Below are 72,089 nucleotides of genomic sequence, written 5' to 3'. Positions count from 1 at the left end.
TCGTCAGTAAATTTATAGACGGTGTATTGTCATACCAAGCTGCACAGTAATTTTTATTCATTCACAATGACCAGAAAGATTTTGCATTATCGGAGTACTGCATTTACATTACCTGAATTAGAGATTAGGCTAGATCTATTTGCCATAGAAATTTTTATTTTCCCCACAAGGATAAGATGGTGGGTGCAAGAGGAGCAACTCAGATATCTATTCATTTCATGAGGACTCCTGATGGGTAGACCTACTCCTGATCAATTAGGATCCCACATGTCAGAGGTGGAAAGGTGCAAGCTGAGTAAGCAGATGTTTCTAATGTTTTTCCACAGTAGAGGCAAGGATTTTTAACACGGGACTATGTATTAAAAAGAAGAATTATTAAAGAGTACAAGTACCTCATCTATCCTTCAACAACATTTAGTCTATCCGACAAGGTGAAGTAGATGCCTCTCTGGCATCATCACGATAATGGTTGGGGGATAAAAAGACTGTATTTCATGAAGAGACAAAATAGTGACTTGCTACTCCACATACATCTTCATAGCCAGGAGTGGAACTATTCCTGTCATGAGAACCGACTGGAAATTAGATTTCACTTGTTGTAATTCAGAGATCTCTTTTCTATGTTTGTTCCCTTTGATTCCAAATTGCCATTTCTGCCTGAATACACAGGCTGTACACAAATTGGTGTCAAATATGTGATCCTGCCTTTCTTCTCTCTGCAGTAAACCTGGACCTTCCTCAAAATGAGGAAGCATTAAAGAAACCTGCCAATGTTTCTGATACTGGGAACATAAAATAATAAAGCAGGTACTGGAAATTAGAAATGAAAAAAAACATTCTACAAACACTTAGCAAGTCAGGCAGCATTTGTGCAATGTGAAATGGTTAATGTTTCAAATCATAGACACTCAAACAGGAGGTAAACAAGAAAATGTGCGGATGCTGGGGGCTAATGCAATACGCAAAAGTACAAGAGAAACTCTGCAATGCATGTGGCATCCATGGGAAGTAAAAGGCAGTCGATGTTTCAGACCTGAGCCCTTCATCAGAAATATGTTGCACATTTACAACTGGAATCTTCAGCCTGAAATGTTATCTTTGTTCCTCTTTCTCCAGATACTCCCTGACATGTTGGTTATTTGCAGCATTTATTAGTTTAATCTCATGTTGAGAAATATGCCTTGATGCCCTCAACTCAAATAATTGGGGTGGCAGCAAAGGGTGACAGAAAGGCAAGAGAGCATAAACAACTCCTTAAAGGCAAAAATAAAATATCAAACCCTGCAGTACAAGAGGGGACTCTGGGAATAAAGCAATTTATCAGTTAAATGCTCATTTAATGAACACTTTTCAGAGGTCAGATCAGTCAATTTAAGCTTGAATCTATCTTCAAAAGACAAAGATTACTAACAAAGCACCTGATGAAATTGTTTGTGACTTTGATATGAAATTAATTTTCTATTCATTGCCTAAAGGGACAAAACAAGATTTTTACACGCTCAGCAAATTGGAGGTTTGTCTGATTGCTCCTCAATTTTACTTCAGAATGTTTCAGGAACATGTTGAAATGCTCATCGTTTTTCATTGAGTTATATAGTTGAATAATGCAATCATCATGCCCCTTTATGGCAGGCTACAGCTTATGTTGGCCTTTATTGGTGGGACTCCCATTGTGGTAGGATCAACAATAAATGGTCATTCCTCTCTTGGTGTTTTATTCAAAGTAACTCAGAGCCATCAGCAGGAGGAATTGAGTGGGTCAGACCGTATCCCTAGAAGGGTTGAAACCCTGCTCCAGGACTGAAGTCAGGTTAGAGTAGTGAGTGTAACACTGGATCAGCTGCCTCCCTCTCATCAGTGGCTTGATTAAAACACCAAGCAAGTCATTTTCAATTTGTATATCCACCACTTCCTTCCCTTGCAAACACCATAATAAGAAGAGATAAGGAAGGATGATTAAGCCACAATTGGGTATTTGCCATTGTGAAGGACAAATATTATGAAGAGATGACAACTTTTTTTTCTATTGCAGTACAATTACTTTTCAAGATATACAGCACGATAACAGGCCCATTTGGCCCAGAGTTCATGCTGCCCAATTACACCCAATTGATCTACAGCCCCTGGTACATTTTGAACTATGGGAGGAAACCGAAGTATCCAGAGGAAACCCACACAGGCAGGGGGAGATCATACAAACTCCATACAGATCGTGCAGGATTCCAAGCCTGGCCCTGATCACTGGCGCTGTAAACAGCGTTGCACTTACCACAACACAAATCATGTTGCCCTCTACACTAATCGTGGTGCCCTCTACACTAATCGTGGTGCCCTCTACACTAATCGTGGTGCCCTCTACACTAATCGTGGTGCCCTCTACACTAATCGTGTTGCCCTCTACCCTAATCGTGGTGCCCTCTACCCTAATCGTGGAGCCCTCTACCCTAATCGTGGTGCCCTCTACGCTAATCGTGGTGCCCTCTACATTAATTGTGCTGCCCTCTACACTAATCATGTTGCCCTCTACCCTAATCGTGGTGCCCTCTACCCTAATCGTGGAGCCCTCTACCCTAATCGTGCTGCCCTCTACGCTAATCGTGGTGCCCTCTACACTAATTGTGCTGCCCTCTACACTAATCATGTTGCCCTCTATCCTAATCGTGGTGCCCTCTACACTAATCGTGGTGCCCTTTACGCAAATCGTGTTGCCCTCTACCCTAATCGTGGTGCCCTCTACACTAATCATGGTGCCCTCTACACTAATCGTGTTGCCCTCTACACTAATCGTGTTGCCCTCTACACTAATCGTGTTGACCTCTACACAAATCGTGGTGCCCTCTACACTAATCGTGTTGCCCTCTACACTAATCGTGTTGCCCTCTACACTAATCGTGGTGCCCTCTACCCTAATCGTGTTGCCCTCTACCCTAATTGTGTTGCCCTCTACACTTATCGTGTTGCCCTCTACACTAATCGTGTAGCCCTCTACATTAATCGTGTTGCCCTCTACACTAATCGTGGTGCCCTCTACCCTACTCGTGGTGCCCTCTACACTATTCGTGTTGCCCTCTACACTAATCGTGTTGCCCTCTACACTAATCGTGGTGCCCTCTACACTAATTGTGGTGCCCTCTACACTAATCGTGGTGCCCTCTACACTAATCGTGGTGCCCTCTACACTAATCTTGCTGCCCTCTACACTAATCGTGTTTCCCTCTACACTAATCGTGGTGCCCTCTACAATAATCGTGGTGCCCTCTACCCTAATCGTGGTGCACTCTACACTAATCTTGCTGCCCTCTACACTAATCGTGTTGCCCTCTACACTAATCGTGGTGCCCTCTACCCTAATCGTGGTGCCCTCTACGCTAATCGTGGTGCCCTCTACACTAATCGTGTTGCCCTCTACACTAATCGTGTTGCCCTCTACACTAATCGTGTTGCCCTCTACACTAATCGTGGTGCCCTCTACCCTAATCGTGGGGCCTCTACACTAATCGTGTTGCCCTCTACGGTAATCGTGTTGCCCTCTACGCTAATCGTGGTGCCCTCTACCCTAATCGTGCTGCCCTCTACGCTAATCGTGCTGCCCTCTACGCTAATCGTGGTGCCCTCTACCCTAATCGTGGTGCCCTCTACCCTAATCGTGGTGCCCTCTACCCTAATCGTGGTGCCCTCTACCCTAATCGTAATGCCCTCTACACTAATCGTGGTGCCCTCTACACTAATCGTGGTGCCCTCTACACTAATCGTGGTGTCCTCTACACTAATCGTTCTGCCCTTTAGTTAGTTTCCTTTATAATTGAATTTAAAAGTAATGGAGATTAATAGAAGTCCTGTTGGAACCTCTGGTCAAGACACTGCAAGCGTGATGCTTGTTCTTTGTTACCATTGAAAAGAATGTCTAAAATTCAGCACTTGATGGAATTCAAGTGACTACTGTTCATTTCCCTCCATGGCTTATGCCTGAACTGTTAAAGTCCACTAGCAATTTGATTTTTGCTCTCAATATCAGCATCTGTGGTCTCTTGTAATTCACAGACATATTGGAACAATGTCTGGAGATTCATTTGCTTGGTTCTTGAAAAATGGCATGTTGTCAGTAGGTTAGACTTCCTTCAAAATACATTCCAAAAATTAACTTGACCAAACCAACTGAAAGATCTTTGGAGGCTCTGAACAATGTAACACAGAGCACACTGAGTAGGGACACTTGTCTTGTCTTTGAGCTTTTCTTTCAACTGATTTTGAAAATTAACTTGTCCAACTTCAAGCCAATTGAAAGATCTTTGGAGGCTGTGAACAGTGCAACACAGAGCACACTTAGTAGAGACGCTCGTCTTGGCTTTGAGCTTTTCTTCCAACTGATTTTGAAATTGTAAGAAACTGCATGCATATATCTCCAGAAGAGTACTTTAAATTTCCCTTTAAAATGTGATCCCTTTTGAAAAGGACTGGGTGCTGCTCTAAGGGGTAGACAAGATCAGTAAGATGGATTGGCAGTCCGTAGCCTGAGCTCACCGAATCATATTTGCAGCTCAACGTGTAAGATGTGTCCCACATATATTATTGATGCAACAACATTTTGTGTAATAGCAACAGTGCAGGCAAGAAATGGTTTCCATGGAAATAAGTTGGTGAAGGCCCAGCTAAAAATACTCCTCTCATTCTGCAATAAATATTGCATCATCTTGAGACAAATGATGATTGTTTCAAATAGTGTCTCCTCAAGATTCCATCTGTGAGTTTCGTGCCTGCACCACCCTAGTCAGACCCTGCTTAGTTCCCTTCTTGGAGTAATGCTCTTTGATGGATTCAGTAATTTAATTTGAAATATGGAAACAGAGGCCCTGGAGCAGACAGTATAATTTTAACCCAGTCTTTGGCACATCGCATCCACCTCTGTGGCTTTGCGGCTTCAGATCAGTTCCATAATATGAACCTGCAATATTGACACAGCCATCACACAGCAGTCTTTCTAAGTATGGATAAGCTGCAAGATGGACTGTGTCTAAAATCACTTTGATCTATGCTACAAGCAGTAAAATTGACTGACTAAACATGACAGGATGATTCAATGCAGCTCAGTCCAGCAACTGAAGTTAGGTTGCAGAAGTGAGTGTGTCACTGGACCTGTTACCCTCTCCCCCCCTCCCCCATCACTGGCTCGAGCAATTTTGACAAAATCATGTCATCTTCAATTTGTGTACTCACCACCTCCAACCACTGCAACTGTCATAATAAGAAGAGATTTGGAAGGAAGATTAAGACACAATTAACTATTATAGTTTTCATTATAAATGATCCAAATTCATTGTTTAGAAGAGATGACAACATTTTTTTTTCTTTTCTAATAAAATTAGCTTCCTTTGTAATGAAGTTGAAAATAACGCAACTCATGCTAGTGCAACACGGGTGGGTTTAAACTAGATTGGCAGGGGGCTGGGTTTGAGGCAGGTGAGAGATTACAAATCAGTATGGAAGGTGATGAGAGAGAGTTTAGTGGTCAGGAGAAAGGCAGGCAGCAAGGATGAATCAGAAAAAATTAACTATTTTATTTGTCATTAGTTTAAATTACAACTATTTGGATGCTGGAAGCTTGTCAGGCAAGGCATGTGAATTTAGGACATGGATAAACATACGTGACTAGGACATAGTTAAGAGAGGGGCAGGATTGGCAACTCAATATTCCAGCGTAACTGAATGATAGAGATGGGGGGAAACGATGAGAGGGTGCTTCATTTCTTGTTAATGAGGATGTCAGAGGTGACATTACTTAAAGGTTGGCTAGGATATGATATGGGTGGAGCTGAGGAGCAAGTAAGGCGAAATCACCTTGTTGGGAGTGTACTCGAGGCTCCCAAATGCTCAATGTGAATTAGAGGAGCAAATATGCCAGGAAATTGCTGCTAGCTGTAGGTCAAATAAGGTTGTTGTAGTGCGGGATTTTAACTTTCCAAAAATTGACTGGGAAATTCAATGAATGAAAGGATTAGATGGAGTGAAATTTGTCAAATGTGTTTGGTGCACTATCAATAACTCAAAAGACTGGAGTTACTGAACTGTAGGCTTTTATTTACAATAAACTTGAAGGTCATCCTGTGCAGTGACCCAGGCTTTCTGGGGAAAGGTTATTGTGTTGGAGCCTTTATACAGGGTTAAGGGGGAGGAGCCAGATTAAAGAGTGTACAACAGTTCACCACAGTGTTCAGGAAAGTTTTCTTCAACAAGAGAAAGAGTAATGCTTGTAATCTTAGAAAACTGGAAAGGGCAGCGGATGAAATGTTCCTCTATATGACTTTGGGGACCAATAACCATAGCTCCATTGTTATAGATTAATGTAGAGAGAGTTGGGGCAAAACAATAAGTTAAAATTTGGAATTGAAGGTCTAGACAAGAACTAGTTCAGGTTAATTAGAACAGGTTGTTTCACAAAAAAAAAATGTTAGGAAAATAGGATACTTTTAAAAGCTGTTGCCAAAAGTCTAGGACATAGATGTGCCTATTAGAACAAAGGATCAGACATGCAACCATCGGGAAGCTTGAATGGTGAGGGAAATTCAGGCTATGATCAAAATTAAGAAGAAGGAATGGGGCAGCAATAAACAGCTCAGATCAAGTGTACACGTGGAGGAATTTTTGGGTACTGAGGAGAAAGCTATAAAAGGAAATCAGGATGGCAAAGGACAGCTCTGGCAGATAACATTAAGGATAATCCCAAGAGATTTTATTAGTACATAAAGGGAAAAAAGATAACCAGAGAGAAAAAAGAGGGACTTCTCAGGAATCAATGTGGTCAACCCTATCAGTGGGTGGCAGGAATATGGGGAGTGTTGTCGAGCAGAGGGATCAAGTCAAGTCAAGTTTATTGTCATTTGATTGTACAAGTACCCCCGATGAAACAGTGTTCTCTGGTCCTCGGTGCAAAACATGCAGACACACAACCAAACATAACACACATGCAGACAAATATATTGTTATGTTTCAAACCAGCAACAACAATTCAAAATGGTTAAATTTTAACTCTATATTTATTAATGACCATTAACAATATAATGTCTTAAGATAATTAACCCCACTATAAGTATCTATAGCAAATATAAACAGTGTGTATTGAAAAACCCAGACCCTTACAGTCTGTGTCCAATGTTCAAAAAGAAAAAATCTCCCCAAACTCCAAGTCAATCAGTCAAATTAGTCAGTCCAAAAATCACACCGTCCACAGAATTCAATCTCAAAGTTGAATGTCCAAATTGAACTCTTTAACTGATAACAAAGGATGTTGTATTGAATGTTGGAACGAGAAATGACTGGTGTTGCTTTGCAGAAAACTTACAAATCCTCACTTATGAGATATGTGCATTTTACACAGCTCTCCAGCTGCCCTCTGCCACTCCAATGGCTGTTCTGCTGCCCCAACTACCGCTCTCTGCTTCACAGGTGGATTCTTCCTTTGATCTTGAAAGTTTCAAGCAATTGGCGAGTTAGCAGTCAGCTGTACCACAGAGTCCTTAGCAGAAATCCATCCTTTATAGTGACAGTCCACAGTCCAAAAGGTCAGTCTATGGTCCATTACAATACATGCAGGACAAGTGTTTATAGCTATAAAAACAATAAATAAATATTGTTTTGCACAAATGAGAGTCTCAGAGTACAAATACATAGTACATTGAAAGTGGTGTTACAGAGAGATAGGGCGGTCAAAAAGTCTTTTCAGCCTTCATCGGAGAATTGAGTAGAGAAGTTGGGAGGACATGTGTAAGTTGATGGTGAAGCCCCATTTGGTATATTGTGTCATTGTGCTGCAGGAGAGATGTTGTCAAGTCGGAGAGGTTGCATAGAAGATATACGTGGATGTTGCTCAGGCCTGAGCTATTGGGAGAGGTTTAGCAGGCGAGGGCTTTATTCCATGAACTGCAGAAGGATGAAGGATAATCTCATAGAGGTGTACAAAATCATGAGAGGAATAGATTAGGTGGACAGAGAGAGTCTTTAGCCCAGAGTAGAGGAATCAATAACCAGAGGACATAGTTTTAAGGTGAGAAGGGAGAGATTTAACATGAATTTGAGAGTAACATTTTTACACAGAGGACAGTGGGTGTATGGAATGGGCTGCCAGAAGAAGTGGTTGAGGCAGTTATCATTTCAGATGGACAGATACATTGATTGGATGGGTTTTGAGTGATACGGACTAAATGCAGGCTGCTAGGACTAGTATGGGTGGGGAATTTTGGATTGCATGGGCAAGTTGGTCTGTATGGCCTGTTTCCACTCTGTGACTCTATGAATCTGACAAAAGTCTTACTGGAACCCACAACAGGAAAGTGCAAGGACAATGCCTCTTTTTAATCACAATTAAGACTTTAAACATATTTATATATTATTTGAGGAAAAATATGTAAAATTCACCATTTGACGGAGGTCACGGAAAATTAATCCAGTCAGGTAATCATGTTTTTACATTCTGAGAGTTCTGGAAGAATAATTACCTAGCATGGACCTGGTTGGATCAAGGTTTGAAGTAAGTAGCTTGTTTAATCACTTTAGCAGTTCACTCTTCCCTTCTGACAAACAGCAGTGCTCAGAGACAGTGAAGTATTTTAAATCAACATAGAACTTAGAACATAAAACAGTAAAGTATTCCATAGTTGCTTTAAAAAAAAAATTAGAGTTACAGCACGGTAATAGGCCATTCAGGTCCATGAGCATATGCCACCCAATTATCCTACAAACTCCGCACTTTTTGTAACATGTGAAGAAACTAGAGCACCCAGGGAAAACACATGCAGACATGGGAGAACAGACAATGTCAGATTCTAACCCATATCACTGAAACTGCAATAGCATTGCACTAACCGTTATTCTAACTGTGCTGCCCTAAGGTCTCAAGCTATGTTTAAGATAATTAAATCCTAAAATGATGATTACCAAAATATTCTTTTAGTAACTTATACCAGTAACTTAAAATGGTACATATTGGTGAGGGAATCAGCCTTGGTCACAGTTCCATCATGAAGAAGGTAGTATAGTGGTTGCACTTTCCTTCTCAGATTAATTTCCTTATGTTTAAGTGATTATACTTTAGATTCCCAGAACTAGGTGTAATGGCTTCTGTGTGGCTTGTCTAATGCTTGTGATTGAGAATGATTTTGATGTTCTAAATATTTAGACTCACATTAAATTTATAGTATTGGTTTTTGATCGATTAATCAAAGATTTCAAAAATGTTCAACTGAAAACTGTTAATGAAGGAGATATGTTTAATTCACTTTGCGATTTTGTGTTGGTGCCAATGTGAAATGCAGGCTTTAAACAAGTGCTTATCGAAGTCTGACTGTATGCAAGTGAAACATTTTGCTGGAACAACAGCCTTAAACAGTGAGTGAAATGACCTTCATTGTTTAATGTGAACAGACACTAGTGTTGGGTTAATGCCAGGAATGTGTAGAGTTGGTGCAGAGCAAGGAGAGCACTGAGGTCAACGGGACTGCAGGTTGACCCAGTCTGCAGGTTCTTTCTTTTGAATATCCATGCTCAAAAAATTAATTAACATTGTCTAAAAATCATTCCATAACACTTGCGCTTCCCTTAAAATTTCATGGAGTTGCACTTTATAGTTACCCGCTAACCTGGATGCCAGCCAGTACACAAAATGACTGACCAATGCAGCGACGATACAAACCTCACTGGGGCCTATGGCCTTCATCCCAGGTGACTACCAGCACAGTGGGAAAAAACGAGCAACGGTGGGAAAGCCTCCTAATCTGAGATCAGTGCTGCTGTGACATCACTCCCGTCATCAGCAGTGGGGATAGAATATAAGGAGAGCTACTAATGCAATAAATCAGTCTTTGACTTTGACTCATTGTGTGTGTGGCGTTCTTTTACAGTAGTGTGCGCACTACACTATTTTAATTTGTGTCTCCGCGAAAAGGGTGAAGGATGGTGATTAGTTTGAAAGTGTGGTCTAATTAATATCAACTGAGCCTATTCATGTAAAAATGTTTTACTCTGTCCCCTCACTGGATCAGATCTTTGTCCCATAGTTCTTCACTGTTATTTTTGCTTGTCACTGCTTTTGGAAGTGGTCTGTTCTATTTTAAATTGCTTGTGAGTATTATGTTCATTGATTTATTTATTAAACAACCGCACCTTTGGGAAATAAAATGCTATCACCTAATTAATACAGGTGTCTGCTGGGTAGAGTGACCCAATGTGCAACATAGTGTATTGTAAGTCATAGATTTATTGTCATTTTTTTGCCTTTCTAATGCATTGCTGGCATTTCCCTTTGTTATATTCATCAAGGTAAGTATTATATTTGCTAAAGCATTATGATGCATTTTCAAGTAAAAATCAGTGTATAAATTTATACGTTTCATTGAGCTTATAGTTCTGGTAAGTTAAAATAGTTACATCCATGTTTATAGTCAGCAAGTTCCACTTGGTAACTAACTTATTTAATCACTGACCTTTCAATAGTAAATACTTCTGTTTATCTTGTTTCTGGCAGTGTACAAATTTGTTTAAATATCTAGATTAAAAACTGAAGGTAAAAATTATATTCATGACTCCAGTGGGACATGATTGTACAGGTTTTAGTGTCTTCCAGCTTCATTAATTAGTGCCTCTGTGAATCTACTTCCAGCAAAAGTAGAAGAGATTTTAAATATGATCAATGTAATCAATCCTGGCAGACATGCAATGACATATACTTACATGCAGTTCATTGAATGTAGCTACAATGATAAGAGTTGACCTCTAGTGTCTTCATTCAAAGCTGCCAATTTTGCAACAGGAAGCATTGATCTTTACATCCGAATGTACAACACCAATCTCATTTCTGCTTTCAAACCATTTTTTTGAAAATTTTATTTATACTTTTTAAATCATATAACATTCATACAGAAAGTATATAATTGAATAAACCCCCTCACAACCTCCCTCATCCACCCCACTAACACCCACCCTCCTCCCACTTCTACCCACTAAGAAAGAAGAAAGGAAACCATCATTTAAAAAACTTTCAACTATTTAGCTGTGGAAACTGAGATACCACACCAGAACAGATTGAGAGATTAAATCTTCAAACCAAGAATGTTTAGGTATAGGCTCCATACTTTTACAAAAAAATGATAGTTCAAATTATACATGATCTTTCCTGAAGGAATACAGGATTTCATTTCAGTATGCCATCTTTGCACTCCTAGAACTAAATCAGATTTCCAGGTGATGGCGAAACATTTTTTTTTAGATACAGACAAAGCTAAATGTTGAAATTCAATTTAATACATAATCAATCTTAATCCTAAGGCAATCAACTTAATATCCCCTAATAAAAACAACATTGGATCAAACGGAAGACTCACTTTTAATATTTTCTCCAAAAATAATATAACTTGAATCCAAAAAGTCTTAACCTTGGAAGAGGTCCAAATCAAATGAAGGAAAGTGCCTACCACATCTAAACTCCATTTATAAATAAATTCTGACATATTGGTTTCTCATCAAATTTATCAAACTCTATACTTGCCCAAATTGAAGGTTTATTTAAATCAAACATTCCATTAATAAATTTCTATTGTGAAGCTTTATAATAATTCAGAAAATGTGGAAGTTGTAAACCGCCTAATTCAAATTTCCAAGTTAATTTCTCCAAAGGTACCCTATTCATTTTCACTTTTCATAAAAAAATCCTTACAATTGAATAACGATCTTTAAAATATTTTTGAGATAGTAAATGAGGAATAGATTGAAAAAGTTATTGAATCCTTGGAAAAATATTCATTTTAATACAATTAACTCTATCTGTTAAAGTAATAGGTAAGTCATTCCATCTATTTAAATCATCTTTAATTTTATTAAATAACAGAACATAATTTAACATAGAAATTATCTAAATATCTATCAATTCTAATACCTAAATATTTAATCAGATTCAATCATAATCTATTTCAACTAGTGGCATAACTTCACTTTTTATCCCAATTAATTTTATAACCAGATGTTCCCCCATAGTCTTGTAATTTTTTATATAAAGAAATTAAAGAATTTTCAGGATCTGTTATATAAATCAATACATCATCTGCAAACAGATTAACCTTATACTCCTCCTTATTAACTTTCATTCCTTTAATAGTAAAATCTAGACTTATTGATTGTGCTAATGGTTCAATTGCCAAAACAAATAATGCAGGAGATAAATAACATCTTTGTCTAGCCAATCTAGTTAATGAAAAAGAAGAAGAAATTTGTCCATTTGTAACTACTCCAGCCAAAGGGTTTCTATATTAAGCTTTAATCAAATTTATAAATATTGGCCCAAATTGAAATTTTGCAAAACTTTAAATAAATAATTCCATTCTGATCTATCAAAAGCCTTTTCAGCACCTAACAATAAAACTAATGCTAAGTCTGATTTCTTCTGAGAGCTATGAATTAGACTAATTAATTTAGCTATGTTATCAGCAGAATATTTTTTTTTAACAAATCCCGATTGATCTAAATGAACCAACTCAGGTAAATATTCATTCAATCTATTAGCCAAAACTTTGGCAACAATCTTATAATCAACATTTAATAATGATATAGGTCTATAAGACTCTGGTTTTAGTAAATCTTTGTCTTTCTTTGTTATTATAACATTTGAAAGAAAATTCTGATAATGAATAATTTTCAGTCACTTGCTTTAATACTTCCATTAATAAAGGCATTAATAAGTTTATAATTTAAAAAAAAATCAGATTTAAACCCATATTTGCCTGGAGATTTATCATTTTGCATAGAATTTAAAGCCTTAATAACTTATTTCAACATGAATGGAGAATGTAAATCCTTTCAAGCTTGATAATTCAAAGATGGAAGTTGAAGCATTAATTTCTCCTTCATTATTTAATGATTGAGATGCATATAACTTTGTGTAATACTCTTTAAAATAATCATTTATATTCTGTGGTTTAAAAATAACTTTTGAATTCTTTTTGACAGCATTAATAGTTCTTGATGCTTGCTCCATTTTCAATTGGCAAGCTTATATTTTATGTGCTTATCCTCCTAATTCATAATATTTTTGTTTAGTTCTATCAATTAATTTCTCAGTCATATATGTCTGTATTGCATTATAATGTATTTTTAATTTATCATTTCCAACCTTTTTTCAGATAGGTCTTTTTGTAATTTTTTTTCCCAAAATCATAATTTACTTATCTAATTTATATACTTGGGATAATCTTTCTTAATTTTAGTCAAATTATTTGACCCTTTAAATAAGGTTTTAATACATCCCATAAAACAAATTTATTATCAAGTGAATTAGTATTTATATCTAAATATATCTGTATTGGATTCCTCATAAAGTCACAAAATTCTACATTTTTTACTAATGAAGAATTAAATCTCCATCTATAAACTGATTCAATTCTATCAGAACTTAAACATGACATCAATAATGGTGAATGATCTGATGCAATTCTAGATTTTTATTGTACATTTTCAATAATAAATGAACCAAAATTAAAAATAAATATATTCTAGAATAAGAATCAAACCAATAGGAATAAAATGAATAATCCCCCTCTCTAGATTTCAATTTCCTCCAAGTATCCACCAAATTTAAATCTTTCATTAACATCAATATTCTTTTAGCCATTTTTGTTTTCATTAAAGATTTTGTAGATTTATCTAAAATTAGATCTAGGCAAAAATTAAAATCTCCACCAATTATTATAATTTCATTTGCTTCTACCAGATTAAGAAAAGCATTTTGAATAAATTTTTCATCATCTGTATTAAGTGCATGCACATTCTTAAAAATTTTTCCATATTCCCACCATCCTCTGGGTAAAAAAAATATACCCCTTGTTTGCTTTTAAATCTTTCCCCTCTCACTTTAAATGTACATTCTAGTTTTTGAGTCACTAATGCCAGGAAAAATGTTATGACAGAAGGACAGAAACCCCAAATAATAATAAAATAATAAAACGAAAAAAAGAATCCCAAAAAGCGCTGATTAGGTCAGCACTAACTCTCTTAATTATGAGAAGTGGCTCTTGCCACTAGTGGCATGAGGCCCCATAAAATGAAAGCAGATAAAGAGAATTTGCCTCCCCCAGAATATCAAAATTTAGTTTCAGTCAGTCAATCAAGTATGGTAAGCTTCTTCAAGGTCTCTGTTGACTTGATCATCATCAATTTTGACTTGAACCTCAGTCTGCTGTCTTCCTGCTTGAATCCCTCCCCTTCCATTTGTTGGGATGAATAATGTTGTCCTCCATTTTGCTTTTTATTAGGCAATGAGTTGGCAAATTCCAAAGTTTCAGATTCATTAGCAAAAAAAGTTGTGCTCGATATTGTCCATAAAAAAAAACTTTAAGAACTTCAGGGTATCGAAAAACAAATTTATATCCCTTCTTCCACAAAACTGACTTTTCTGGTTTAAATTCTTTTCTTCTTTTTTTCATAACTTAAATTCGCATAGAAGAATACTCTGTTGTTCTGAACCATTAAGAGGCTACGTTGTTCCCTGGCTTTTCGAACTGCCATTTTCAAAATAATTTCACTATCTTGATAACGTAAACATTTAATCAAAATAGAGCGTGGTGGTTGTCCTGGATACGGTTTTTTTTTCTAAGAGCTCTATGCGCTCTATCAAGATCCAGTCCTTTTGGAAAATTCTCTGGTTCCAAAATTTAAGGCAGCCAATTTTGAAAAAAACTCTACTGGATTAATGCCCTCAACGTCCTCAGGCAAACCAACAATTTTTACATTATTTCTTCTGCTCTGATTTTTCAACATATCAACTTTTTGCAATAAATCCTTTTTCTGAATTTCTCACGCTGTAAAAGAATCTTCTATCTTATCAACTGTATCTTTACATTCTTCTACCTCCATATGACAACCCTGAAAGTCTTCAAATTTTTGAACTTTAATTTTAATTTTACCAACAATTTTATTATACTTTGCAATATCTATCTTCATTATAGTCATATCTTCTCTAATAGCTCCCAGTTGAGAAGTAAAATCTGTTTTCACTACTGCATATTTTGCATCCATTTTTTTACTGATTGAATCAATTTTTTCAAAAATTTTATCAAAAATCTGCAGATCAAGACGTTTTGGGGTTACATAATATGCACCCATTTTATCTTGATCTCCTCCTTCTTCTTCTGATTCCTCTCCTTGTAATTGTGGCTCAAGGCTTTCCACTTCCACTCCTACCTCCTCTTCTTCTTCTGTAGATGTAGCCAGTTGTTGAAATTTTATACGAGCTCGCTGCTTAGCCCTCATTTGACTTGCTACCATGGTTGAAGTCGGGCCCGCAGTCTCTGTACCGATCACTTCCATAGTGCACATGCAAGATGTTCCGCTCATTCACAGTGGTTCAACAGTCACTTCTGTACTCTTTTTCCGTGTTCCAGCACCATCTTCTCCAGCTCCCTGAAAAGGTGGTGCTGGAGACTGGTTCCTTAACCGAGGAGGCTTAGCAGATTGTGGCTGGAGAGGAATCAGGATCAAAGGCTGAATCTCAAGGTAGGCCCAGTTTCTTCCATCAATGTAACTTCAGTTGTATCTGTTTTTGTTTTGCAGTCTGTGTTTTAGATTTTTTTGCAGCCATCTTTTCAGACCTCCAGAAGAATTTTAAAACTGTTCATTTTTTAAAAAAGTCAGGTTTTTAATTAATTCTTCCTGGAGAGGCATTTTCCACGTCTTCTTCCTACACCATCATGCCATGCCCCCCCCCCCTTCAAACCTTTTTGAATTCGATGTGAAAGCTTCATTAGGGCCATTTTGCTATTATACTGTGTACAATTCAAGGCCATTATCTCTGAATTTCCACAAGAATTTTTTTTTCTCAGTGTCTTTCTGTTATTCTTAAATTTCCTCATGTCCCTCAGATCCGAAGATGCACTGCACAGTTGGATCAGCCCATCATTTCCAATCTAAATAATTTTGTTTTGCTGTATTTCCTTTTCTGTTTCCAATTACACTGATCTATAACCAAATTCTTTCCAGGATGAGACAACAAGGAATGCAAAACTCCTTTTTAGACTATTGGCTGCCTCCCCATTATCTAATTGCCTCCAGCAATCACATGAATCACTACTAAAGAAGAAATTTTGATCTGAGGTGTTAATTCTCATTTTCTTTCCTGACATACAGACAGTTACCAGCATTTTAAATTTTATTTCAGATTTCCAGCATTTGCAGTTTTTTTTTTACCCATGAATAAGTTTATTATTTTTAGAACTTCAGTATATAAACTAAACAGATTTGAACATTATGATTGGACAGATGTAGGTGAAGAAAATCCCCAAAATGCATGATTTGAAATTATTGCCAGAGCGCATATCCATAAATATCAAAAGGAACAACAAAATCACATGTATTGTGAAATGCATCCATAACATATCAAGCTCGTGTTCTTAAGAATCACAGAAATTGAATCAGTGGGAGTTCGTTCATGGGAAGATTTAGACACAGTGATTCACCTCCCAAAGGTGATTAAATATGATTGATCAAGGTATTGATCAAGCAAAGTTTACGTGGTCTGTGAAATCAAGAAGGCTTGGAATGGCAAAGTTCTATGTGAAGTGAAGAGATAAAATAAAACAGAAGCAGATCTTAAATACTCAGTTCTCAATTACAAATATAACATGGTTGGAGAATCTAGCAATCGATTAACACAGTTCTGATGAACAGAACAAATAGTTCACCCATATATATAAATAGTCATAACATTTTTCCTGGCATTAGTGACTCAAAACTAGAATGTATATTTTAAAGTGAGAGGGGAAAGATTTAAAAGCAAATGAGGGGTATATTTTTTTACCCAAAGGATGGTGGGAATATGGAAAGAGCTGCCAAAAGAAGTGGTAGCCGTGGGTACAATTGTAAAAAACTTCTCGACAGGTGCGTGGAGGGGAAAGTTTTGGTTGGCATGGACAAGGGTGATAAATGGCCTATTTATGCTGTAAAATTCTGTGACATTAAGAACAGCTTCTAGATGCACTATGCTTTCATATGAATCCTCTGTTCCATTACACATGCACTTTATTTTTTAGTCTGTACTTCCACTGTACATGACATCAAGGGTTCTACTTGATTGTACATGTGTACCACACTCTAGGCTCGTGACATGCTCTTATGGCATTTGTAATGAATGATTGTGTCAGAGTGTACTGTGTACATATTCAATTTGCATAAATCTACAAAGCATTTTTCCCCTTAAAATGCTCTAAGTTATTATAGACGACTGGACTGCTTTGCATGCATTTGAAATTAAGATCAGATCAGAGATTAAAACAGGTATTCAATTGTCCTGAAGCAATTGCGAGAGAATCTTCACATGAACATGAAGCTTGCTCCTGCAACCTGCGAGTTTCTGCACGTACAGTTAAACAAAGATAAAAGGCAATCTGTGGACAGGTCATCAAGTTTAAAGTGCAAAATAACCGATCAATGTTTGTCTAATTAAATGAAGCTGCTTTGAAGTCCATGGTTCGAAGAAAGAATGTAATGCTTTCACTGAAATGTCTTAATCTTAATCATGTCTTCATAATTTTCTCATTTCCAGAAGGCTATTAAACAATTGTTTTCCTTCCTTCATTGATTTTGTCTGTAAATTGTAGATTTGTAAAGATTGAAATTTACTGCCATGTTGTTTTCTGTATTTTTAATTTAGCTCTGTATTCATATTAAGAAAGTATTGAACAATAGACCACTGCAGCACAGAAACAGGCCCTTTGGCTTTCTAGTCTGTGCTGAACTATTATTCTGCTTTGTCCCACTGACCTGAACCCACATTATATCCAAACACACCCCTCGCATCCATGTCCTTGTCCAAATTTTTCTTATATGTGAACATTGAGCTTGCATTCACCAATTCAGCTGGCAGCTGGTTCCACACCTCTATCACTCTCTGTATGAAGAAGTCCTCCCTAATGTTCCCTTTGAGATTTTACCCTTATTGTGAAATGGGTATTCATTACTGCTGTGAAGTTCTACAGACTGACTCTTTCCCTGACTCCACCCACACATATCCTGATATAAACCCTGCATCCCCGCCAAAACCCCAGTTCAGTCCAAAGACCATGTGTGCTATTCTTACTGAATAAAAGTGTGTTGTACTCTCTCTGGTCTTGAATGCTCTCAGTCGCGCTACAACCCTTTCACCCTTAATCCATGTCCTCTCGGTTTTATCACTTTACCTCAGTGGGATAAAGTCTGCTTGCATTTATTCTATTTCTGCCCATCATAATTTTGTATACCTCTCTCTAATATACCTCCCCACTCCCACCCCCACCCTTCTTCTATACTCCCGGGAATAAAGTCATCACCTGTTTACCCTTTCCTTGAAACTCAGTTCTTCGAGTCCTGGTAACATCCTTCTAAATCTCCTCTGCACTCTTTCAATTTTATTGACATCCTTTCTGTAGTTTGGTGACCAAAACTACACACAATACTCCAAATATGAACAAAAAGACACTTTTGAAGATAACCTTTCCTATACCTCCTAATGGTGGGAGGCCTACATTTATAAAATACAATAATTGTTGGTAGAGGAAAATATTCAAGAGTGCAGAACTTGCCATCTTGATAACTATTAAATTGACTATTACTTATAAATACGTAGACATAGTGCATTGCATGTCTGCAGTTTATATGATTTTGACTGTACCTTTAAGAATCAAGTGAATCAGCTGGTATGATTTTGATAAATGTTTGTATCATACACATCTGCTTAATTTGTGAATATCTGTCCCTAATGAAAGATTCCACCTGTTGGCTTTGTCTGGTTGACTAAATGGGCTTGCAACAACAGCAAATTGCTGTGATTTTGGATGTTATTATCAGTTCGAGTAACAGTAGCAGTGATCTAATGAGGTGAGACTAGAGGGAGAGGTTCCTTGAATGGTGTGTGGCAGTGGTAGGGGAAAACAGGACATGAGAGATACCTCAGGATGGTCATGTGACAGGAACAGGCTCATGTTTTGTTCTCCATAGGAATCATTTGGAGCTTTCCTAAAAGGCAAGCAACATTATTGAGGTCTTGGGGAGGACGTAGAACATAAATACATGACAGACCTAAGGAAAAGGAGGTGATATTGTTTCTGATGGGAGGTGGGAGGTGTAGGGCATGATGGTGAGTCAATCAGCCACAGGTACCATGAGTGGTCTCTTCTGGAAAAAAGTTGAAGGGACACCAATTCAATGTTGGGAGTCATTGAAATAAATCAAAGTGAAGTGGGTGAATAGATTGTTCAAGAGATACGCAGAGTTTCCACCAACTGGAGATAGTGCATGAGAACACAAGGGAGTTTCATAATTCTTAAGTGCAGGAAGGAAAGAAACCTTCAGGAGTGGTCATAACTATGATTTTTCTCAGCAGCTGAGTCACATGTTTCTTGGGAGTGGGTTTACTGGGAATCTAGTAGGCCACATGATTTCCAAAGGGAGGAAAAACCAGTGCCTGGCAATGGGTGTCACTCAAACTTAAAATGTCAGCTAAGGTTACCTTAAATTAGGAAGCACTGGATAAAATTTTAAGTCAATAAAGAAGCTGGTCTCATCTTTCTTGGAAGTGCTGATGGGAATTCTTGGAATGACATATAAGGATATTATATAAACCATGGAATTTGAAGATAACAAGATGGAAATAGCAACTTGAAAACAGACAGGAGACTGCAGGTGATGGAATCTGAAGCTAGACAAACTGCTGAAGATAAAGGAAGGCCAACATTTTGAGACAAAAACTTGACAGTTTCGGGTCCAAACATTGACTATTCATTTCCCCCACTGATGCAGCTTGACCCACTGAGTTTCTCTAGAAGATTGTGTTTAGGAGTAGAAATCAGTTGTATTTACTTTTTATTTGAAGAGAGCAGAAAGTGACTATAAATATTCCTATAGATACTTTAGCAAGCCATCTTATGCTAGACCAAGGCATGGATTGGTGATGTTTCCACCACACTTCACTCAGGCTGACCAAGACAATTTATGTATTTGTGAAAATATCCCCAGTGAGAAGAACTACTGGGTGCCTTGCAGGATCACCTGAGCCCAGTGACTGTGGCTATGGGATTTCAAAGGCTCTAATAATCCTGGAAGTTGGTTGAATCAAATACCTAGAACTAATGGAATTATTTTTTTGAAAGGCTGTAGGTCTGAGGTAACAAGGATATCAAGTCCTGTCAAGGGTATATTGGCTCTCTCTGGCCGTTCAGCTTGAATGCTGCCAAGGAGCTATCAGATACTTTCAATCCAGAGGTTACAGGTTGCAGCTAAATGAAGGCAATTCCGATATCATCCTATTTTGCCCCCCCCCAACTCCATCAAAATTATCGCCAAAACCCTTGGTAACTTATTCACCATCATTAAACCACACATCAAATCCCTTTGTGTGATATTCGATTCCACCTTGATGAACAAGTCAATGCAGTAGTAAAAGCTTTTTCCAGCTCCGCATTATTGCCAAAATCAAATCATTCCTGGCGCTGAAAAACCTCGAGGAAGTTACCCACGCCCTCATTTTCTCCCGTTTAGATTACTCTCACTCTCTTTATTAGTCAGTCATCATTATACTATTGCAACTGGTTCAGAATGCAGCAACCAAGCTCCTGACAGGAGCCAAGAAGAAGGACCATATCACTCCTATTCTTGCCTCCATTCATTGGTTTCCAGTACGACTCAGGATAGATTTTAATGTTCTCCAGTTCGTTTACAAAACTCTTAATGGACTAGGCCCCTCCTACATCACCCATCTCCTAATGACCTACTCCACTTCAAGACCCCTCAGATCAGCCATTTTAGGGTGCTTGGTTGTTCCGCGCTTGAATCTCAATCTCAGGGTAGATTGTCCCTTCGCAATAGCAGCCCCCAAACTGTGGAAAAATATTCCTCGATCCATTAAATCAGCCCCTTCCTTTAACTCTTTCAAATCCAGGCTGAAGTTATATTTTTACTCGCAAGCAATTGTCGATTGTTACCATATTGTATGTACAATTCTAAACCTCGGGGACCCGTGTTATACTTCACTTTAAATAGCTGCTTAAGTTAAAATGTAATTTATGATTTTTACAGCACTTTGGTCAACGTGAGTTGTTTTAAATGTGCTATATAAATAAACTAACTAAACTAAAGTACATTGTTTGTCCTGCTGAGTTTCTCCAGCATTGTGCTTTTACGTTAAATAATTATTTTTGTTCAACATTGCACATTAAACAGCATGAGCTCTCCTGGATGCTCTTCCCTATTTAATCAAAAGAAGTTGGAAGAAAGCATTCAGTTATCTATTGAGATTTCAGTGGGAGAGGGAAGAAATATTCAGGCTCGTCAGCCGTCTTGTTTATCTGTGGTAAATTTTGGGAAGAGAAGCAGCAGGCCACTTAACATATGTAACTAAATTTACCTGAATGAATGTCAATGCATGTGACAAGGTGTTTAGACATTACAAAGAGCTTTCATAGCCTTTGTTGCTTTTTGATTATGCCACTCTTTGACCTTTTATTTACTTTTTGTACAATCTGTTGCTTTACGTGTGTGTGTGTGTGTGTGTGTGTGTGTGTGTGTGTGTGTGTGTGTGTGTGTGTGTGTGTGTGTGTGTGTGTGTGTGTGTGTGTGAGAGAGAGAGAGAGAGAGAGACAGACAGACAGACAGACAGACAGACGTTTATGTTTTGCATGTGTTGATGTGCATACTTGTGGGTGAGTCTCTCCCAATGATGGTTTACAGAGAGAAAGATGCAGTCAACTCTGCTTGCAGTCTCTACTGGTCTCCTTTCAGGTTACACTAACCTGAGACTGAGTGGTAGGTACAAATATGTTTACTGTATCCATATTGATAATTAAGGAAGATGTTCAGACCTGCAGGAGAACCATATTAACAGTGAGGACCTTGAAAGGCTACAGTGAGTCAAGGGGCAACTTAAGGCAAAGCTAAAGCAGCAGTTGACAATTGGCAGCCTCTTCCAGACTATGTACATGTGTAGATAAAAGCCCAATGTAACTGTCAGTGACTCTCTGCTCTTCTGCAGGCCGAAGTCTTTTGAAATGAGTAGTCTGAAGTGAACTTGCAAATTATTCTCAATGTTAAATACTCAGGGCATGTCTCATGAAGCTTGAATGAGTTTTCATCTGTGAACTATGAATTGTGTGGGGCAGAAATATAACCATATTTTTAAAAATGAATTGAGATCCTTCAAATTCAAAAGGTTTAATGTAACTTCCTTCATTCAGTTTTTGTCTGTCTGAATGCTGCAGTTTTAAGGTTCTTTAAAATCTTTGTTTTTTTTTATTTTCTGGTTTGCCCTCTGTGAGAAATATTTCACGGGATTTGCTGTCTAAGTACAAGTAATTTGTTGGGACTGGTATTTGGTGACAACCAAGATTTGGAAATATAAAATTTTTGCCTTTAGGAAGTTGGAATTCTATGTACAGTTTTATTTGTGGCTGTCAACTAATACCAACCAGAGAATCAGGAGCAGGGTTGAAATATTGGTGACATTTTATTTTTATTTCTTGTGTGACCTGCTAAGTTTCTCTGGCACATTTATCTATTGCACTCAACCCCAGCATCTGCAGACTGTTGTTTAACCCCCCCCAGAATGGAGCCATTTGATACTCCATGATTCAGTGCTACATCACTCGCATCTCTGAATATGAAATGTTAAACTGAGATTCTCTCCGATCTTTCAGGTGGATGAAATTGATGTGATGCATGACTTATCCTCTTACCAATATCACTTGAACAATGTTTCATTGTCATTCCTAAGAGATTATTTTGTACATGTATGATGCCTTGCTTCCTAGCCACAACAGCACATCAACAAAATGTAATACGTCATATTGTTCCCATTAAATCCAGGGTATCTATAATACAAAATGCCTCTTGTAAATGTAATGTCTCAGGCTATTGATTTAAAAAAGAGTTCTGCACAGAGGTTCTTCCCTTGTCTACTCTCCTTTGGATAATCAGGGAGGAATTTCTGGCATCTTAGCTGAGCAGTGAAACACTGGATTCTTGAAAAGCAGTTGAGTGCATTAATCCAATTTTGGGCACCTACCCAAATCCCTTTTCATTTTTTTGAGCTAGTTTTCTATTTGCCATCAACTTTCTGTACATAAAGCACAATGAAATGATCAAACTGCTCTCTACAGGCATATCTCCTGTCAATCTATCAGAAAATGATGTTAATGGCACCCGCGGTGAATGCTGGAGATCAGATAATTCCATCTCTTTGGCGGAGCGACAAAGTATGGCAGAGAAGGCAACAAATATGTGACTTGCTGTGCATGCAGGTCTGAAGGGTGGAAATTAGTGACAGCTCCTAATAGGCACAAATGCAATGTGGCCAAGCCTGGTGGTTAACAAGACAGATGTGCATTGTATTATTAATATCTGTCGGTACCTCAGGTCTAAATTAAGCTTTTTAAATGAGTCAGTTTAAAAGAATGCATAGAAGAGCTTGTTTTTTTTAAAGGGTTAGCTGTTCCAACTTTCTTTTGGTACATACATAACTCATTCTCTTCTCCAAAGAAGGCTTGAAGCACCAATGTATTTTTACCTCATTTGGTAAATAAGCAGAGCTTCAAGCTGAACACACAAGAAAGCTTTCAGAATTAATGTCTTAGGTAGTTGGGGTTTGCCTTTAGCCTTCTGTCTATGTTATTCACTTCTAAGAAAATTAAATGTAATGTTGAGACACCAGAGTGGGCTTCCTTTTTATTCCTTACACATTGCAGAATTAATAATGCTAAAATCAGATCAATGACATGGAGTAAAATAAAGAAAACTTCAGCAATATTTCTGTGATTTACTCCTTACATAACTGGTCTAACAAAACAAATGTCAAAAATGTTCTAACATAATTAAAAATCTCAGCTCAGCTGGAATACAGACTAAACCGTTCTTGATATTTTTCCTCATGAGATTCAGGTGAGTTGCTCTGAAGGGTGGGTAGTTGGTGCTCATCTCACAGAATTGACCTGCGGTGGGAAGAGATCTAATTGTAAGGAAGGACAATGAAATTGAAGGTTACTTCAATCCTGATCTGGATGTGAAAGGCTGACAGGGAGGTTTCAGAAAAAATAAATTACCAAACACTCTCCAGATCAGTGCAAAGTGTTGCTTCTATTTTGTCTCCCTCAGGATATTCCAGGTCCACAGTGGAAATTGGAGCAGGTCAAGGGTTACAGAGTGTCTTGTGATGATGGCGTGGACATGGATATGGGACAGACCTGATGGTGCTTTCATAATTTTCTGGATATGCTACTCACGTCCTTTCTCATTTTCAAGAAGCAACTAAAAAAATAACCCTAGTATCTGGCACCTATGGGGATTGGTATATGCCGAATAAGTGTATTTTCCAGTTGCTTGAGACTTAGCAGGACACCCAAGACAAGACTGCTCGGGATGGCGACCAACCACCCAGGACGGTGAATGCAAAATAAAATGCATACATTTAACTAATGCCTAATACACCTCCATTAAGAATAAATAGTTTAAAAGACAAAAGACAAAAATTCTATATTATACCTTCACTGAACAAACTTCCCTTGCATGAATAATTGTTGTTGCATCTGGAGGTTTCTCCCCATCCATGGAGCCGCCCAAAAGGGAAAAATAGCATTACAGGTGCTACTCAAATTACAATGGGTCATGTTCCAGCAAGCCCTTCGTAAGTAGAAAAATTGTACTCCACACTGAAAAAAACCACATGGTTGAGTCAGCATCGCAAGAAGATATGCTGTATGCGCACGCTGCCATCGCCCAGTATTGTGGGAGAGTAGCGTACCGCATATCGCGAGACCGGGAATAGATCGGAATTTGAAATTGAAAGTATGGATTTGAACCATCGTAACTTTGAAAAATCATAAGTCGGACCATTGTAAGTAGGGGAACTCCTGAATAGATAATTAACTCCCCTGCTCCAAGTTTACAGATAAATCCTCTGACGGATGACTCTTACTAAGCAGGGATAAGTGGAGACTTTAAGAGAGTTACCCCAATGGCGAGAGGCATCAACCAGCTCTTTATCCTTGGTGATGCCATTGCTTGTTTCATGTAATAGCTGTTATGAGCAAAGCACGGCCAAGGCCCTCCACTGGCTAAATATTTGCTCCCATCTTCACCAAAGGCTTATATGTTACTTCAGAGAATGTTTACTTTTACAATTTTAAATTTGTATTTTTTATTTTTTTTTACCTAATATTTTATTCTTTTTTGCTTTAAATTTTTATTCATTTTCCTCAATATTTTTTGCTGGTTGCTTGAGGTTGCTATTTGCTTGACTTTCGGATACCAGGGGTTTTACTGTAGTTATCTTCAAATGACATTCTAAGTTCTTGTTCATGATTTTCTGTTTTCTGAAGGAATTTCAAGGAATTTTCTGTTTTCTGAAGGAATTTCAAGGAATTTTCTGTTTTCTGAAGGAATTTCAAGGAATTTTCTGTTTTCTGAAGGAATTTCAAGGAATTTTCTGTTTTCTGAAGGAATTTCAAGGAATTTTCTGTTTTCTGAAGGAATTTCAAGGAATTTTCTGTTTTCTGAAGGAATTTCAAGGAATTTTCTGTTTTCTGAAGGAATTTCTGTTTTCTTTTCTATTTTTCTGTTTTCTTTGAAGGAATTAAAAAAAAAAGAAATTGCGGCACCTACTCAGCCATTTATCAGCATCTGTAATTTTCACATTTATTTTTTGGTTAATTTAAAAAAAATGTCAATTTTTTTTAAGAGAAAACATGCATGAACCTTTCTGGAGATATAAAAGACCTCTGTTACCATTGCTAATTTCTTTTCAATTTATACTTCCTTTCAGCGTCCTGCATCCTTACTTGATACCACAACCTGGAATGTGGCCTGCCTGGCTCATTTCTTCGGCACCACCGAGAAGGCCAAGTACTACGGCAAGGAAAGAGCCGTACACTTTTTTTCTGTAATGGAACAGCCTATCGCATTAAGTAAGAACACATATTAGAGCACCAATCACACTCTCTTCAATCCACTTCTATTGAGCAGAAGACACAAGATTGAAAACACAAGTCTCCAGATTCAAGGACAGTTCCTTAACTTCTGTCGTCAGAGACCTAAATGGATCTCTCATGTAAATGATGATGTCTTTGTCATGTTTTAACTTCTTCATTTTCTCTATATTCTGTAATTTTTCTCAGTTACACTGTGTCCTATTCCTGACTGTAATATGATATCCTATATCTCTGGAGAGACTGTAACACCATACCCTGTACCACTGCAGTGACTGTAACACCATACCCTGTACCTCTGGACTGACTGTAACATCTTACCACACACTTCTTGACTGACTGTAACATCAAGCCTTGTATCTCTGTACTTACTGTAATAACAAACCCTTTAGTTTTGAACTGACTGTATCTCTGGACTGACTGGAACACCATACCCTGTACGTTTGGACTGACTGTAACATACTTGTACCTCTGGACTGACTGTAGCACCATACCCTGTACCTCTGGACTAACTGTGATACCATTCCTGGCAGCTCGGTTTCATTGGTGTATGACCTGTTATATTTAAATATGTGTTGACTTCCCTGTTTTGCAAGCAAAACCCTTTACTGTATATTTCCACATATAAAAATAAACAATTCAATTCAATATATCTGTCTGAATAGGATCTAAAAACTGCTTAAAGCTCCTTTCCAAAAATGACACCATCAGGCTGCTGACACCATAGCTTGGAACTTGTTTAAATGCTCCACTGCTTACATCTGCCAACAGCCATTTCTCATTTCTGGCCTGCATCTTTTCAAAATAACTCACAGAGTAATATAATTTTACAAAAATACGAGGTAATTTCTATGAATTCTCATGTACTTTCAAATGATAAAAAGCTTATTTATTTGAATTTATCTGAGCACCAATTAAGCGAATCTTCCAGTGGAGAGAGCACCCTGATTTTCTCTTTGAGTGTTTGTCTCTGTCTCAACCATCAACTTCTGCCTGCTGGCACTGCAGTTTTTTTTATAACAGCGAACACTGCTTCAATTTTTATTTTGATTGATTCCTCTGTGGTAGGTCATTCCTGTGACAAATTAAATTCTGCAGCCATTCCTGGTATCCTGACCTGCTCCCACAATCGCTCTTCTGATGCCAATTTATGACACAATTTTGTAACAACTTGTGATATTTAAAGTAAATCAACTTAAAAAAAAACCACTTAAAATCTTGATTGGAAAATGGAAGTGCGGCTGGTTGTAATCGGCTCTAGAGTAAAAGGTTTATTGTGTAGATAATGGGGCAGAGAACAATTTAATATATAATGTCAGATGAAATTCATGAGTCCCCAATTTTGGCCTATCTTCTTGCAATGCAAGTCCACTACACACATATCAGGGCGCATGATATCAGGGTTTACAGCTCAGGACAACAAAGGGAGGAGGATGTAAAATAAGTTCTAAAACTTGAAGTACCCCACAAGTCACTTGATATAGGGAGTTGAAAGGAAAACAATTTGGGGGAGGGGGCAAGGGACAAGGGGAATAGAATTATTTTTAGTAATTAATGGGATATGGTTATATTTGGCAAAGTCAGCATTTCATGCTCATCCCTACCTTACCTTCAAACAAAATGGCTTCCTGATCTGTTTCTGAGGCAGTTGTGTACAATCCACAATGCTGTCAAATATTTCCCAGGCTGGGTACGAACAGTACTTTTTGTTGTGGGATCAGTGAACCAGATTGGTTCATTTGACAGTGCAAAAGTTTTGCAGCCTCTAACGCTGCTGTTATAATGCTAGATTTATTTAATTACCATAAACTTCCTTCATAGGAGGTTTTGATGCGTGTAGTCATTCATCAAAGTGCTGGCTGATCTCCTAAATTCAATGATTAGACTGCACTTTAAAGTGCACTCTAGCATTTAGATGTAGCATAGATGAGGGTATAGAGTAGTCATTTCAAAAGTGGGCAGTTCTGTGGAAAGATCTAAGGAGGAGGTGAGGAAAAAAGGGGTCGTCTGAATGTTTCCAGCAAACTCAGCCTGCAATGCTCATCATGCACCGTCCATTAGGTGAGGAGGGGTTGGGGGTGTCTGTCCAGGATGGTGACAGTAGGGGATGGTGACTGCCTGGGATAGTGACTGCCCGGGATGGTGACTGGCTGGGCTGGTGACTGGCCAGGATGGTGGCTGCTCAGGACAGTGACTCTCTGGGACAGGACTGCTCAGGTTGGTGACTGCCCGGAATAGTGACGGCCAGGATGGTGACTACCTGGGATAGTGACGCCCAAGACAAGACTGCTCGGGATGACGACCAACCACCCAGGTCGGTGAATGCAGAATAAAATATGGCCACAGCACAGCACAGCAAACAAAAAAGAAGTGTAGGCAGTATAGTGTGAAAACTGTTAAGTCGATGTAGTTACAGGTGAGATGTAAATTCACCCTTTCGTATTGCTAAATAAACTGGTTTACTATAAGTTTTATTTGCAAAATACATATACTTGTCTATAGTGTTAGATTAGTGGTTTTGAATTGGCACTGGACATAATACCAAGAAAAGGTTGTGTGTTCATTGTATGTATGTGTGGCATGAGGGTGGGGGGGGGGGGTGGGGGGTGCGAGGGATGTGGCCTGGGAGCCAAGGGGGAAAAAGTTTGGGAACCACTGATCTTAACCATTCCTATCCATGTTCTTGTCTAGGTCTCTTTCAAACATTGCAATTGAAACCCATCTTCGCCACTTCCTCTGGCAGCTCATTCCATTTACCCCTCCCCCACCCTGTGTGTGTGTGTGTGTGTGTGTGTGTGTGTGTGTGTGTGTGTGTGTGTGTGTGTGTGTGTGTGTGTGTGTGTGTGTGTGTGTGTGTGTGTGTGTGTGTGAAAATGTTGCTTCTCAGGATCCCTATAAATCTTTCCCCCTTCACCTTCAATCCATGATCTCCCACACTGGAAAAAGATGATGACCATTCACCTGATCTGTTCCATTCATAATCTAATATACAAGGTCACCCCCTCAGTCTTCTATGCTTCAGAGAAAAAAAGCCCTAGCCTATCTTTGAATTTCAGAGTGGGTTTAAGAATTGGATTGATCTGTACCTGCTCATACTTAAATTTTGATCAAAATCTTTTAAACACAACTAATTCACAGCCCTCATCAGAAAAAAAAACATTTGCTTTAATTTGAAGAGTAAGATTTCAGTTAGTCAAAAGAGGAGTGGAGCTCACTACCCTCTCTGCATCAACACTGCCGAGATGGAGAGAGTAGGCATCTATAAGTTCCCAGGAGTAAATCCACTTTAAGTTCCGAGGAGAAAATCAGTCACAGCCTGTGAGCAGTTTGTATGCTATCCCTGTTAGTTTGTCTTGCGGTTTCCACCCACCCTCCAAAATATACGGGTGTTGTAGGTCAGTGGGTGTCATTGGGTGGAACTGGCTCATGGGCTGGAAGGGCCTGTTTCAATGCTGAATGTCTACATTTAAAAACAAAATTAAATACCTCGAGCAACCTCTCCTGATCCACACATCAAGGCAACAGCCAAACAAGGGCACCAGCATATCTGCTTCCTCAGAAGCCTGAGAAAATTTGGCAGGTGTCCCTCAAATACTTCATCATATGTACCATTGAAAAGAGGGTGCACCACAGTGTCATATGGGAACTGCTCTGCACAAGATCACAAGAAGCTACATAGGGTGGTGAACGCAGCTTGGATCATCATGCAAACTTCCCTTTATCAACTCTGTCTACACTTCTCACTGCCATGGAAAACCCAGCATACTAAAGTCTCATCCAAACTTGGACACTCCCTCTTTGTTCTCCTTCCATCGATAAGAGCACTTGCATGCGTGAGATCGTGCATCATCAGATTCAAAGACGGTTTTTTTCCTGTTCTTATCAGGACTCCTGAGAACTTCACAGCGGTAAAATTGTGTTGGCTAACTGTACAAACTGCTGTAACTCTGCACTGCTGTACTATGTCTTCCTTGTGATACTATGCATGGGATGACCAGCTTGACTGCTCACAAAACAATTTTTTTTCCCCCTGCTCCTTGGCATAAGTGGCAATAAACTTGAACTTTGACTTGGATTTGAGAATGTTCACATCGATCAGCAATAACTTCCTCATCATTTCAAGGGCAAAGTTTACTTTGCCAAAGAATAAGTTCCATGTATAAATATGTTATCAAGACATATATAGAAAAGTAAATGAGTTTCTGGAACATTAACTCCATAAACCTAACCTCTCTCATAAGAACTCCAATTTTCTTTGAACCATTATGTCAATTTCTTCAATGTTAAGTTGTTCCAAGTATTCTTGTAATATAGGTTGCACTATATTTTTTTTAACATCCATTTTCTAGTTCTGGTTTCTGCCTAACACCCTCCCCCACACCACACCCCACCCCGCCATGGATTGGGGCATCATACCAACACCTTGCAACAGTGCTGAATGAGAAGAGCTTGTGGAAAGTCTGTCCAAAACTTGACATCGTTCAAACGACATGCATTTGACAGTAGAATCATGCCTAACAGAGCACAGAACAATATTTGCATTTACATTGATCAACCAATGTGATGGTTCGTATTTTTAGTGTTGAAACCAAATTGACTCACAGTAAAAATCTGCAAAGACAAAAAGACATTTTAGGCAGTGTGACAATGGTTTACATTTAGAAGCAAGTGTGTAATCCAACTTTGTGCATCTCCTATGCATTTGCCTGCCAAGGAGTCAGAGAAAGACATTGGTTCCCAATGGCATCCTCCCCATGAGGGTTGCATTCATGCAAAGGAATAAGTAAATCCTGATCAAATAGGAAAATGGATGAAGGGAGCACACACTTGTTGCAAAACCCGCCAGGATGTGCAGTGGAAGAGCTGGTCAGAGACAGTGACGTGTCCCTTCCAGAAGTTGAATCTCCATTCAACGGACCAATTTGGAAAGAAATATTATGTCCTAAAAGACATGATACTATTTACACTGTGGGGTGTCTACCCCTGCATGAAGGTATATTTTTGCACAGTTCATATATGAGAAAACCACAAAGGTAACCAGACAAGGGTTTAATTAAGCCACACATTTTAAGAGTGCAGGTGGACAAATACTGATGTTTAACTTATTTATGAGTTATCTTGAACTCGTTCACATGATTATCGGTGCACTGTATTTAAAGTAATAATTGAGCCTGCAGCACACAATAATGAAGTCTTCACAACTAGATGTATTGCAAGAGGCCCCACACTGGAGCAGGAAATGAAATCTAATTTTACCATACTGATGATTATGTGAGCTTCACTGTATCCAAGTTCAGCTGGGGCAGTTGGAGAGCCCATTGTTATGAGGATGCAGGAAATTACAGGATCTCATCCAGATAATGTTGGCCCTGGATAATGTCTGGCAGAGCAATTTCCCTGAAGATGAAGGTACATGCACATTTCCCAAACCCTTCTGTCCTGAGGCTTCCATGCCAATGCAATCATGACGAAGGCTCACCAGCAGCTACAGTTCGTGAGGAGTTTGAGGAGATTTGGTACGTTACCAAAGACTTTGAAAAATTTCTACAGGTGTACTGTTGAGAACATTCTGTCTCGTTGCTTTACTGTCTGGTATGGAAGTGCCAATGCACAGAACAGGATAAAACACCAGAGAGTTATTAACTCAGCCAGTGATATCATGGGCACCATTTTTCACTCCATCGAGGAGATCTACAAGAGGTGGTATCTCAAGAAAGCAGCTTCTATCTTCAAGGATTCCCCCACCACCCATGCCATTCCTCCTTTACACTGCGACCAAAAGGAAAAAAGGCACAGGAGCCTGAAGATAAGCAGTCAGTGGTACAAGGACAGCTTTTTCTCCTCTACCATCAGATTTCTGAGTGCACAATGAACCACTTTATTCTATTTTCTTGCACCATTTATTTATTTTTGAAATGTAAATTTATTAATGCTGGTGCAAAGCAACATATTCTGTGACATGTTCTCGACAATAAATTCTGATTCTGAATAATTGGCAGATGAAGTGGATGGATCAAGTGGCAAGGAGCTTGAGTTTCAAGATGACCTCTTGGTCCATGGAGAGAATGGTCTAAGTATGAGACAATGGCCAAAGAACATTCTATGGAATGTCACATCTCCCAATGATGAGATACAAGCCTATGAATGTGTTGCTCAGCAAAGAAGCTGAGGTAGGATGTGGTTAAACAGGTTAGGACTTTATTCCCTGGAGCATAGAAGAATGAGAGGAGATTTAAAAGAGGCATTTAAAATTATGAGAGAGTAAAAGTAGAGGGTTGGCGAGATACAAACCAGAGGACATGGGTTAAGGGTAAAGGGGGAAAAGTTTAGGGGAGCATGAAGGGGAAGTTCTTCACACAGAGACTGGTTAGAGTGTGGAACAAGCTGCCAGCTGAAGTGGTGAATGCAGGCTCAATTTTAACATTAAAGAAATAGGACAGGTACATGGAAAGGAGAGTTATGAAGGTCTATGGACTGGGTTCAGGTCAGTGGGACTAGGCAAAAACATGGTTGGGCAGAGTAGAATGGTGTTTCCATGCTGTAATGTTCTATGCAATGGAATTGTGCCAGCACTCCATCCCATGAAATGCCCATGAAATGAGTGAGTCAGATGTTAAATGCTGAAGAAAATGGGTTTTAGCGTTTAATCACATTCAAAGGATTCAAGAAAGGGATATGGGATTGGGCAGTTTTGGTCAGTCACATCGTGCAAATTCAACAAAGTTGCATCAAACAACGTCTCAAAGTTCTCTTTTCCTCAACCTTCCAATTATTATCTTGCAAAATAGCCCATTGATCTTTGTAAAAATTTTTGATTTGTGAATCTGGCACTGGTTTTGAATTCAGCAGATAAGCATGTGAGGAGATGGTCTCATTGTTAGTGAAAACATTGCTGTGGTGCTCAGGCATAATGTTGCAATAATGTATACAAAATATATAGGTATAAAAAGGTATGGGGGGTCTTCTCTTTGGCTTGGCTTCGCGGACGAAGATTTATGGAGGGGGTAAATATCCACGTCAGCTGCAGGCTCGATTGTGGCTGACAAGTCCGATGCGGGACAGGCAGGCACGGTTGCAGCGGTTGCAAGGGAAAATTGGTGGGTTGGGGTTGGGTGTTGGGTTTTTCCACCTTTGTCTTTTGTCAGTGAGGTGGGCTCTGTGGTCTTCTTCAAAGGAGGTTGCTGCCCGCCGAACTGTGAGGCGCCAAGATGCACGGTTTGAGGCGATATCAGCCCACTGGCGGTGGTCAATGTGGCAGGCACCAAGAGATTTCTTTAGGCAGTCCTTGTACCTCTTCTTTGGTGCACCTCTGTCACGGTGGCCAGTGGAGAGCTCACCATATAACACGATCTTGGGAAGGAGATGGTCCTCCATTCTGGAGATATGACCCACCCAGCGCAGCTGGATCTTCAGCAGCGTGGACTCGATGCTGTCGGCCTCTGCCATCTCGATGTTAGGGATGAAGAAAACGGAGGTCCTCCATCAACCAGCTCCCCACCATGACTTCCAGCCCCCCCCACATCTCCATTGGGCACACAAAACTCAAAACGGTCAACCAGTTTACCTATCTCGGCTGCACCATTTCATCAGATGCAAGGATCGACAACGAGATAGACAACAGACTCGCCAAGGCAAATAGCGCCTTTGGAAGACTACACAAAAGAGTCTGGAAAAACAACCAACTGAAAAACCTTACAAAGATAAGCGTATACAGAGCCGTTGTCATACCCACACTCTTGTTCGGCTCCGAATCGTGGGTCCTTTACCGGCATCACCTACGGCTCCTAGAACGCTTCCACCAGTGTTGTCTCCGCTCCATGCTCAACATTCATTGGAGCGCCTTCATCCCTAACATCGAAGTACTCGAGATGGCAGAGGCCGACAGCATTGAGTCCACGGTATGGGGGGTACAGATTGAGTAACTGCAAGCAGGTTTTTTTCTGCTAAGGTTAGGTGAGACACGATCTTGAGGGCATGGGTTAAAGGTGAATGGTGAGATGTTTAAAGGGAACATTGGGAAGAACTCCTTCATACAGAGAATGGTAAGAATGTGGAATAAGCTGTGAGCTGAAGTGGTGAATGCAGGCTCAATTATGTCATTTTAGGAAAATATAGATAGATACATGTATCAGATGGTCATGGAGGGGTGTGGTCCCAGCGCAGGTCAGTGGGACTAGGCAGAATAATAAATGGTTCAGCACAGACTAGATGGGATGAAGGGCTTGTTTCTGTGCTGTAGAAGTTTATGGTTCTATGTGATCACAGAAGAAATGTTAGTCACCTTTAGTTTGTATGATTCAGAGAGGGGGTTGTTGGCTTCCCACTTTGTCATACAGCGGATCATTATTGAATCTATCCTCCTTCATAAGAGTAGTGATCCTCTTTAAATCAAAATTGCTTTGATTTTTCTTGCTATGAATCCATGGCATTCAACCCAAAATCTCTGGACCTGAGGGAAGCTGTGAGGTCTTCGAATCATTATCTGTCACTGCACCTCAAGTTCTGTCTTCACAATATGCTATTTCTGGAGCTACGCATTAGAGAAAACTGCATTGTGAAATAGTAACACTCTTTTCCTTTGGGCAGCTGTCAGTGCACTTTGGAACAGGCAGCCTGCATGCTAACGTTGGTAGGAGTTCCTTGGGCTGTGCCAGCATTTTAGTGGAACATTTGACATTGAAAAAAAATTGAAAAGCATTTGTTATAAATTTGTATCACTGAGAATTATTGAAGCATAGCCTGGTTGTGTGTTCTTAACATGTTTATTAGCTGTTTTATATATTTGTGGTAACCAAATAAAGACAGGATGGTGAATTCTTAATGCCCAGCTTTGCTGCGAGCTCGTGCTGGAGATAACTGGTGGATATTTATTATTAATGAACTATTTTTCAAGAAATCAAACTGATTGAAATAAAATGATTTCCGCTATCATATCCTCTATGATTCAGCAACACGCTGGTCCGTGTCATGCTGGTATTTTAGATGATGCATTGATGGTGAGTGTTGGCTGGGCTCATTGAGTCAAAGGCTTCATTTTTTTTTGACAGGCAAACTGACAACAGCTGAACAGAACACCTTGATGCTGAACACCATTCTTTGGCTTCAGGTACGTGGTCATGTTGCCGTTGGTCTCTGGGACAGTATAATGGGATGGTTAGAGTGATATCTGTGGTGCAACCACTATATTGTTTGTATTGTATGAGCTGGCCCATCCTCTGAACATGTGAGTCCTCCCTTCTGGAAAACCCTGTTAAGGCTGTTATGCCCAAATTCGTCCCTCAGTACCTGCCTTGGAATCCGCCCAGCAACATGTGAGATGTGTTGGTGTCTTAAGATGATTAAAGCCTATTAATCACAACTCTGTCCAATGGGGTTGATCAATAGTGTTACAATACCAACCATGGCCACACTGCCATTGGTCCCTGGGCCAGTATAAGGGGGTGAGGAGTATGATGCCAACCATGGCCACGCTGCCATTGGTCCCTGGGTCAGTATAAGGGGGTGAGGAGTATGATGCCAACCATGGCCACACTGCCATTGGTCCCTGGGTCAGTATAAGGGGGTGAGGAGTATGATGCCAACCATGGCCACACTGCCATTGGTCCCTGGGTCAGTATAAGGGGGTGAGGAGTATGATCCCAACCATGGCCACACTGTCATTGGTCCCTGGGTCAGTATAAGGGGGTGAGGAGTATGATGCCAACCATGGCCACGCTGCCATTGGTCCCTGGGTCAGTATAAGGGGGTGAGGAGTATGATCCCAACCATGGCCACACTGCCATTGGTCCCTGGGTCAGTATAAGGGGGTGAGGAGTATGATCCCAACCATGGCCACACTGCCATTGGTCCCTGGGTCAGTATAAGGGGGTGAGGAGTATGATACCAACCATGACCACACTACCGCTGGTCCCTAGGGGTGGGAAGTCCAAGGCCAGAAGAATGCAGCTGCTCCAAGAGAATTTACCCAATCCTTCCAGCAACAACAATTTTGAAACTTCTCGATGAAATTTATAGTGCAATTGAGAATTAAAATCCCATGGGAAAAATGGTCCAGTTATGCATAACAAGAGAAATTAATGACCATTATAAATTTAGAGACATAGCGTATATTAATTTGGCCAAAGAAGATCTAAGTTAAGAAAATTGGGAAAGTTTTTAAATTAAGCAAGTTAAGTCCAGGAAATAATATTTAGATGGAAAACACGAGAGAAAACAAAACAAATTACAAAAATGTGTTGTGAAAATTTCTAGTGTTTTTGTTAAAAGAGAGAGATTAGATAAAGTAAATGTAGACTCCTTTGATAGAAAGACAATGGAAATCATAATGAGGAATAAACGAGTGCAGCAAAATGCAGCTCAAACCACATCATCAAGTTCATTGACAACACGACCGTGGTGGGCCTGATCGGAAAGAATGAGGAGTCCAGCATACAGAGGTGAGGTACAGTCGCTAATGGAGTGGTACAGAGCCAACATCCTGTATCTGAATGTTAATAAAACAAAAGTGATGGTTGTTGACTTCAGGAGGGTCAGGGGGACCATGTTCCGCTGACTATTGAGGGCGCCACCATCGAGGTAATCAGAAATAATTCCTTGGATTGCACTTGGCGGAGAATCTCACCTGGTCCCTTAACACAAATTCCATGGCCAAGAAAACCCAGCAGTGCTTCTTCTTCCTGCGAAGGCTGAGGGAAGTTCATCTCTCACCCTCCAGCCTTGCTATATTCTTCAGAGGATGGACGAGAAGATCCAGTGCAACTGCATCACTACCTAGTTTGGAAGCTGTTCCACCTCCGACCCTGCAGAGGATAGTGAAGTCAGTGGAAAAGATCATTGAGGGCATGGCCATGACAAACATCTACAACACTTGATGCAGGTGAAAGGCAATAAAGATTGTGAAGGACTCCATGCACCCCTCATGTAAACTGTTGTCCCTTCTACCATCTGGTAGGAGGTACTTCAGTACTCAGGGCCTGAGGTCCAGATTGGGCAACAGTGCTTTTCCCCCAAGCCATCAGACTCCTAAATTCCCGACTGTTACTGTATATGTCTTAATATTTTAATGTTTTTAACTTTTATTCTAACTTATATTTATGTAAATATGCTCTGTGGTCCTGGAGAAACTTTATCTCATCTTTACTCTGCAAGCATGGTACGAATGATAAATAAAGGTGACTTGACTTGAGGTGGTATGCCTGCCTTCATGATTAAAACTATCTAAAATATCCAAAAATAATGGGGATTCAAGAATCTGAAAATGAGCAGCTTAAGAAAGTTACCATCAGCAAAGAAATTATGCTGTAAAAATTAATGAGACTAAAAGCTAGCAAATCTCCTGGACTTAATATTGTACATTCCAGGGTTTTTCAAGAAATGGGTAGAAATAATCAACACTGGTGTTTATCTTCCAGAATCCCCAAGGAGTGGGAGAGAGCAAATATTGACTTCACTTGGACCTCCCCCAGTAATATCCACCTCTTATGGACATTGCACTCTAGAGAGGAAAAGAAAGAAAATAGGGCCTTAAGAAGTTCTATGTTACCTCGCTTGACATCAAAGGAAGAGGATTGAATTTTCACAAGGCAAGTAGGGAAAATTCATAAGCATTATATATTTTGGCAGAGTGGATATGGATTTGTGAATTGGAAACTGTTGGACTTAGCTATTTTAAGTTTTGAGGTTATAAATATGAAAAGGAGGAGAAAAAATAGTTGTATTCTCTCTGAGCACTCTCCAACCTGATAGCATTAACACCGATTTCTTCAGTTTCCCAAGTCTCTTTCTTTCCCTATCCCTCCATCTCCTTTCTCCCAGCTCACCACTTGTTCCATCCCCTCTCCATTCAGAGCAACCCTCTTGCCCTATCATGTCCTAGTTTTTATTTCTTCTAACCTTTCCTCTACATCTACCCATGACCTCTTAATTGTTAGCATGTACTCTTTCCTGTCTCTTTCTCCCTCTTCTCTCCTCTCCTCGCCTCTTCTTTCCTATCCTCCCCTTCCTCTTCTCTCCTCTCCTTTCCTTTCCTGTCATCCCCATCCCCTCCTCTCTTCCCTCCCCTCATTTTTGTTATTTGGGCACCTGCCTTTTTTTTTGCTCATACCTTGACCAGGGTCTCAGACCTGAAACATCAGTAACCCTTTACTTTCTGCATATCTGCTGAGCTTCTCCAGCACTTCAGTGTATTGATGAAAAAATGTATTTCAAAATGGCATTTGATAGCGAATCACTCAAGAGATAAAAACTGATATACAATTAGGCCTGATGGGGATTGAGAATGTTGTATTGTTTTGCATTGGGATTTGTTAGCAGAAAAAATGCAAGAACAGGAAGAAAAGAATAATTTTCAGTTGGACAGCAATAGCTAGTGGGTTACCTCACTGACAAAAGGCAAAGGAGGAAAAACCCAACACCCAACCCCAACCAACCAATTTTCCCCTGCAACCGCTGCAATCGTGTCTGCCTGTCCCGCATCGGACTTGTCAGCCACAAACGAGCCTGCAGCTGACGTGGACTTTTTACCCCCTCCATAAATCTTCGTCCGCGAAGCCAAGCAAAGAATGCACTGCTCAACACTTGTGACTTATCACTTTACAATTTGCAGCAAGGATTTTGATGAAGAGCTGCGTCGAAGTCCGTCTTACAAAAATAGGTGGGAAGTAAACTCAAGGAGGATTCAGATTGGCTGCAAGGGGCTATAGGATGGTTGAGCGAGTAGAACAGAAAATGACAGATGGAATATAATGGAGATAAATGTTACATTATGCACTCTGGTAGAACTATTGGTAAAGCAGAATATTTTTTAAAATGATGAGAAACTGTGAGACATAAGTGTTCTGAGGAGCCTAGGTTAATCACAGAAATGAAAGTGCATTTAGATAGAGCAAGCTATAAGGACAGTATGTGGGAGGTTAGTCTTTATTACAAAAAGGATTGGAATATCAGAGTAATCTATTTCAGTAGAAGAATACAGGGCCTTCCTTGAAACACTCCTACATCGCCCAGGAGTGAGTGGAGTAAATGTTGCCCAGGGGACTGTGTCCTTGTGGTTGTTTGAGCAGTGACTGAACAGATTGTGACTGTGGTGGTACACCACTGGCCTACTGCAGGGGGCAACCTCTCTACCTGCAGAAGAGCATGGGGACAAGACAACACCTGGCCAGCTGTCAATCAGCCGACCTGAATGGATCAAGCCCCACCCGATCAGGTGTCAATCACCATCCGGGATATAAGTTTGAGTCGGCCCTTCGAAGTCATTCTCAGAGCTCACATCAGGATAATTTCACAGCCGGCTCTGTGGAATTTTATGCCAAATGAAGTCTGTTGTACAGTCCTTTGGTTTTGTGTGTTTGCTTCTGACCGACAGCGAGCATAAGAGTAGCTATATCTCTTTGAGATCAGAAGATCAAGATAGAATCTCATTGAAACATATCGCCCTGGCACTAACTACCACCAGCAAGCTACATATCCACAAACTGACCGGCATGTTAAGAACAAAGTAAGTTTTGGCAGATCTCTCCGTTTCACCTTGTGATCCTAAGACAGTATGATCCTCCATGGTGGAGCCCTGTATCAGAAGAGGACCTTACAAGATGTAATGCCAACACAAAGGGAGACAGAGATCCTCAAAAACAAGTTCAAATTCAAGTTTATTTTAATCTGTTTGTACATTTACAACCCAATGAAATGGGCTCTCTCCAGACAATGGTCCATGCACAAAGACACACAATATTCAGTACATGATGATCACATAAATAAACAAAATATATGTATGTGTATATATTTGGGAAGATTTTTGTGGTTACAGATACTGTTCATTAATCTCACAGCCTGCAGGGAGAAGCTATTCCCCAGCCCGGCAGTCCTCATTTTGATTCTCCTGAACCTTCTTCTTGATGGTAGTTTGTAATTGGATTCTGGACTTCTTGATGGTAGTTTGTAGTTGGTTGAAGGCATTGTGTGGTGGAGGGAAATGGTCTTCTCTAATTCCTTGAGCCCTATGTAGACAACACTTCTAGTAAATGTGTATAGAGGAAAGAGGGACCTCAGTTATCCTCTGGATTGTTTTAATAATCCTTTATATAGACTTCCAGTTTGATGATTTGCAGTTACCACACCACACAATGATGCAGCCAGCCAGACAGGACATTCTCAATTGTGTTCCTGTAAAAGGTTGTCAATATGGGGGCCATTAGCCTTGCCATCCTCAGCCTTCATAATAAGTGTCAGCACTGCTGCACCTTCCTGACTAATGAGGAGATGGGTTGCCCTTTATATGTACACCAAGGAACATTGTGCTGTCCACAGTCTCCATGATAGAACCAGTGATGTGTAATGGAGAATGGTCAATCTTCACCCTCCTGAAGTTCACAATCATCTCCTTTGTTTTGTCTACGTTGAGAATCAGGTTGTTGTTCTCGTTCTGTTTTCTGAGCTTTTCAACATCATCTCTGTGAAGTGACTCAGCATTGTTGCTGATGAGGCTATCTATGTTGTATCATCTGCAAATCTGATGATTCTGTTGGAACTAAATCTGGCAGAGCAGTTGTGAGTCACCAGTATGAACAGTAGCGGGGTGAGCTCACAGCCATGAGGTGCACCAGTGCTCAGCGCAATGGGCTCTGCTGCCAACCTGGACTGACTGTGGTCTTTCTGTCGTGAAGTTCAGAATCCAGTTGCAAAGAGGGGCATTGAATGCCACCAAGGAGAGTTTAACCATCAGCCTCTGGTGTATGACCTACCAGCCTCTGAGGTATCAAACAAAACTGAAAAAAAATTAAAAGCTTGAATTAACCTTGAGTAAAAGTAAACCATCCACTGTTACTCTCTCTATGACAGACTTTGGCAGGTCTCTCTGCTGGGGGGGGGGGGGTGGTGGGGGGAGTTGGAGAGAGAGAGACAGAGAGAGAGACAGAGAGAGAGACAGAGATATGGATGATATCATTTACATTGTACAATTCGGCAACTCTTACTTGCTGCCGAATAAGCATTGTAAAGAGAAACTATTATTGTAAACTAACTGAATCTTCATCTCCCTTTTGCTTTGTGCCTCAGTTTCTCCTTCCTAAAATCAACAAGAAACTCCTTAGTCTTGATGACGTTGAGAGTAAGATTGTTCAGGCACTCTCCAACCAGTTTCTCAAGCATCATTCTTTATTCGGACTCAATTCCAGCAACTAGGCCCACAACGGTGATGTTGCCAGCAAATTTGGAGATTGAGTTGGAGCTGAACTTAGTTGCACAGTCATGGAAACCACAGAACAAAGAAGTGCATGAGAGTATATATCAGAATCGGAATCAGGTTTATTATCGTGAACATATGCCTGGAAATTTGTTGTTATTCACCAGCAGTACACTATGGAGAACAAACTGTAAAATTATTATAAATTACAATTCCATAAATACAACACAAAATAAATAAATAGTGCAAAAAAAAGAGAAAAAGTGAGAAAGTGTACATTACTTGTTCAGAAATCTGATGGAGATGGGGGATGAAGCTGTTTTTGTGATGTTGAATGTATGTGTATTCAGGCTCTTGTATCTCTTTCCTGATCCTTCAAGCGACTATAAAGTAAAGTAGTCACTACAATTTAGTCAATAAAAAATGGAATTTAAGACAATATAAACTTGGAAATTAGATTTGGAATTCGGACTGGAACGATTAGGCTCTATTTAGAGCATTTTGAACTCAAGGAGGCATGCCGGAGTGTGAAAATCAGCTGGATGGAGAAGGATAATATGGAAGCTGCCACTGAAGCTGCTGCCTCTGAGGAGCTAAGTGTTGAGAAGATGAAGGTCATGAGAAAAATTGCAACAGCGACAAAACTGTTCTCTTTGGGAGCCTCAATGAGGCAAGAGAAAAGGATGAGGGTACAGCTGCTGGGAATTCAAACCCCGCAGAAGAACTGCAAAAGCCGTCAATAGAAACTAAGAGCAGCCACTTGATATTGCCAGAAGGTGTGCCGCAAGATGGTGGTGCGGAGGATGGACAATCGAGAATGGAAACAAAGTCAGAGATTAAGGTGACGTCTGAAATAGAGGATGATATATGACCAAGAGGAGCAGAAATGGGAGCAGCTAAGGAAGAAAAAGCAGGAACTGATAAAAAAAAATAGCTGTTAGTAAGTCGAGGGAACTAGAAGGCTCAGAGGTATCTGGTGCTCAAAGTAAATTATCTAAGGCGCCTAACATTGTGGAGTCATGTTTTAAGGAAGGGCAATAGGAAACTAAAATATTTAATACCAAAGAAGAGCCAATGTTATGGTTACGAGATAGGGATGGACCTGAACAAGCCAGGTTAAGGCACGATGGTACAAAAATCTCAATCCCCAGTAATGACCCCATTGGACAGAGATGTGACCCAAATGACAACTTATGATGCAGGATTCTTGCCACTCCCAATAGGTAACAGAAATCTGGGTGAACAAAGTAACTTACGCTCAAGCACGAGAAAGCAAAATGAAATAGCTGCATCATTAATTCAGTTACAGTCTCTCTCTTCTCTGCCCAAGAGAAAATATTCCAGTTTTTGATGGTGACATTAAGAGCCAAAACTTGGATGAATGTCTACATTATTTGAAACAGTTCAGAAGTGGACAACCACAAGTATTTGTAAGGACTTGCTATCATATGGCCCTGAACGAAGGATTCAAAAGGGCTAAGTTTTTTCTAAAGAAGTATTTTGGCAACAAGCGTAAAATTCCTACAGCTATATACAGAAGGCTCTTTCATGGTTGTCAATAAAACTGGATGGCATGAGAATTCTACAAGTTTACACCCTTTTTCTAAGAGGATGTTGCAATGTCATGGCAGAGATCAGCCATCCAAATCATACCCTCAACCAAAATGTTTTTTAAAAAGTCCATTTGCCACCTCCCTGGCAGTTGTGGGAAAAGTAAAGTTTGCCTGCTGTGAAGAAATGCTTGTTCTGTAAAGATAAGCATGATTTGGAAAAGTGTGCGCAGTCGGAAAAGAAGACCCATAGCGAGAAAAATCGCTTTTCTTTTAAGGAAAATGGACTAAGTATGCTTTGCCTGTCTGTATAAAGGACACAGCAGCAGAAACTTCAAGATGTAACTCAGCTGCGAAATATGCAGTCAAAAGCATCCTAGAATGCCACAGAGCTTTCAGGAAAAGAAGAATACAGAAAAGGAACAAATGACAAGAAAAGAAGCAGTTGAAAACAGTGTTCAAGACTCAATAGTGACAAATGGTCTTCCTGGGGTCAGAGAGAACAACTGGAAACTTTGTACAAGTTAAGGCCAAGAAAGGAAGTGCAATAATACATACATTTCTCGACCCAGGAAACACTGCGTCATTTTTCATCGTGGGGGCTAATGAATAAGCTTAATCTTAAAAGGTCAAAAATTCTATTGAGAACCATAGGTCAAGTTAAACACATTGAAACCAATGTTGTTTTCGGCCCAGAGATCGCTGGACTGGATAGTAACAATTTTTGTGACATTCTGGGTGTATACACTCTGAAATCTAGGCCTGTGTATAAAGGAAACATCCCACATCAAAACGACATTGAGCCATGGACACATTTGAAAAAATGTTTGTTTACGTGAAATCAACTCTGAGATAGAGTTGCTGATTTGTTCAAATGTGCTAAAAGTTCTGGAACCACTGGATATGAAAAGGAAAAGAAGGGAGATGGACCTTATGCTTTAAAAACAATGCTTAGTTGGATGATAAATGGACTATTAGGAGGAAGGAAAGAGGATCAAAAGCAGTCGGCCATAAAAGTGTCAACAAGATACCAAATGTTAAACTTGATGAGCTGTTGGAGCAGCAGTTCAAGAATGACTTTCCTAAGTGCCTCAGGGATGAGCAAGAACCTTCAAGGGAAGACCAGCAGTTCTTGGAAATGATGACAAAAACTGCCAAACTAGTTAATGACCATTATTGCATTGGATTACCTTTAAAAGAAAGGGAATTATGTTGAATGTTTAATGGGTTTGGAGAGGGGTGGGAAGGGGGGAGGGAAGGTAAGGGGAAAAAAAGGGAAAAAATGCCACTGTGTATATTTAAGAGGGAAATGTTTGTATGTGTTTTGATTGATATGGTTCACAGTGTGAAAAAAATTAAATTGAAGAGTTTAACCTCCCAAAAAAAAACAAAATTTTTTCCTTTCATTCAGATTACACCAGTTGAGTGCCTGACATGATATTTAAAGGCTATTTCGATAAAATATCAGATGATATCTTGGAACGCTGTGATGGCAAATCAATGGTACACACCTTAGAGTTTTGCATCCACAGAAGGAAAAAACTTTTTTGTGGTGTTTGATTGTGGAGCAACCTTTTGGAGAGTTTCACTAAATTCCTGATTTGACCAGTATGTTGATAGGAGTCTTTAACTAAATTCCATAAAGAACCTGTTATCATCACTGCAGACATTATAGAAATGTTCCATCAGGTGAAAGTACCCAATGGAGACTGTGACTTGTTGCAATTACTTTGGTGTCCTGATGGAGGTTAGAGTCAAAACATGGTGGAATACAGAATGACGGGGCATCTATTGGGAGTGATTTCATCACCAATTTGTGCGAATTTTGTCCTTAGGAAGTGTGCTGACGACAATATGAAACAATTTATCTCTCAAAGTATAAACACCATCAGGAATAACTTCTATGTGGATCACTGTCTCAATTCTGCAGCTACAGTAAAAGCAGCAAAGCTCTTTATCATGAGTTGAGAGCAATCGGTTTCAAAGGAGACTTTCTGCTTACCAAATGGACAAGTAACAGTCGCCAAGTAATGGGCTCCCATACCTGAAATAGAGAGGGCAAAAGAAATTAAAAAATCTGAACTTAAACCATGACAACCTTGCTGTAGAGAGGGTGTTAGCTGTAAATGGTGTGTTCAATGTGACGTTTTTAAATTAAAAAATATTTTGAAGGACTGTCCGCTCACAAGAAGGGGGATTCTGTCAGCCGTCAGTTGAATATATGATCCTCGAGGAATATTGGCACCTGACTGCCAAGAAAATCCTGTAAGATTTGTGTAGGGAAAGGATTGGTTGGGATGATGAGATACCAGAATCCATTGTACAGGAATGGATGCATTGGATTCAAGATCTGCATATGCTGGAAGACTTCAAGATTGACAGAGGCTTCAAACCCCCAAATTTCAGATTTCTAACATCTGCTCAATTGCATCATTTTGCTGATGCATATGAAGATGGTTACAGAATTGTTAGTTACCTATCATGTTAGTGCAAGATAACAAGGATCAGGTACATTGTGGATTTTCAATGGGAAAGGCCAGAGTGGCTCCACTAAAACCAGCCACTATCCCTCGAGTGGAGTTGATGGCTGCTACCGTAGCGAGCAGAATGGACACAATGTTGAAACAAAAGTTGCAGATGGAACTAACAAATTTCATAGTTTGAACTGATAACATCTCAGTGCTCAAATAGTTCAACAATAAAATGACAGGGTTTTGAACTTTTGTGACTAACAGAATCACTGAAATTGATAATCTCATGTCCAATACAGTGGAGACAGGTTAACACAATTAAACAATCCTTGCTGATCTGGCTTCCTGATGTTTGAAAGCTAAGTCTTTTCTGAAGAATGAAATATGGGTGTTCACCCTCAAAAAGAGTGGCCTCAAAATCTTGATAAACTAAAAGAAATTTTACCAGAGGACCCTGAAACAAGTAGTAAGACTGCAAAGGCTGTTCAGAGAATGTCTGAATGAAAGAATACAGTTACCTGCTTAATCCATTACTTCTCATCCTAAAATTGTTTGAATAGATGCTCAGATTTAAAAGATGGTTTCTGAATCGTAGCAGACAGAGCAAACAAATAAGTGATGTTCTTGTTCAATTTCAATCGGATAACATCCATCAAAATGATCTACCACAAAAAGAGTCAGGAGATCCTGAAGAATTGATTAATGCTGAGATGGAGATAATTGGTTTTGCGAGAGAAAGAGATTTGCAGATGACATTTCAAGTCTGATAAAAGGAATAATAATAAAAAGGAAAAAAAAAGTATCCCTGCTAATCTACCTCCTCCCTCCAAACAAGGGTTATCTGTATATATTGTAAATATGAATTGAATAACACCCCTCCAGACACCAGGCAGGGAATCCTCAGCGCATCCACACCATTTAAATCCTCAGATTATGATAATAATCCATGAATAGGCCCCACATCTTATCAAATTCAGACTTTGCATCTTTAATATTATATCTAATCTTTTCATTTTTAGTATTATTAAGATTAACAAGTAAAAGGTTTAACTACAGATCATGGATCATATCACAGAACAACATAATCACTTCAGAGAAGTTAAAAATAGCTTACCTAAGGGAATTTCACATAACTTTTGTACTCAATATTATTTTGGACACCGATCCCGCACCAGTTGGCTCAAGAAGACCTTTTTTTAAACGAAGCTGTGACCAGTTGAACGCTGAATCCTGGCGCTGAGTGGTACTGTACTCATTGTAAGATCAGTACTTTTTAACAGTTAGAATAGTTTGTTGTTGGTTTAAATTGAACATGTTTTAGTGTCATGTATAGAGCACTAACCTCCAGTCAATGCTGATTGCTTTTCATTGGTTAGTTTACTGGTACATCATTCTGATTTAATTGTTTAATTATCATAGTTGTAGAATTTGCTGTCCTGAACAAAATAAGTTAATGTAATAATTATGATTATTGTTCAAATAATATGATTTGATCAAAGTCTGAATTTGATTAGCATACCTTGTGTTAAGGGTTTTTGTTAAACAATAAAATATTTTAAAAGAATAAAAAGAGGGAATGAATATTAAAAGGACAAGTCCCATTCTGGAGAACGATGTATTAAGAGTTTGGCGGGGGTGGGGGTGGGGGGGGGGGGAGGGTGAATTGGCAGAGCAACAATGCCAGAAGAGATGAAACACCCTGTCATGCAGACCAAAGATCTTTACACCTCTGATTTGATTCTTCGACATATTCACAATGCTGTGGGCCATAGTGGTCGCAATCACATGTTATCCAATCTACCCAAAAAATGTTGGATTCCTGGGTATATCAGAAAAATTATGTCAAAATGTGTTGTTTGTTGGCGTATAAATACTCCTCCTGGACAACAGCCGATGGCAGATTTGCCCCTGGACAGAGTCTCTCCTGATGAACCTCTCGATGAACATATGTTGGAGCTGATTATTTTGGACCCTTTGGAGTAAAGTGTGGAAGGAGTGTTGTGAAATGCTATGGTGTTATTTTCCCATGTTTAGCCTTAAGGGCAATTCAGAATGAAGTGGCATCATCACTTGACACAGATTCCTTCATTAATGCCCTTTAGCATTTTATTGTCAGGCGCGGTCAGGTAAAAGAACGATGAGTTGACTTTGTGAGGGCTCAACACAAATTAAAGAAAGTGATTATGGACTAGAATCAGGATCAGTTCTTGATGTCTACCCCAGAAAAGAATTAATTGGATCTTCCTTCCCCCTTCTGGCTCATACCGCGGAGTAAATCAGTGCGAAACGATCTCAAATCCATCCTAGATGAACAAAATCTTAATGAGGTAGGTCTTTGGACAGTTCTATGTAAGTTGAAACCATCCTCAACAGTCATCCACATTAAGATTTCTATAGATCCAAATGATCTTGATCCACTTCTCCCAAATCACCTTTTGGTTCTTAAGACTAAGCCTTCATTGCCACTTGGTCCGTTTCAGAAGGAAGACATATATGTGAAGAACAGGTGGAAACAGGTGCAATTTATATTAGATTTGTTCTTCCACTGTTGTAGCAGCAACAAAAATAGTGTAAAATCAAGTGCAGTTTCACAGAGAGGCATGTCGTGATCATCATGGACAATTCAGTGCCTTGAAATTCTTGGTTGACGGGAAAGATTGTTGATACCATCCAGTACAAAAGTGGACTTGTACTTCAAGTTCGGATCAAGACTGGCTTTCTGTACAGATCAATTACCAAAATCTGTCTTTTACAAGAGGCTGAAAGCTTTGATAATTTATTTTCATTTTCTTTTGAAACTTAACTGATATATACTACTATGTACTATGTTTTATTTTTTTCTTGGTGATGATAATTATTATTTTTTAAACTTAATAATTAGGGACTGGTATTGTAAGGGTTAAAATATATTTAATGATTGCAAGCAAATTCTGTTTCTGGCTTTAAGATATTGTTTGCATATTTTTTGCTGTATCCTAGCAACATCTTTGTTTCAAGGATAGCTAGCTTTTCTTTGTTTGTTAAAAAGTTAAAGATGTTTCACTTTAGTTCCTTTGTTCTATGAAATGGAAGGAATTAGAATGTTCCAACAATTTTTATTGACCATCTAACAAAGCTTTAGCACCATCTAACAATCGTTAGTGGCTTGTAACAATATATACCAACTAATAATATTGTTAACCATGTTTAATATTGTTTAATAAACTTTGGAAAACTCAACTCAACTTTAGTACAGATTTGTTTGAACAAGTCATAGACATCAACAACTTTATTTGATTTTTAAAGCAACTATAAAGTCATTATTGCATAGTGTTATTAATGATTAAGTTGTACTAAACCTGGGTCTAAGGTCTTTTTATTTGACTCAGCAGTTGATACACTGTGTAGGTAATTGTGTCAAGAAGAGGCTATGAATCTTTGGGATTCTCCATATCAAAGGGCTACAGATGTTCTGTCACCGGGTATGTTCGAAACAGAGATCAAATGATTTCTGGATGTTGATGGAAGTAAAGGATATGGGGATAACACTGGAAGGTGAATTTAAAGTTAATCCAAAAAAGTGCTGGAGAAACTAAACAAGTTCTGCAGAGGCAAAGATAGGTTTGGTTCCTCTAATTTTAAAGTGGTCTCAATCAGGCAATTTAAAAGTAGATTAGCTGTATTCATATTCGATGGAGAACATAAATTTGAAAAGCTAGCTGGTTAACTTCTGATATGTCTTTATCAGTTAGACCATTTTGAGGATATTATCATCATATTCCACCTGGAGTTGGAAATCAAAATTGATCTTGATTATTTGGACTCTATCAATAATGGTGATCATTTTGGATGGTAGGTGGTGACTAGCATGTATGTCACTGGACATTAGATACCACTCCAGTGTAAGGAGGAGAATGTAAAAATAAAGAATGGGGTAAGAAAAGCAAATGCAAAGAATGAATGAATCAATTAATAAATTTATTGTCACGCGTTCCAAAATACTATGAAGCTTATGTTTTGTGTGAGGGAATCCAACAAATATAGTAGGAAGTGCAACAGCAAAAAATAAGATGAATAGATGAAACAACAGATAGGGAGTAAAGAGGGCAGGGTATCAAGGTATGGATAAAGTACAAAAACATAGTGCAGTGATAGATAAAGTATACAGAAGTTATAAATTACATCGCAAGGGCATCATCTTTTCATTATTCATTTTATTTCTCATGGGTTAGGAGAGCTTGCTTTTAACTCAGAAGAGTTAAAGAGACCAACTTGGTGTGATTGAGAAACATACTAATTCTGGTAAATACTGATGACAATATTACCTCACAGACAATTAACACTCTTGTAAATGACCCTGTTTCATCTTTAGCAATGTGTTAACACCTTTATGGAAAGAACAAGAAAGAAATTATATGTAGGTATGAAAAAAAATCTGTAATTATCACCCATAGCAATTTCAAGGCTAAATAAAGAGGGGGAATAGAAAGGTTCAGAGACATCTAAATTTACAGAGGAATAGCCAAAGCTGTGGAATTAGCTAAATTTATGTTATGATTTGAGCAAAAGACTGAAATTCCATTTTGGGTGTTTGATGGTGGAGTCCTGGTTAAGTTAACAATCCAGAGATTTGCAGCTGAATCTCAGCATGGCAGCTTTGGAATTTAAAAGTAAAAAGCAGATTTTTTAAAAAATGGTGATCTGGTGATGTAGTACAGTAATAGGCCCTTCCAGCCCAAAAGCCAACACTGCCCAAGTACACCCATGTGACCAATTAACTTACCAATTCCCTCTGCCTTTGGAACATGGGAGAAAACTGGAACACCCAAAGGAAACCTATGTGGTCATGGGGAGAACGTAGAAAGTTCTTACAGACAGTGGTGGATTTGAACCCAGTTCGCTGATGCTGTAATAGTGTTGTGCTAGCCACTACACTAACTATGTCACCCTTTCATATTGATAATTATCAAACTGCCATCTCTGACCAGTTTGGTTAGATGTGATTATAGACATACTACAATCTGTTCACTTCCTGACATGGCGACCCAACATACTTAGTTGCATCATTATTCTGTATTAGATCAAGAAATCCTGGTGTCAACCTGGGCACTGAATTTGAATATGACCAAATCATGCCCAGTTTTTGTCATGAATAACAGGAAGGATATAAACAGTATAGAGAGAGTGCAGAAGATATTTACGAGCATGTTGCCATGGTTTCAGGCTTTGAGTTACAGGGAAAGGTTGAGCAGGCTAGGACTTTATTCCCTGGAGTGTAGAAGGTTGAGGGGTGATTTGATAGAGGTATTCTGAATTATAAGGGGGATGGATAGAGTCCATGTGGATAAGCTTTTTCCACTGAGAGTGGGGGAGATTCAAACAAGAGGGCATGGATTGAGAGTAAAAGGGAAAAAGCTTAAGGGAAACATAAGGGGGAATTTCTTTACGCAGAGGGTGGTGGGAGCATGGAATGAACTTCCGGCAGTGGTGGTAGAAGCGAGATCGATGTTACTATTCAAAGAAAGGTTGGATAGGTATATGGACAGGAGAGGTGTGGAAGATTATGGGCCAAATGTGTGTCAGTGGGACTAGGTGGGAGAAGATGTTCAGCATGGACTAGTGTTACGAGCCCAAAGGACCCCAAAACCCAGCAGCAATAGACATTCATCAAGACAAGTAGTTACTTAAACAAATATTTACCACTTAGGAAAGTTCTTGTAGGGTTTGCAGAGAGAGATTTGTTGTTCCAGGATGTCCACAACTGATGTACCACCATTAGTCAACTCAATGTCTCGCTGATAAAATTGCCCCATCAGAGTTCTCCAGTTGATAACCTCTTTCTTACAGGCTAACACTGAGTTCCTTTCTGTTCCACTTATTCCAAGAGAAACATCAGACAGATAACACTTCCAACCATCCACTGCTCTGGGGCTTTCTGTTTCCCACCAGGTTTTCCTGGCTTGTTTTAGCCATGACTGTACAGTCACTTGCAGTGTCACACACACACACACACTGGCTGAGAGAGCTTGTTTCTCTCTCTCTCTCTCTCTCTCCCTCTCCCCAACTGCCAACTGCCAGAAAGCCCATGTGACTCACTTTCAAAAAACCCCACCTACTTCAGCAAACCACAGGAGTTCTCCCTCTTGGTCAAGCTGTTCTCTTAGGTAAACAAAACCTAGAAGTGACCATTCTGTGAGCATTCTATAGGTGCTTACAAACAGCCAGTTTTGTCTCCTCCAAGACAATGGTCTACTCATTTCATGACATCATTTCAATTAGCACCTACTTGTGAAATGTGCATAAAATTCTCCAAAGTTTCTGCAATGTTACTGAATATGAATTCTTTGTATTTCAAATAAGATCTGGTTTAAAATGTGTGTATGTATGTAACCTACTCTAATTTTACCAAATTTCTCCCAATATTTATCCTTTTCACCAGTATGGCCAAACTAGATGGGGCAAGTTTCTGTGCTGTAAATGGTTATATGGTTATACTTAGCACACTTATGTTTTATCAAGCTGTTTAATTTTCTGCAGTCTGTAGGTGAAGGGGTCATATCTAAGAGACAACTCCACAGACCCCTTATCACAAACATTGACTATGTACTGGGAGGACAGATTCATCAGAGATGGCAGTATGGTGGAACATGGTATGTGCGTGTGAGTGCCAACCCCAAGGGGTCCTCAGCATTGATATTAGGATCCATTGAAGTCTCCTGGCATCAGATCAATCATGGATAATGGAAACATCTTTCTGATCTCCACAGTGCTCTCCCTCAGCTGCTGAGGAAGTATCCCTCCAGGTTGAACAACACTTGGAAACGGCATGGAAAGTAGCAAGGACACAGAGTGTATTCTAGGTGGAGGGTAGGGGCTTCAATGTCTGTTGGTGGGACCAACCCTGTGATGGTGGTGTATAATTATTCTGTGGTCATTGGTCCACAATGTGTGTCTCCTGGTTATGTGTATCTCAGGTCTGTGGCAGCCAGTTAGTGAAATGACACAAGGGATAGATCTACCTGGGGTTGCCCTCACCTATTCTGGATGTGGTTAATGCACAAACCTGGCAGAGACATAACTCAGTCTTCAGACAAGGTCACCTTTTACAGCACTGTGGCATCGTGATTATGCAGAAAGGGAGGGCAGAGCTGGCAGCTGAAGACAGGGTGTCAATGAGGCTTTTGGAACTATTACAACAGCAGAAAGCTACACCACCACCATGTGTAAGCTCATGGCTTAGTATATCCATCACTCTATCATTGCCATTAAAGTGGGAAGACAGACTTGTCTCAGTGAAGAACAGAAGATCATGGCAAAGGAAAAGCAAGGCATGGGCGATAATGACAAGGCTGAAGCACCTAAAACTGTTTAGCTCCAAGTGCCAATTAGATGATCCATCTTGCCTTCCTCCTGATATCACCTTTAACTCTGAAGCCGGTTTCCACCCAACTCAAGTGCAATTAAGAGATTGCTGAGATCATAGTAAAACCTTTGGCAATTGGCAATCTCCAGGCTGAAATGCAGAAGTCTTCCACTCAGATTTAGCACTGCCTCTGGCCAGCAAGCAGACACAACACTGACAAACTGGAGAAAACTGTGCAGTGGGAAGGCTCAAGGATGGTGCAGTCTGCTTTTAGTGCATCTGTATGAGTTAGGAGACTGCTGTGTTTGGAATGTATTTCATGCACCCTTCAGGCAGAGACTATTCTGGATACTTTTCATTTCCTATGGATTTCTATTAGAATAATCCCTTCTCCCGCATATCTCTGGAAGCTAAAAGATGTTGGTGAAAGCTTCTATCATTCTGATGCCATATAACACATTCTGGACCTTGTTATGCCTTTCTGTAAAGGCCAACTGGTGATAAGAAGGCACCTTTGCTGTCAAGCTCTGTTCAACACTTGCTGCTGTTTGCTGATATGCACGAGTGACTCGACAGACATAACTTGCAAGCAAAGAACTGCCTTGTTTCTGTAAATAAAAGGCAACATTTTATAACACGGGTTCCACAAAAGATATTGCAAACTAGTGTTTGCCAAATCCTTACTTGCTAGTTTATTGAAATATGAGATTGTGAATTCTCTAAATGCTTTTCTTAGGGAAAAGTGATTACTCCGCATAGTCTCTGTCCGAAAAAAAAACAAATGAAAGGATCGGACCCATTTCTTTTCATTGAGGCATTCCTTCATTAGTTAGCTCATTAAAGGAAACATAAACATTTTATTTTCAGACCAACCTTACAGAAGTTTAAAGAAGAGTTCTAAATAAGAGAGAGAGAGACATTGTGATTTGGAGAAAGATCTCCAGAGCTTTGGTCACATTGCTGAAGGAACCATTGCTCAGAGAACCAAAGAAAACAGGTTGCAGACAAAAGGCCAGAACTGGGAAAACAGACCCCAACAACATTCGTGATCTTGCAACCAAATTTTGAGAAATTTGTAGTGATGACTATAAGCAAACCAATGATTTTTAAGTACATTTTCATGGTAATTCTTTAAAAGATTTGTAATATGCTTATTAAAGTGAAAATAAACCATAACAAGCATTGGGTTGTGGTTCATTAGGTATGTGCAGTTTACATAATTATTTTCTCTGATTATCCTATTGTCCTGAGGCAAACTGGTATTTTAGATTATAAAAAGTGCAAATTTCACTGGAATAGAAATGAGACAGAAACAAAGGCGCATTTTCTCATTGTCTATTTAGTGCTCCTAAGCAAGTGTTGGTCTTTTAAATTGAATTCTTAATGTACTCATATATTAATCAAACATGAGACTAATGTTCTCCTTTTTGGATATAGACTGGCTCAACTTAGTAAGTGAAATTCACACCTCTCGGCTACTAGTTTTTGGATTTCACTCTCCAATTTTCAATACATAAATGAAGCTGAATCCCTGCTCGTTATAAAGGAAGTGCTGAATCTTTGCAGTTGACACCTCTTAGTGTAAGACTTGGAAACCCCATGGCACTACTTGTATGAAGATGGCTTTACCAATGTTGATTGTTTCTTTTGCTGAATCTGGGACTTTTTTGTGCTCAATTTGCCTCCAGTTACACAGACAGACATGATTACCCTTCCCAGAGATATTTGCTGTAAGTCAGCCTGAAAATTCATCTGGATCAGCTAAGGTGGTAAATATAGGCATTTGGTGAAATGTATTATTTTTTTGCCATTGCTTTCTGCAATCGCATCAGGCAACTTGCATCGTATTCTTTCTTTTTAAATATTTTTATTGATTATCATAGAAGACTACATAAAAATTGACAATTACATAGTAATCATTTGTATACAAGTAAACACACATTTTTTTAAAAAAAGTATATAAAAATACATCAATATTTACTTGTAATACCTCAAACTATTGATAGAAATGATGAGGAGACAAAATAAAAAAAAAACCTAAAAACTACCATCTAAACTTAATCTAATCTAACCCTTCCCTCTAATCAAGGCTACCTTAATAATAAATAATTAAAAAATCAATAATATGGAACCACTGATGACCCCCCCCCCCGCCCACTTCGAGAACAGGCAAAGAATCACTTGAACATACAGTAATTATTAATTCTTCCAATTAAAAAAAATTCTAAGAATGGGCTCCACAATTTTATAAATTGAAACATTCTATCTTTAATATTATATCTAATTTTGTTTAAACTTAAATAGGACATTACATCATACAGCCACTGTGTATGAGTAGGGGATGAATCACCTTTCCATTTAAAAAAAATAGCTCATCTGGCTATCAATGTGGTAAAAGCTAAAACTTTTTCCTGAGATGCCTATACTGAAGCTTCTTCTACTGATGTAATATGCAGTGTGTTGCTTCACTTAGAAGGACTGTTTGGAGCCCAGAATGATGGTGAGGGAAGAGGTGAAGCATCTCCTACTGTCACAGGGGTAGTTACCAAGGGAGTGAGTGGTGGGAACTGCCAAAATGTTTGGCCTGGAAGTCAGCCTGAAGAAAACTGAGGTCCTCCATCAGCCAGTTCCCCACCATGACTACCAGCCCCCCCACATCTCCATCGGGCACACAAAACTCAAAACGGTCAACCAGTTTACCTATCTCGGCTGCACCATTTCATCAGATGCAAGGATCGACAATGAGATAGACAACAGACTCGCCAAGGCAAATAGCGCCTTTGGAAGACTACACAAAAGAGTCTGGAAAAACAACCAACTGAAAAACCTCACAAAGATAAGCGTATACAGAGCCGTTGTCATACCCACACTCCTGTTCGGCTCCGAATCATGGGTCCTCTACCGGCACCACCTATGGCTCCTAGAACGCTTCCACCAGCGTTGTCTCCGCTCCATCCTCAACATCCATTGGAGCGCTTACACCCCTAACGTCGAAGTACTCGAGATGGCAGAGGTCGACAGCATCGAGTCCACGCTGCTGAAGATCCAGCTGCGCTGGATGGGTCACGTCTCCAGAATGGAGGACCATCGCCTTCCCAAGATCGTGTTATATGGCGAGCTCTCCACTGGCCACCGTGACAGAGGTGCACCAAAGAAAAGGTACAAGGACTGCCTAAAGAAATCTCTTGGTGCCTGCCACATTGAACACCGCCAGTGGGCTGATAACGCCTCAAACCGTGCATCTTGGCGCCTCACAGTTTGGCGGGCAGCAACCTCCTTTGAAGAAGACCGCAGAGCCCACCTCACTGACAAAAGGCAAAGGAGGAAAAACCCAACACCCAACCCCAACCAACCAATTTTCCCTTGCAACCGCTGCAATCGTGTCTGCTTGTCCCGCATCGGACTTGTCAGCCACAAACGAGCCTGCAGCTGACGTGGACTTTTTACCCCCTCCATAAATCTTCGTCCGCGAAGCCAAGCCAAAGAAGAAGAGTGGTGGGAAGGTAGGAGTTGGTCGAGGAAGTCGTGGAAGGAGCTGTCTCTGCAGAAAGGCTGAGGGGAGGAGAGGGGAAGATATGTCTAATAGTGGCATCACATGGTAGGAGGTGGAAATGGTGGAGGGCCATATGTTGGATGTGGAGGCTGGTGGAATGATAGATAAGAATAAGGGGAATCCTGTCCTTGTTAGTATGGGGCGGAGGGAGCTAGGGAAGATGTATGAGTAATAGAGGATATGTGGATGATGGTTGAGCTGATGGTAGAGGGGAAGAAGGAGGACATCTTGGATAATCTTGCATGGAAGGAGCAGATGAGGCGGAGATGGAGGAATTCCAAGAAAGGAATGGAATCCTTGCAGGGGACATGATGTGGAGAGATATAATTGTGATAGTTATGGGAGTTGATGGGTTTGTAGAAAATGTCTGTCGAGAGTTCGACCCCTAAGATAGAGACAGAGAGATCGAGAATGGGGACATTGTTGCTAGAGATGGACCAAGTGAATTTGAGGACAGGGTGGAAGTTGGTAGCAAAGTGAATAAAGTCGACGAGCTCATCATTGGTCAAAAAAGCTGCAATAGGCCCCTCATTTTGGAGAACATCAATGTCAACATGCTTTGGACAGATGCTCAGATCAGTCAAGAGTATGTTTCTCTGTGTCATTCTGAGCCACAAAGACAGGGATCAGTGTTTAATTCCATGCCTGTATATAGACAGTTGAGCAAAAGTAAGGGCATTGGATCCATCAAGGAAATTTTGAGACCAAGAAATAGGGAAGAGAAATTGAGCAAAAATTCACAGTGCTTGTGCATGGATATAAACTTTACCCTGCAGCAGAACCTCAGTCCTGCATTTAGTTTTTGAAAAAGTCTCTGTAGTAAGAGAACCATCACTCACTATGGAGGGAATGAGGTGAAAATGTGCTTGACTGGTACCAAGATGATGTTTTGCTTTATGAGGATCAATTGAATCGACAGGGGCTGTGTTCTCCAGAAAAGAGTGAGAGGAGATCTCAATGACATGCGCAAAATACTTTAAGGCTCTGAACCCATGCTATCTCACTTTGACTAATTTTGTGAGGCTTTATCAAGACAGCCATGAACAAGTGTGTCCCCTCCCAATTGTTCACGTTGTTCCCTAACCAGAAGCCCTGGATGAACAATGAAATCCAGACCCTGCTGAGAGCCAGATCACAGGCATTCAAGTCTGGAGATCCCGAGCACTCTACAGGAAGCAGGTATGACCTACAAAAAAGCCAACTCCCGGGCAAAGAATGGGAACAAGGAAGTATATCAGACACCTGTGGCTGGGCCTAAATGACATAACCTGCTACAAAAACAAATCTGGTGCAGTCGGAGACAGCAAAGCTTCACTTCCTGATGAATTCAATGGCTTCCATGCCTGATTTGACCATCAGAACAGGGAAGAACCCTCATGTCCACTGATGATCCTCTCCTGTCTGTATCCGAATATGATGCACAGACTGCCTTCAGGAGAGTGAATCCAAGGAAAACATCTGATCTAGATAGCATACCTGGCTGAGTACTGAAAACGTGCTGATCAACTTGCCAATATATTCATGGATATCTTCAATGTCTCACTGGAATCAACCTGCTTCAAACAGGCCTCAATTGTACTGGTGCCCAAGAAGAATGTGGTTATCTGTCTAAAGGACAACTGACCAGTGGCACTCAGCTCCTGTCTGAGCAGTGATACGGATCCATTCCAATTTGCCTACCACAGCAACAGATCGACACATCTAACCCTAACCCATATACCCACCACTCTTTACACTCCCTTTAAAACGTCCCCTCTCACATGAAATCTATGCCCTCAAGCATGAAGCTCCCTTACCCTTGGGAAAAAAACTATTTACCTCATTAATACCCCTCACAATTTTAGATACCTCTATAAGGACCCCGTCAGCTTCCTGCATTTCAAGGAGGAAAGTTTCCATTTATCCAGCATTGCCTGATCTTTCAAGCCCACAATCTGGTAACATTCTTGAAGATTTAAAAAAACTCAAATTATTTATTTTTTTAATTAAAAAAAAATTAGACATACAACATGGTAACAGGCCATTTTGGCTCATGAGTCTGTGCCTCCTCATTTACACCCCATTAATCTACACCCCTTGTTCTGCATTCTTTCCAGCTGAATGACATATTTCCTGTAACTGGTTGACCAGAATTGCACACAGTGCATTCTCACCATGTCTCACATGTCATTTATTGTTCATTTTAATGTTTATATTGAATCCTAAAATCCTCAAATCCTCAGTATCATAAAGCTGTACTGAGAGGTGCTTACTTCTGCATAGTTTGTTTCAAATCTTAAAATTGCTTTTAGGTCAGTCTTAATTCAACAGGTTATTGGATAGTATATCTGAATTGACAAATTTAACAGGCAAAAACTGATAGTGCAGTATAAAGAGAAATCAATAGCAATATCCCATGAGCAGATTTTAGGACATACTTATACACCTTCAAATTCCTGTTGACTGAAAGGGTCAATTCAGGGACTTAACTATCAGTCATTTGAGGTCCACATAATTGCATTGATCACTGATTTTTAGCCTGCTTTCCATGAAGATTATACAGTCACATGAGCAGTTGAGGAAGGGGCTTCCAACAATCTTTTTGGCAACCACTAAAGTCTTTAAACAAACCATAATAATCCTTTATCAAGCTCATCTCCATGGTTTAGCAATGCCATAGTGGATAATCATGTCTGGCAACTCAGCGATGTTTGCTTTTCAAGAGTCCCTCTGCTATTGTTACAATGGAAAGCTGCAGAGTGGAAAGTCTTTACTGCACACATCCCTCAAACATAGATGCACAATAGTAATTCCATTTTGCAGCATGATCTCCATAGTGGCAAAGAACTGGGGCAACGATTCATTGCATTGAACTTATAGCAGTGTGTAATAGGTCATTGAACTCGATTGGTCAGTGTTGGCATTGATGCTTCACACTGGCCTATTCACTTCATTTCTTCCTGTTATCATATCCTTCTACTCCCTCGTGTACTTATCCATCTTCTTGAATTCATCTCTGCTACTCATGTTATTGTACTATTAAGACATAATTCAGACAACATTACAGCTGCACAGTCAAATTTTTCACCTTAAAAGCTGTCTGAACAGAATGGATGATACTTGCCATATCTTGGAGAATTCAGCTACTTAATGGCAGATTTCACTTTTCATTTCAAAGAACCGCACAACTCAACTAACACTTCACTATGCTTAAGGCCTGAAAAATACAGCCCTACACAAGTGTTGGTACATCTGCCAAATGGATCATTCTGCTGAAAGACTGGTGGAGAATTAAACACATGTTCAGAGAGCAGCAGAACTGTCTCTAGAAAGGCAGAATCACATTATTGTAGGATTAACGAATGGTGTTGCAGTATTTTGCCTGTGTTATCCCCTTTGTAGATACAGATAATACTTTCAAGTCTTTCCCCATTGATCTGTATTTTATTTCCCTTCAAATATTTATTCACTTTTCTTTTGAGCACCATAATTGGATCCAGTTCAGGTTTTGTATTCCAGTTCACAACAATGTTCTAAGTAAAGTGTTCTCATTCCCTTTGGTTTTCATGCCAATCACCTTAAATCTGTTCCAAAACAGTTTCTCCTTCAGTAAATGAGAACACTAAATTATTTTAACTTCAATATTAACTCTTAATCTTAGTTTCTTTTGCTTAATTTCTATCATACTCTTTAGTTTATTGTTGTTTTTGCAAACTATCTACATCTTTGATCTCTATAAAGTCCTCTCAAGGTCAAAATTTAAAGAGGGGGATGCAGACTGAATAGTATACTCTATCCACTAATAAACTCAATCTCTCTGTCAATAAAACCATGAATCCAAAATGTTTTCTGTATATTTGCTCCACTCTGTCCTGCCATCCTAGAACACTTGCGCAAATGTATTTGGGGGGCACAAGAGACTGCGGATGCAAGAAAATTGAATATAAAAAATACTGCTGGAGATTCTCAGCAATAATGTTGCAATATTTTGTCTGTTACCCCTTTGTAGATACTGATAATACTTGCAAGTCTTTCCACATAGAATGCAGTGTTTCTGCCCAAAACCAACAATTCCACACCCCCCCCCGTTCCCCTCCTCTCCCCCCCCGCCCCCCGCCCCCCCCACCGATGCTGCTTGGTCTGCTGTGCAAATGTATTGCAACCTCTCTATCTCTGCACCCGTGACTATTAAATGTTATATGGATCGGTGGACCTTTTCTCCTCCCTCTCAAAAGGTTTCACTTCACCTAATAGTGTCTATGAAGTTAACAGAACCAAATTTTGTAAGCTTGCCAGCAGAAGTAGTATGTGTGGTTATCATCATTTAGCTTGATTTGGGCCACGGATTAGACTAATTTCTGGACAGTGATGTCTATTGATTTCCATGAGTGGTTTCGTATATGTCTGGTGCCTTACATGCATTAAAGTTAACTACTTTGCTCATTTTGGCATCCTTCAGTTCTCATTTCTTTTGGTGTGTTTTTAGATCCTTCCAGCTTTTTTGGGGTAAAATGACTGAACAACATTCTTCCATCTTTGCCATACCGTCAATCCACTGCCACACTATGTATCAGAAAGCAACTCTTTTGAGGCTTCACAATGAGTTGCATGCTTCTCTGATGAAAGCTGTGTTCTGCATTTGGTTCAATTAAAGCACAAGTACATCTATTGCTGAACCGATCCATTTACAGGATATGGATCTGATTTCCTCAAGAAACATTCTTTGCAAGACTACAAAGTTTTCTGATTAATAGTGTGGTAATTTCAATAAGTACATACTGAATATATTTGCCTACTTTTTAAAGTTCATACAAAAAGCTTTAGAGAAATTTTAGGATTTTTACACAACAATGGGGAGAACCAACTTTACTGGAGCGTTCCTTGTAATTAATTGAATGAAAAAAATTGAACTTTGTCATGGAATTGAGTATTTGGTTCATGCTTCTTCCAAAGTATAAAGGATGATAGAAATCCCACTTGATCATTCAATTGTCATCCACATAAAATACAAGAGTTTAGTTGAAATGTTGAATTGTTTCTTCTTGTCATGTGTACAAATGTGCAGTGAAAAAGACTTTTGCATGCAAAATAAAACAAAAGTACTGAGTGTTTACAGAAAAAAGTGTTATTCAAACTGCAAAGAGCTGCAGTCAGATGGGCTTGTGAGATCAAAAAATCATCCTTTATGTAAGTGAGTTTGGAAATTGGAAGGAGTCATTGGGGAAATGCTGAATTTTATTTTCCTTCTGAAGAAGTAAACATGTAGCTGGTAGTAGTGTCAGTGTGGTTGGACCAGGACAATTTGTGCCTGATATTTATGCCTAGGAACATAAAGCTTTCAACCATCTTCACCTTATCACCTTGGTACCTACTTTGTAGGTTAGTCTACATATTTCATCATGAAGGAAGAATGTCTCCCAGAATGCTTTGAAATGACAATGAACAATGTCTCTCAGTTGTTGTTTTGCAAAGAAGATTTCACCTCAACACAGATGAACTGTTTGTGAAAATTAGATATGGGAGGAAATAGTCCAAATAAATAAGATAGCCTCCAGTTTAAAGTGAATTGGAGCTTTGTCACCACTACATTTTAATCTAATGGACAGAGTGAATATTGAAATTGAATTATTCACAGAGAACACAGGAGGCTTTTTTTTTGTCACGAGGAAAAGAAAATTAGGATTTTTTTATCTGAACGACTGCATTCATAAATAAACTGCAGTGAAGTACTTAATTGAATGAATTGCAGATCTCTTAATATGTGTAGAGCAGCTTAAAATTAGAATCATTTGTCTGAGTACGATCAGCTGAATTCTGCTAAAAACCTTATCAAGTGCACTCGGCTGCTTATTAATCTATTACTTTATTTTCTTCCCCAGCTTATTCAACAAATGGGCATTTTCTGAGAACCTTTTTATAATGGCACAACATGAGACTAATTAAGTGAATGCTATCTTTTGAAACCACATAATATAATTCATCTCTGTTTTGCACACATCTCCAGACAATAGGTGGTGGAAAAAATTTGACCCCTTTTCATTGGTCAGGTGATTGTGTGATGTAAAGCTGTTTGTTGGGTCGATGGCACTGGAGGATTGAAGTGCAGTTGCACCCAATATGTTCAAGTGGTGGACCATCGATTTTAGAAAAAAAATCACATTTTTAAGCTTTGTATTTAAACAGCTGTTCCAATAAGTAACGGTATCTGCTGCTCTGAGGGATGATGTCAATCATGTGTGCGCTTTGAGGTAATGGAATCCATTAATAACAAGGCCCTTCATGGCCACTTTCAGGCCAATTTTAAGCATTCTGTATGGATTCTACATTAAGCAACATACCCACACATTTGTTTTGTTCACATGTTCAACACAACTAGCAAAAAGTAATGAAATAGGATTTTATGTTATCGGCAGATAATTTGTCTGTGAAGTGGAACTGCTTTCTAAACGTATGCAATAACTAACACTGGTCACTGATTACCTCAAGTGATGCTGTTACCAAGATGCTGTGAATTACACATGCACACTGTCGTTCATAGTTTGCACTGTTTTAATTTCAGCTGTCACCAAAGTCAACATGATCATGTGATTGTGACTTAACAAGATAACTTGAAATGACATTATACCATCTCAACAGGCTGGATTGTCACTATTTCATGTCAGAATTTGAAGAGATAAAGAACAAGAAATGCTGTATATGCATGCTACAAAATAGCCCATTAGCCAAGAGAAAACCATTTAATTTTAAAGGATGGATGTCACTGAGCCCAGATCTTAACATACACGTGAAGATCTTTGATACAGCACTGATTTTAGAAGGAATATTAAAAGATAGCCTAAAAAAATTATGTTCAACATATCTACAGTACAATGCTGGAATGCTAAGAAGATACCATAGTAATGAGGGAATAGGGGGTGAGGGAGGGTTGGGGATCAAGAAGGCCTGAGTATTTATGACAAGGAAGATGGAAAGAAGGAAAACCCTAATGAAAATCAGCTTGTAAAAACAAGCACAGTCAGTATTGGCAAACACGCACAGAGTTTGATAGATACTTTGGCCAAATGTTTTGTCTCAGTGCAAATATTTAAATAGTTTTTGGACCAGAAATTACCAAGATCAAGGCATGGAGTAAATGATGAACGGGCTTCATTGTGGGTTAAAGCTGTAATTATCTTCCTTTCTGTTGCAGGCAATATTACAAAGTCTTTCCAAAATATTAATGATATATGGCTCTCTATACAAAGACTATCATTTTCTCTTATATTCTACTTTAATGAAAATTCTTACGATATATCTTAGGACAGATGAAATATTACTGCACTCATTTGATAGTTGAGTACCTCATGGTGATAAGACATAGGAGGAGAAATAGGCTATTCAGCCCATCAAGTCTGCCCCACCATTCAATCATGAACTGATCCACTTTCCCACTCAGCCCCACTGCCTAGCATTCTCCCCCATAACCTTTGGTATCCTGGCTAATCAAGAACCTATCAATCTCTGCCTTAAATACACTCACATATTAACTCCACATTCTTTCCCAGTTCCAGATTGATGTTTCATTCGCAATACTGCAGCCTGGACTTTCAGAATACCAATTGTTCGGATCAAAATTTTCATCTTTCAAGGCCAAAGTCTTACCTCAAGTTAAATTTGCCTCGATTGATTAATTAGCCATTTCTGAATTTGACTCACATTACAAAATTTTAATGTCGGTCATAGAAATAATTGAAAAATTAAACTGAGGCACATTAGGACGATTCTGAGGGGCAAAGCATTTTAGAAATATTAGGGTCGATTTACATGTTGTCCAGCTAGTGGATCTAACATCAGACTTGGCAACTTGCTGTCATCTCAGCACCTTCGTACATGCTTGAAGAAAAAGTAGCCTCAACAAAAAATCTTAGAATCCCAATTGTTATACTAAATTACAAATTGCAGAGTTTGTGCTATGTACACTCCGACTATTTGCACTAAAGGAGAAAGTATTCCTTAATGGAGAGTGGGATAGTCTCATGAAATGGCTTGGGAAAATGAGGCATCTATATAAAACAACATGGGAGACATGGGAGCAAAATGGGCTATTCAGCAGTGGGCAAAGTCTTTCATCTGTAAATTAAAGAAGTGCCCTTTCCTTTCTTTATTGAAGAAAGAGGAATACAACATTAGTAAAATAATTTTTTAATGACTTCAAGTGGATAAAATGCAAAGTGAACATTTTTAGCTCTTTTCTATGACATTAGTATGGATTCTTACCTGTTCAAATATAGTCATATCATTTTTAGAGAGTCATTGATATAAGGAACTGGTCAGTTGTTTGTGTACAGTGGAGTGTTACTTGAAAAGCTTTTTCCTTACAGGGAGAGAGCGAGAGAGAGAGAGAGAGAGAGAGAGAGCGAGAGAGAGAAATTACAGTCATGCAATCAAAAGATCTGGGAAGGCAAAACTCATGATATGGGAAAATTAAAAGGAAATCTAATGACTGGAAAGTGAAGGCTGAGACAAAGAATCTTTAAACAAGAGACCAAAATGGAATTGGAAGTAATGCATTTGAGCCAAGAGTGGCATGAATGAATGTGCAATTACACTCACAACTGCAGAGAGCACATGATGCAAAACTGATTAGCAAATGTTTATCTTGGTTTTGAATAGAGAATGTGGAGGAGCAACAGGAGGAGAACAGCTAATCCCAGAGATTTCATGTGGACACATTAAGAGATCTGGCTCTATTTGATCTGTTGGATCAAGAAGTCATATTTTTTCACATGTGCAAAGTTGAAAGATTTTTGATAAGCCACTCATAACCAGGTTATATATCTGTCAATAACTTTTATATAGAGCTCAGCTTCAATAGGCTATCCAATTTTGCTCCTGGAGATTTTCAGGACAACACATGTTCCTTTATAAGATAGAGACTGCTTCATTATAATTTTTTATATCAATTATACATTACACCCCAGAAATTGAGTAAATGGAGATGAAATTTATCAGATGAATCCTTTAGATGTGCTAAAGAAATGAGAACATTTCTTCATTCTATGTGGCCTTGTTCGAAAGTTAATCCTTTTTGGGTGTCCATTAGTAAGTTTTTACAACACCTCACGGGTGTGATTTTTCTGTTAAACCCTGAATTATAGGAAATTTTGAAAGTATTACACCTGTTACCTTTGTCAGATTCTCAATTGAAATTTGTTAAATTAGCTTTAGTAATAGCAAGGAAATGTATTGCTGTAACCTGGAAATTTGATGTTTCATTAAGAAAGATGGGATACTGAGACACAAAGTTGTATCCCGTTAGTTTCAGAGGAACTGCACATAAGTGTGCCCCACCTTTCTTTGAACCTTCTTTCTGACTTTGGACATTTAATCTCTATTTAATAACAGATATGTTGTTTTGCAGATAGATTTACAAGTGCAACCTTACACTTCTGTGAACTCTGAAGTCATTGTTTGATTTTCCACCCTGCTTCAGACTTTGAATTCTGTGAGCATGTTGAGAAGCAAAGTTAAAGGTTCCATTTATTGTCACATAATAATACATAAAATATGATATATTTCAACTTTTGTCTTTCTTAAGGCAAATAAAGAGTCACCAGAAGCATTTCCCAGTGCCACTACCAATAGGAGAAAGAGAAACAAAAGCGAGTCCCTTCAGTGACACTGAGTGTCCGTGGATTCCCCTCCAGTCCTCACACAGTCTCTGTAACTGGACAGACTCCTGTTCAAACCATTGGCCACACAAGCTCCAAGTCCAAACCTCCGATATGTTCGGGAAGTTCTCGGTGCCTCAGGACTTTCAGCAGCACTTTTTGCCCTTAGCATCCTTTTGAAACCCAGTTCTGAAAACTGGCTCCCATGAGCCAATCTCCAGCATCCCACAGACTGTGTAGGTCCTACGACCACAAGGTGCCAGCAGCCAGCAGGCTGTGTGGGTCCTTCTGTCACTGACATTACGAAAATAGGCATTTTAATGGAAATAGCATGTGTGTGGTGGGGTGGGTTATTGTTGAAGATGGAAAGGTTCTTAGCACCTCATCTTAGAAGATTTGTCATTTACCATCAATATGTTACTCAATTAAGTTAAGTCAAGACAAGTTTATTGTCATCTGATTGTACAAATACAACCCAATGAAACTGCATTCTCTGGTTCTTAGTACAAAAACATGTAAATGTACAACCAGACATATAACACACACATAAACAAATAATACATATGCAGGACAAGTATTTCATCTATACAAATAAATAAATCTTGTTTTGTATATATGAGATTCTCAAATGGTTAGTGTGAGCAGTTCCTTTGGTCGTTCAGTATTCTCTCTGCTTGTGGGAAGAAACTGTTCCTCAGCCTGTATACTCTGATACTCCTGTATCACTTCCTCAATGGAAGCAACTGAAATATGGTGTGTGCTGGGTGGAAGGGGTCTTCATTGATTTTGTGCGCCCTCTTCAGACAACAATCCTGGTAGATCAAGTCAATAGGGAGGGGTGGGGAGGAGGGAGACTCTAGGCATCCTCTCTGCTATTCATGGTCCTGTGGATTGACCTCTGATCCATTTCTCTGCAGCAACCAATAGACCTCCAATAGAAGGGTGACATAATGGTGGCCGGTAGCCTTGCCTGCTTCAGTGTTCTCATAAAGTGCAATCACTGTAGCGCCTTCCTGACAAGTGAGGAGATATTGAGTGTCCACATTAGGTCACTGGTTAAGTGAACGCCAAGAAACTTGATGCTCTCCACTCTCTCTGCTACAGAGTTGTTGATGTGTAGTTGAGGATGGTTATTCCTGGTTTTCCTGAACTCCATAATTATTTCCTTCATCTTATCTATGTTGAGATTCAGGATGTTACTCTCACATCATTTCACAGTGTTAATGACACCTCAGTCGGCATGGGTTAAATGTGAAAGGTGAAACATTTAAGAGATATTAGGGTGTACTTCTTCATGCAGAGAGTGGTGTGAGTGTGAAACAAGCTGCCAGTTGAAGAGGTGAATGCAGACCTAATGAATATTTAAGAAAAATTTAGATACATACATGAACAGGAAGGGTATGGAGGGCTATTGTCTGGGTGCAGTCAATGGGACTAGGCACAGTCTAGATGGGCTTGATAGCCTGTTTCTGTGCTGTAGTGTTGTATGGCCTTATGGTTCAATGCTCATTGACACAGTTTTCTCTATCTCTTGTAGAACAGGTTAGCACACACCAAGTAGCAGCAATATGTAACAAGGAAGATACTGATTTATAACCTGGTGGACATGGTAAACCCAATACAGAACACTTTAGGAACATTCAATACTCAGATCAACCCTAGTTCTTGAAGCATTGGCAATGGTGCTATTCTTATAGTTGACCCTCATTATATTCTGCTTCCTCCTGCTTCCAAAACCTCTTCTAATTTGCAGGTTTAAAATAGTGTGATTATGCTGCCTTTTGCTCTCTCCTCTTACCACATCCCAACCCCTTGCATCATGCTTTTCACAGACTCCTGTGCATACTCTCCCAAACAATAGAGGGGCAGCAATAAGCAATGATGGAGAAATTATGCCAATTCAGTTCCACACTTATACTTCAGAATTAGTACCTTGTGCAAGGTTTGCACAATGTGTGACAGTCAGGGCAAAGGAAAACTATACAACTGATGAAATCATAGAGAGGGCTGAGAAAGCATTTAAGTTCCAGCAGAGATGAGTCAGGTCGAGAATTCTACTTCTAATTGTCCCAGAAGACCCAACATGTCCATGTGTTCCTGTCCCACCAAATTGGACTCCGCTTACTTTGACTCTGTTTGGTTCTCCCGGCCCAGCCCCTCCCCACCTTCATCTGGGACTCTTTACATGCCCTCCATCACTTCAACAACTTCCAGTTCCCTGAACTCAATCACCTCATATTACCATGGATATCCAATCTCTATACACCTCCATTCCTAATACTGAAGGCCTCAAAGCCCCTTGTTTCTTTCTGGACAATAGAACCAACCAGTCCCCTTCCATCACCACCTTTCTCTGGCTGACAGAAGTTGTTCTTATCCTCAAAATTTTCTTCTTTGACTCATCCCACTTTCTCCAGGTTAAAGAGGTAGCCATGGGTACCCACATAGGCCCTAGCTATGCCTGCCTTTTTTTTGGTACGCGGAGCAATCCATGCTACAAGGCCACACAGGTAAGGCTCTTCAACTCTACTGCATCGATGACTACTTTGGTGCTGCCTCATGTACCTATGATGAGCTCAGTGACTTCATCCACTTTGCTGCCAACTTCCACCCTGACCTCAAATTCACTTGGACCATCTCCAGCAACACTCTCCCTTTCCTTAATCTCTCTGTCTCCTCAGGAGACAAACAGACATCTTCTATAAACCCACCAACTCTCACAGCTACCTTGACTACACCTCTTCCCACCCTGTCCCACTCCATTCTCTCAATTTCTCCATCTACGTCATAGGATTCCTCTTGTCCTCACTTACCACCTCACTAGCCTCCGCATTCAACACATCCTCCTCCAACGTTTCCACCACTTACTATGTGATCCCACCACTCGACACATATTCCAATCTCTTCCCCTCTCTGCCTTCCGCATGGACTGCTCCCTCCGTGACTCCCTTGTACTCTCCTCCCTTCCCACCAATCATCCCCTTTGGGCCTACTCCTATTCACAGGTGATGCTTTACTTGCACCCACACCTCCTCCCTCAGCACCATTTGGGGCCTGAAAACAATCCTGCATTTCACGTGAATCTGCAGGGGTCATCTACTGCTTCCAGTGCTCCCGCTGTGGTTTCCTCTACATTGGAGAGACTAGACACAGATCGTGAGATTGTTTCATTAAGCATCTCAGGTCTGTCCGTCACAATAGCGTGGATCTCCCAGTTGCCACCTATTTCAATTCTCCATCCCATTCCCTTGCTGATATGTCTGTCCATAGTCTCATGTATTGCCAGACTGACACCACGCATAAATTGGAGGAACAACACCTCATCTTCCGACTGGGCAACCTCCAACCAAATGGCATTAGTATTGACTTTTTTTGGCTTTCATTAGACGCCCCCTTGCTTCCACATCGTCTCTCCATTCCCTGTCTCCTTTTCCACAGTCATGATAAATTCTACCTAGTCCCTGATCATATCCAATTAACACCTTTTGATGGTCTAGAATCCTTCCCCTTTGCTTGAATTCTGAGACTTTCTGATATATCCTGTTTCTACCTTTTTCGAGTTTTCCTTGAAGAAGGGCTCAGGCCTGAAAAATGTCAGGAATATATCTTTGTCTCCTTTAGATGCTGAAAAGACCAGCTGAGTTCCTCCAGCATTTCAGTGTGTTAACCACCATCACAGCATCTGCAGCCTATCGTGTTTCACGCAGTAATTCTATGGAGCAAGCTTATGAAAAAGCGCAATAAAATGCATGGTGTATTGGGAACGCAGTCAGTGTGAGTTGTCACATCGCCAGTCATGCAAACTTCTCTCTGGATTGCACTGAAGGTAGACCTTGAAGTTTGACAACCAAGGTAACACATCTTTGACTCATTCAGTTAAAACTAACATTCATCCGATTTCCTTCAGTAATTAGTCACTGTACAGATTATTCCAAAATTATCCTTCAATAAACCTAATTGCTCTGAGAATTCACTTTTGCATTTATTGAAGTGATAATAACATAGTCAATGTCTCCATTTATTCTGCTTCAGAGATGTCTGTCAAATATTGTCAAAAAATATTTTCCTGGAACGGTAGTAGGTTTTCTGACTCGATGAACTCGGAGGAAACAAGTGAATAATAACCCTTGTGAGTTGTCACGTGAAACCAAGAGACTAAATAGCCTGACCATTCTTTAGATATAGAGACTGGACATCAAGAAGAAGGTATTCAAATGCTTGAGAGGGTATGGCTGACAGGTAGATGTTTAGTCTGAAAATGTCCAGAACCTTAAGCAGAATTTCCTTTTGTAGATGAGATAATGTGAACAAATCTGATGGGGGTGGGAGTGTGAGATGTCTGCACTTAACTACTTCATTGAAGGTCATTGTAGTGCTGTCACATCTCAGATATACTCTTTGTATTGAAGTATCATCAATCAGGAAGGAACATTCAGTCACATCCAACAAGAAATGGAGTTTTTGACAGTTTTGATTGAATAGAATTTAAAGGAAGAAGGGCATTCAATAAAAAAAATATACTATTAAAAGAATCCTATTATGTTAAAATAATTGTTTTCCTTCACAGATCTTAGGCTTCTAAATGAGTAAGATATTTAAGAAACTGTTTTGTAAAGTTGCTGAAATATTTAGTGCTCTTGAATAACTATAGTTAACCAAGAAAGTCTGCAGATGCCAGGGTCTAGTGTAGTATACAAAGGTGCTGGAGAAATTTAGCAGGTCCTGTAGCATCCATAGGAAGCAAAGATAACCAGCATTTCAGCCCAGGCCCGAAGCATTGGCCTCCCTTTACTTCCAATCGATACTGCAGGACCTCTTGGATAACTGTTACCTTTTGAATCATGAATGCAGTAATAGGAGGAGCCAGAACATATATAACAGTCTGAACCATTCAAGAATAGTGACGTAGAGATTGATAATGTTTTGTTTGGAATTGGATTTTAAAAGTAAAATACAGATCATTTATTTTGAACAACTGATGAATCAGCTGATTTCAATCAGAATACAAACCTTACTCTTGTTAAGAGGATGTTGCTGGAAATGCCTGTGAGATGAAACTCTTATTGGGGTGCATTTGGAATATGCTGTGCAATTCTTGTCATCCCATCAAAGGAAGGATGTGGCTGATTTGAAAGGGATTCAGAAAACTTTCATTAGGATACTGCCCAAATTAGACAGCATGAACTAAGGGGAAAAGTTGGACAAAAGTAGGGTTGCTTTCTCTGGAGTGTCAGAGGGTTGGGGGAGACCTGATAGAGGTTTATAAAATCATACAAGGCATAGATAGCGTAAAATGGTAGGTAGTTGGAATTTTTTTCCCCCAGGGTTAAAATATCAAATACCAAAGGATGCGCATTCAAGATGGGTAAGGGGGGGAGGGGGATGGGGGCAGATTAAGAAGAACGTGCAGGACTAGTGTTTAGGCCCAGAGCATAATAGGTACCTGGAATGGGGCTGCAGGGTTAGAAATGAAAGCTGATGTGATAGTAACACATGAATATGCTTGGAGTAGAGGAATAAGTATCCTACAGTTTTGGTTTAACTTGTGTTCCTGTGCTATGTTTTATGTTCTAAGTTCCAAGTTCCACATTCTACGTTCTATATTCTACACCCCAAGTTCTAACTTCCATACTCCACATATTCACTTTGGCTCCTGGTGAGATTTATCAGTACTCACCAAGGAACAAAGGGCAAGAAATCTTTGGAAATTATCTCCAGTAGGGATTAACCAGGGACTAAGTTGGTTTTAGTCCATTTTGGAACAAACAATATTGTGTCCAGCACATGGGCAGGAAGGAGAGCAACTGCCCTACTCAGACCTCAACAGTACTGTTGGAAGAAGAGAAAGCACACTGCTTTGATAAGGTTCAATGGCTGTTTGTATTTCTTCTCAAGAGGAAGACTTTTTTTTTGGTTGAAGTAATCTAAGCTGTCAAATTTGCCAATTTTCATGGATTTTCTTTATTCTATTTATCTGCACAGATGATATCAGTAAACTGAATTATCATTCTGTGGACCTTGATGCTATTATTGACCAAGCACATTATATCCATCTCTGATTGCCATTTAGCCTAAGATATCTGTCCATCAACATCTGAAGGTCCATTTCATACACCAAATTTCATCACTTAGCACAAGGTTATTTTTTCACTCTCTTGCTTGTATGTACAGATGCCTCCCTTTTATCCCTTTGTATCCAGTGCCAGCAACAAAACTTGTTAAGCATTATCAAAATATTGTGGTTTATAGCCAAATCAAATTGTTTCTTGCAGCAGCCAAAAAAACACAAGCCAATTATTTGAAATCGAATGACAATGTCTGAAAAGACAGTACAGAATTCTCTACTGGGGCCGCCTTCTACAGGTAGTAACCGTAAGTGCAACTAACTGA

General features: G+C 39.5%; 3 long non-coding RNA genes across 3 annotated transcripts; 2 read left to right on the top strand and 1 right to left on the bottom strand.

The window, feature by feature from the left end:
• Positions 1-32,111: 32,111 nt before the first annotated feature.
• LOC138760085 (uncharacterized) lies at positions 32,112-41,392 on the top strand. The gene is made up of 4 exons (XR_011355389.1): positions 32,112-32,162; positions 35,021-35,079; positions 37,385-37,555; positions 41,028-41,392. It is a non-coding gene; the product is annotated as an uncharacterized lncRNA (long non-coding RNA).
• On the bottom strand, positions 36,352-62,603 carry LOC138760086 (uncharacterized). Its single transcript, XR_011355390.1, has 3 exons — positions 62,530-62,603; positions 44,707-44,748; positions 36,352-36,772 (listed from the first exon to the last, which is right to left on the bottom strand). It is a non-coding gene; the product is annotated as an uncharacterized lncRNA (long non-coding RNA).
• LOC138760084 (uncharacterized) lies at positions 62,137-64,538 on the top strand. Its single transcript, XR_011355388.1, has 2 exons — positions 62,137-62,297; positions 64,410-64,538. It is a non-coding gene; the product is annotated as an uncharacterized lncRNA (long non-coding RNA).
• The last annotated feature ends 7,551 nt before the right edge of the window (positions 64,539-72,089 follow it).

This window comes from Narcine bancroftii, chromosome 4, assembly GCF_036971445.1.
Source record: "Narcine bancroftii isolate sNarBan1 chromosome 4, sNarBan1.hap1, whole genome shotgun sequence".
Lineage (NCBI taxonomy): Eukaryota > Metazoa > Chordata > Chondrichthyes > Torpediniformes > Narcinidae > Narcine > Narcine bancroftii.
Note: the sequence above shows the minus strand (reverse complement) of the source record. Positions and strands in the feature narration are given on the sequence as shown.